Source organism: Stegodyphus dumicola, chromosome 6 (genome assembly GCF_044657685.1).
Source record: "Stegodyphus dumicola isolate Sdum_Otavi_A_Nest chromosome 6, ASM4465768v1".
NCBI classification, from domain to species: Eukaryota; Metazoa; Arthropoda; class Arachnida; order Araneae; family Eresidae; genus Stegodyphus; species Stegodyphus dumicola.
The window spans coordinates 31,866,302-31,938,390 of NC_140773.1; the positions used below are offsets into that span (position 1 = coordinate 31,866,302).

The following is a 72,089-nucleotide window of genomic DNA, read 5'->3' on the forward strand; positions in this document are numbered from 1 at the left end:
TTTCTAAAATTATGCGGATACAATGCTTACATGATTCGTTAAAATTTCTTGAAACATTAATTAATTCAGAGAAATCACGTATGCTAGCAGGAAGAGATCTACTAATAAATTAACTTTTACATCATGCGTAATGATATATTTGTATAAAACTGCACCCAAAAAACATTTTATATATTATTCAAAAGTTTTAAACTCATTAGTTCTAGGTGATATTTTAGTAATTCTAGATGTATTTAATTGCAAGAGCGTTTTCTTTTAAAATTTAAGACAGTCAGAGGCATACAATAGGTAAATAAATAAGTTTAATATAATATGGCAAGATATAATATAGACATGTAAAGAAAAATATTGTTGACGACGAATCGGACCGACGGCGAAAGAGCCCAAAGGCTTTGGCACGACGGCGAAACGGCGACGTCGAAATAGTCGCCAGGAAACGGCGAAGGTGAATAGTCCCATTCCCTAATAGCAGAACTTAAATTGCGCCGGTGTGTGTGTAATTATGGCAAAGCCTCGAGGGCTATCTGCCTAAGAGGAGGGATGCCTTCGTGGAGGACTTTCTAAGGGAAACTGGCTCGTATACACGTTACACATGGGGAAAACCACGAAAACGCCCATGCAGCCAGCCCGTTCGCGGGATTCGAACCTCGGACCGAACTACCAGTGTTCAGCGACTTTACCGCTCGGCCGCTGGTGGGCTAAATTGCGCCGGAGCCCTAACTAAAAAGACTCCGGCACTTCTGTGTAACCGAAAAACAGTTTCAATAGAAATCTGATCTCGAAAATTTTATTTTAGCAATAAAATTATATTAAAATCGCATATTAATTTATCTCTGTAATTTAATTTTAATTACTAATAATTAATTATTAATTAACTGAACAATAAGTAGTAATTAAATAACAATACAAATACTGATTATTAATATTGATTATTAATTAATCTGGTAATAAATAACTATTTAATTTTTAAATTATTAATGATTTTAATGGCAATTTTATTTATTTACTCTTGTTTCTTTTTCCTGGCGCTCTTGCATAGGGCTCCGGCACTTCTAATTTTAGAAATTAAGTCCTGCCTAATAGATTAGTTTTAGAGAGGCATTTAAAAGCATAAATTCTTCAGAAACCCATCCATAGTCTTCTGAGCGAAAAAGAAAAAAAAAAAAAAACATTATTAAAATTATTAAATTTAACTTAAAGTATAACAAGCAAATAGGAAAATCAATAACCTTTCCCGTAGATAGCGTTTAAATACTGTAAGCTCCTTTGCTAATGTATAATTTTAGAAATTTGCACAAATTGGTAAAAGGGAGCCACAATGAAAGTCTAAATTTTTGTTTCGTTTGAAGATTCTAGGATTAGAATGTTCTAACCCAGCTGGTAATGGAGGATATAGAAGTTTATTAATCCTGAGTAACTGGTTAAGGAGGTAGAGTCAGTCTTCAGGAGAAAGAGGCCAGATATATATATATATATATATATGAAATGTAATTTCTCATACATTATTTGTTTTGTGCAGCCGGGGCAACAGGAATGAGACAAATTTTGGAATATAAAGTGGTAGGTTTATTTTAGCATCCATCTCACCTTTTCGTACCTTGAGCAGAAGCCCTATTTATACCTATGTGTGCGTCACGAGACTCATCCAATCAGCGATATTAATTGAAATCACGAGGTGACGCTATCTTCTCATCAGGAGTGTTCTTAAGGACTTTACGTAATATGACAGATTTATGACTTTGGCGATTTGGCGGGCGCCAACAGGTTAATATATTTTATACTAAAGAAAGGATTTCGCCAAAATTTAGGAACAGGGATGCAATTTAGGTAGAGAATCGCCAACACATTATTAAGCAATATTATTAGAATTTAATTTAATCAATTGATTTAAAAATATCATTACATATATATATTAAGCTTAATTGTGTTGCATTGAAGCATTTGATGGCCTAGAAGAAATGCCTTCATGGAGAGATTTGCCAACGTGATTGATACATCTGTGATTTTATTGTTTCCGACTAGATTGATACATCTAGTCGGAAACAATAAAATCCTTACATATTTATTCAGCTAAACTATACAAAATCAAAGTCAGGTTAAATTATAAACATTTAGTGATCGTAGCGTTTAACGAGAAAACTTAATGTTAATGCTTGAAACGATAATTAACTGAATTTTTGGAAAATAATGTGTTTAAATAAGTTACTCATAAAAAATTATTGAATTCTTAAAGGAATATAAGAATTTTATCTAAAATAAGTTATGAAATGTAAAGGTTTTAGAATATAAAATCACGTTTGAAATATATTACATCATCCTAACTTAAAATCTCGTTTGCATAGCTTTACCTAATGGACTGTTATTTGAGACTTATTTTATTAATCAACTAAAGTTTATTTGTTACGATCTGCAGATTTAAAAAAATGCAGAGAATTGAATAATAATTTTAAAAAGCTTAATAATACTTCTTACAGGACGCAGTTTAACTGGAAATAATATTCTAAAGAATCTATTCGGAAGAAAATATATATATAAAGGACCTATTCGGATAAAGCAACCAGACACAAGATGGCAGGTGTCCTTTTTTAACTTGTACAGACGTGAGTAAATGAATAATCTGAATAATCACCTAAAGTTAGCTAAAATGATTAATAATAAGCAACATGAATCTGCGTAATGTAAGTGAATTTGCGGAACTGTAGTACCGAAGTTTAAATAGAACCTTCTTTCTCAGCTTCAGGAATGAAAACGACGAGAAAAAGTATGTCCTCTAGAACAGGGGTTCGGACAACTTTCTTTAGAAAGGACCAGATTGTAAAAACCTTACGCTCGGCGGTTCTAGTAGCAAAGATGAAGCTATTATGAATGATTAATTTTCTTATATAGCAAAAAATAAACGTTAATTTTTTTTACCACGAAGTGACACTTTTGCATAATATTTATGCACATTTTACTGAAACTTAACAAAAAAGTAATAAAAGATTAACATTCACATATCAAAAAAGTTATTATTAAATAGATTAAAATTTCTAATGCGAAAAATATATTGTTTTCATGAGACAATATTTCATCATAGTGGAATTCGAAAGTAGTACTTCTTTGCATTAAAGTTGTTTGCAAATGATCTGAATGATCATAATAATAATAACGATCTAAATGATCATAATAATAATAACGATCTGAATTATGATTTTACATACTTCATTTTCGAAATATCTTGTTGCACTGGTAAGTACTCCCAAATACGGATGATAACCATCCCTTTAAATATGATTTTATGTAAGCGTATCTTCTGAAAAATATTTATAAAATTAGGATACATCCTTTCCTTTAAACATCATTTTTAACATACAATCATTTTGCAAATCAATTACTTTCAGTTCAAGAACTGATGGAAGCTTCCCAGTTGTACAATCAAATGAATTTGGAAACACCTTTCGCACTTGCCTCATTCAAAAAAACGCTGTTGTAACTGCAATATTAGCACAAAAAATATATCCTGCTCGAATGTTTTGGGAATGGGGAAATTGCTAATATTTAAAATTTTTACAGCGTGGGAAATTGTAAAATTTGTTTAATGTTTGTTTGCGTTTCAAATAATGCAGATTTTCAGCATACCTTTACTATACAATACATTTCACATATGAGTACTGTTTTCTCCTGTAATTTTAAATTAAATTCGTTGAGATATCTCATGACATCTGTGACAAGTGCTAATTTACCTAGTCGTTAGTCGTTCACTGTTTAACAATAAAGGTTGTGGCCAATTTTTCTCCTTAATAAAAAATATCTATAATATCTCTCACGTCCAAGAATCTCAATTCTCAATTGAATCTGAATTCCCATTGCTCACGAAACTGGCGGCGGTTAAGTTTACGAGGGCGAATGAAGCTTACTGTTGATGCAACTGGTTCAGTAACACGTGACAGATTGAGATATTTCTCACAAAAATCTTGCTGATGAATAATACAACGAATTACCGGAGGTTTTTAAACATTTAGCATGTTTACTAGCCTTAAAAATCTGTCCAACTAATCCTTTTTACTTTCCACACAAATTTTTCCACCATAAGTCGTGATACGTATTAACTGATTCCATTGCAAATTGCATTGTGTCAGCGTTTTCTCGACTTCCTTGAAGATATCGTCACCTGTAGCTTTTCCACGCAGATTATTCATAGAACCTAATTCTTCAGTAGCCTCATATTCAACAATAACCACTCGAATAAGCACCAGCAGTTTGGCAGTATCAGCAATATCCGTCGACTCAATGAAAAGTCAACGAAAACCATTTGGACTTGTGTTTTCATATACTCTTGATACGGCTCCCGATGTCCTTAGGTCTTCTACAATTACCGAAAAACTTTCGAAACATATCTGTTTCTTCTGGGTATATTTCTTTTAGGCTGCCACAAGCAAACATGATAATAATGACAATAGTAGTTGATGAAGTATCGAAACACACTTTATTGGCCAATATTGTCAGCACAGCTCCAAAACACGTTTTTACAGTCGTCGATGAACTACTATAAAGACGCTGACACGATCAGCAACACCGCCTCCAGGTTATCAGGCTATCACGGCAAAGCACTAGAGTACAGCTCCCGACACTGCTTGGTCGTTCTCGGAACTCCACGTACTCTCCACGCTACAACTCGTGTTATATAGAAAATTTTTATTTGGTGTTTAAATACCTTTAAACTTTAAACTTTGCTGCAAGGTGCCGGACAAAATTAACAAAAAAAAAATCAAAAACCAAAATCTATTTCATAAATTCATATATCATTTCGACATTCTTATAAACATTCGTATATCAAATCTATCCATCAATCAAATTAATCAATCGTATATCATATCTATCAATCAATCGTATACTGGTAGTACAATTTAACTTTTAGGTTTGCGTTGTGAGTAACCTATGTAAAAGGAAATATCAATAACTCCAAATTCAATTAAACTCCGTGTTTCTTAAAAGCCTCCCGGCTCAAACAAATGGAGGGACATGACAGACCACAGTAAATTATACGCTACATAAATACACAAATGCAATTAAATTTTAAACACACATTTATTAAATTCTTGAATATATTATATAATTAAATAATGGATAACTGATCAGTAATACATATTTTCCTAAGCAAAATAACACATAATACTACACCAAATTACAGCTTACATTAATTAAGATTAACATTGTTTTTTTTTTCAAATTAATTAGGTGTAACAAAATTTAATCCTCCAAATAACAGGTTCTTATTAATTAGAAGGTAACGTTTTTCTAGCTCACAAAATTCAGTAGGTGAAACAAATTTTAATCCTCCCAAAACTGGCATTCACTTGAAATTATATATAACTTCTCAATTATTCTAACTGTAATATTTAATAAGTAATAACAATATACTGGTAGATAAATCACTATTAACTGTTCTGCATTCGGGAAAACTAAGAAAGAGAGAGAGAGAGAGAATATATACTTAAAAAAAAATTTCACTCACAGATGGAAAACAGTTTTTCCTGATTAGCCGGATCCTTAGTGTCCAATCCACATGGAAATGAGCCAAGCCCATTTTTCTTTACTGGCCATTAGGTGGGAACCAATAGTCCAATTTAGAAGGATCTTTTATCTGTCCATTAGATGGGAACCAATAGTCCAATTTAGAAGGATATTTTATCTGTCCATTAGGTGGGAACCAATAGTCCAATTCAGAAGGATCTTTTTCAATTCAATAACAGGTAGCTGAATATACACCAGTTTTTTAGCACAATCATGTGCATCATCGAAGCATCGAGGCAACATTTATGCTGAATGTTTCGGAAAAGGCTCTTGGAAATTAACCGGCGATTCAGGTGAAGAGAGAGAATCTGTGCTAAATTTTCTTGGTAGATTTTTCTCTATACGTCTCAATCAGCTCTCAGTAAAAATTTCTCTTTGCAGCTCGCGCACATTTCTCCATACATCACGCAGGAAAATGTTCCTTGCATCTCGCACAAAACTTTTAAACATCCCGCAGAAAAAGAATTCTCTAGAGCAAAGAAAAACGCAACCCAAGTCCTCTTGCCTCGGCAACCGGCCGCATGGCAAAACCGGCAGCAGGGCAAAACGCCCCTCGTTCGCCCCTTTTTTTTTTCACATCGCGGCTGCTCAAAATTCACTCAAATCAGACTCCGCTACAGTCATCATCGCAGCACGCTGGTACAAATCGCTCGCCACGCAAGGGGGGAGCCCCGCAAAACTTTTTGCTTCTCCTTTTCCTTTTCGTTCAAAAATCATAATCAGAATGATCTCAAGCCTGGTGCAAGCACCCAGGAAATCTCGGTTTCTCCGCCTCTGTGAGTTCATAGGCTTTCAAAAAAATCATAAAATTAAATCTTACCAATCCCGGAATTTTATGTTATCTAAATTGAGAAAATGACACACCCATGACGAATCAAACACCAGAAAATCTGACAATGCAATCCGAAAAACATCTGCACATATAACGTGAGAAAAAAAAATAGACCCCCCAACTAACAAGCGAAACTAGCTTTTAAGAGTATCCAATTATCTAAGTTAGTACACCTCCTACTGTCTTGAAGTAAGAAGACAGCAAACTTTAACAAAGCGATTTCCGTTTCCCACGCAAAGAAGAAAGTTTCCAACCTATAACTCTGTCAAAATAATCGCCGCCCCTTAGAACTATTCGCCTCTGAACGAGAAAAACACGTGTTTTCAACCCCCGCGAAAAAAAGTTGAAAATGCAGCTGGACAGTGACCTCTAACCTCCAAAGAAGCCTACGCATGAGAAACGGAAATACACCCGCGCCCTTTTAATTGTAACACAATTCTGCCAAACTTAAAATGAAGCTTTGCCGTAAAGTTTAACAATATTAAATATTATACATTAATTTAAAAATAAGCACAATACAAATTCACAGTAAAATAATATAATAACTAAAAATACATTATGCACAGTAAAATAAAATTAATATACACAATAATTATACACATGCAATAATTATACACAACAAAAAATACATAAGAATGTTCCATAACACTCGCGATGCACTCGACGACACACAGAGCACAGCTCCCGACTCTTCGGTTCAGTCGTTCCCGGAGCTCAACACGCTCTCTAGACGATGCACTAACCGCGACACTCTACGAGACTCTTTCAGTGCACTCGGCACTCGCTGCCCGGCTGTCAACTCGATCGACTCCGCAGGGATTGACTCGCTAGACGAGACTCAAACTCGATACTAACTAACTCTCCGCGTACCAGCAGGGTTTATATAGCTTTTGACTGGTGTTCGAGAACATTCTGAGCTAAAGCGGTAAGAATTTGTTCCAGAAGGTTCTCCATCCGTCCATGGCATATCGCCAATTTTGTCGCCAAATGGGCGATTTCTCGCCAAATATGGCAACCCTACCTTCCTTTGCCATTTTATGGCAACCCTTAAACTGCTTTGCGGGTAGCCATCTTACAGCGCCTGTGCATTTCGTAACATTATCTAGAATAATCGAAAATACCCTTTTTTTAAAAAAATAAGCTAGACATTTTTTATTTAATTTCTATAGCATTTATGTCATTCGGATATTTAAGTGTTAATTTAGAAGCTGCTGCCGTTGAATTATCTAAATTCAATGCAAATAATTTCTCACCAGTTAGAAACTGAAAATTGAGACATGCTGTATTTAGTTCTCGTCAGAGTACCGCTTCGAATTAGGGCTTTCGCGACGGAAAGTGGCACAGGCAGTTACATTAATTCGTTTACTGTTCCACGGTGGACCTCCTGAGCATAAAGGCTTTCCCAGACATGGCTGCGGAATGCTCGAGGTTTTGACTGCCATTCCAATTCCTAAGCAGACGTGACGGATTCATTCGTGCGTGGTGGTCAGTTTTTCAGGTGGAGCGTAGCGTTGCATTCGTTTCCTCTCGTGCCCTGCCTTTTACGAATGGCATAAGCTCGCCGTTCCTTCGCACCGTTACGTCGTGGGAAGGGATGTTTCAAACCTTCAGATCCGAAACTATATTTCTTAAAATTCATCAAAAATCACATAAGTATAGGTTTAATATCGGTTATCTTAACCAGCCGAATGAAAGGGAACTTTGTAAAACATGTTCTTTTATATCAATATCTGTTATATTAAAATAAATCAGAACAATTCGTCTTAAAAAATTCAAAATTTTAACCTTTTTTTATTTTTCTTTGATGCTAAGCAATTCATCTTCTTGTTTCATTATATACAGTTTACACAATACAGGAAACAGAACTTAGCCTAATTTTTATGTTTATATTCCAACATCTGCAAAGAATGAGGCAGACTAATTTGCCATTTCATTTAAAACACCCATTATCATGTGTAATTAAACCGAAAAAACATATATGCCTTGCGTAAATGAAATATGCATGCAACGAGATAACACTTGGAACCATGGATCTCGTTGAACTGCAAATTTTGCACAAAAAAAAAATGGCGCAAAACATTGATAATACGGAGCGCATTCACTTTTTTCCAAATATCATTGTTTAGACACCTAATACCATTCCAGTATGCTTTTACGCTTTAAGATTTCAGCAAGAAGCTGAAAGCAGTTACACTACAGCTCATTTTCAGTAAGTGGCTGTTGGAAAGCTTGTTACTCGTATGATGAAATAAAAGCAGTAAGAGCTATACTTCTAATTAAAGAGAGATTAAGACACAATAACACGCCGAATAAATACTAATTCAGAAGTCAAACAACAAAAATCAGCGTTATATTCACAAAATTTTGTGAATATAACGCTGATTTTTGTTGTTTGACTTCTGAATTAGTAAAGAGAGATTGTAAAGAATTATTAATTTCGGCAGCATGGTGCTGCCGAAATTAATAATTCTTTACAATTGTTTGTAAAGAATTGCTTTCTAGACAAGGTTAGACTAAGCAGTTCATTATACAGGGTGTCCCTAAATGTTGCGACAAACTTCTGGCGGAGGTAGGGCACATCATAAGGATTAAGAATTGCATAGGATTCCCTGCCCAGAAACGTTACTGTACGTCTCCAGAGGGTGTTGTACAGGAGAGTGCTAGTGAAAAGTGAGGATTGCCTCGTTCGAGCGGTAGGCACCATACAAAGAGTATGGTAGTTTGCTATACGAACGGAGAGCTTGTGAACATGTGGTTCCGACATGACGGGCCGCCATTCATTTTGGACTGGAAGTTCGTAGCCATTTCAACAGATCATTCCAGCATAGATGGATTGGGCGTTGTGGACCGGTTTCCTAGCCCCCGCGCTCGCCGAATTTATCGAGCCTTGATCAAAGTGTCGTGTATCACGATATTTTTGTATCTGAAATGGATCTCGTGGCAAGACGCACCTGCGCAGCTGCTACAATCAAAGAAACTCCCGATGTGTTTGAACATGTCCGTCAGTCAATGGTCCGTCGGCGTCAGGCATGTTTAGCGTCTGATGGTGCAAACATTGAGCATCTGTTGTACCCTTCAAGCTATCGTATACTATTTGTATTCATGTCCAATAAATGTATCAAATTAATCACTCTCTTGTTTCCTTTCCCATCTTGGTGCTTTCTAGACAAGGTTAGACTAAGCAGTTCATTATACAGGGTGTTCCGTAAATGTTGCGACAAACTCCTGGCGGAGGTAGGGCGCATCATAAGGATTAAGAATTGCATAGAACCCCTGCCCAGAAACCATCAAACGTACAGAAACGTTACTGCACGTCGTCAGAGGGTGTTGTACTACCACTTACCCCTGACATTTCCGGACATGGGTTCCTATTGCAATTCTTAATCCTTTTAATGTGCCCTACTTCCCCCAGAAATTTGTCGTACATTTTACGGGACACCCTGTATAACTGCAAATAAGCGTAAATTTATTTTATTAAGCGTTGTATATAGTGATAGTTTCAACATTAAATTTGAATGCTGCCAAACAATGTATACAGTATTGTGAAATCACAGTGCTTTAAAGAATAAATTAATGTTATTAATTCTTCTCTTAACTCATTTGAATTGTATACAACACAAAATGCTTTTGAAGTTTCTTGGTGGGTTCCAAAGTTAAAAGTTAACAACTTAATTTTTTTTAATGAATTTTGAAATTTTCGCAGGTAATTTGACGCACCTTCTAGTTTTCACCTGCCTCACCCATTTCCAACTTCTGCCTGCTAACAAAGCTTTTTTTTTTTACTTTTTTATTATATTATTAAACATTTCTTCATACTTACACGACATATTATTCACAAAACTTTTAAAAGCAACATATATTTAGAATTAAGAGTGTCAAGCGCTACCATCAGCTTTAGCTCAAAGGGGTGTTAGCCTACAAGGGCTACTAGTCTCAAAAAGGCATTTTGTGTCGAATTATTGTAAAAGGCTGTATCACTTTTAAAACTGTTGGCACTAAATATTATCGCCCTCTATTATATTGAAAGAAATTAAATAATGAATACTCAGTATGAATGTACGTATAGTTCTTGCAAGGTGAAAAAGCAACGGCACCTAGCGCCATCAAATTTTCAATAACATATTCCTCCACCTGAATATGAGAAATTGGAAGCCCGAATTTGTTTGATTGTCTATTTCATATTTGGTAAAACCTTAATGAATTTTTGATTAACACTCAACGATTTCAAAACGAGCAAAGCTATACAGAGGTGAAAAAATGTATCTCCAGCGCGCGAGACTGTGCATCGAAAATTCTAAATATATGCTGTTTCTAACTATTTTTAGCCAAAGGGACATTAGCCAAAATGCTCTCAAAACGTATATGTGTGTGTATATGAAAAAACGTCTCTTTGAACGTAATTTAAAATCTGAAAGCTTTAAGATTTTTCTTTCAGCATTTTCTAATTTCATCAAAACCTAATGCCCATTTTCTTAGTAAGACGACTTACACAACTTCTTTTGTCTATTAATTATTAACTTTTTGTCTTTTAAACATCAATTTCTTTATACTTAACCATATAAAATTCAACAGCAAACTAGCAAAATATTTAAAAACAGCATATCTTCAGCACTCCCGATAGAATGTTAAATGTGGCGATATATATATATATATATATATATATTTATATATTCTCTATATTATTTCTTCAAAAATAGTACATGTCAATATGTTTTTATTTGAAAAGTAATACTAATCAAAAATGTGAGGATCGAGATTAGTAGCATCTCTGGTAACTTGCAAGGTATATTTACAATGAATGATTAAAAATCTGGTAAAAAATTTTAATGGGGCAAGAGAAAGATCTGATAATAAATTTTAAGTTCTTGTCTGTTTTAAACTGCTAATTAATTTCCTAAGATCTAAATATAGTAATTGACTAAGGTACATGTATCAATGGGCTAATTTCATGCCTTTCGTCGTCAAATGAATAACAATACAAAGTAATATTAAAATTACACAATGCATGCTTTCATCAATGGATTATTTACCTTACAGTAAGAATTTCGAAACAGAAGTTTTTGCTTTACTTTACTTCAACAGATTTCCTATTACTCAGCACTATCTTTGCGGAAAAGTTTCAAAATCATCAGTGTTGCAATCATTCTTATCTTGAAAACTGAAAACAAAGAATAAAAAATTTCAATTCTAAATAAATTCTCATGTTCAATATTTAAATTTAAAGATGAGTCATGAGTTAAAACAAGCGTTTAATTAGTACCGATCAAATATTCCAATGCATTACAATTTATATTGTAGCTCTCCGCTATGGAGCCTTCATGAGCATTGCTATGGTGGCGCCATCTGTCGATAAGGATTGGAAGCGCCAGATTTTTTTTCCGACTAACAATACAATACGATTACATTTATGTGGTAACTGTTATTATAATAGCACCATGTCTAATATGGAAGATTATTGTTAAAAATCAAATGTTTATGCAGTAAGATAATATACATTTTTTGGCTGTTAAGTGAAAGGAATGAAGCAAAGGACTGGTTTAAAAATTTCGGGGTCCTCGCAATTTGAGAGATAGATTTCTTCTTAACGGGAACCTTTTTTCTATGGTTAGACTCTTTGCATAATTTATTATCACTTATAATTTTATTTGAGTAGCAAAAAATTTAAGTACTTATGGAATATTTCTTGCGTGAGAATAGCTTTCAAAATAATGCAACTTTCAATACTGAAATATAATTCAAATATATTAAAAAACTGTAATGTAACATTTATAAAATATCAAACATAGTGCAAAATATTTTCAGTAAAATAAAGGGAAAAGAGTTACATAGTTCTATTAAAATCAGAACTGCAGAAGATTTACAATTTCTACATGGAAAATTTTAAAATTTAAAAACTAATCTTACCTCATTATATTATATTTTACAATGTAGATGTTATTTTATTTTTCTGATCCTTTTTTTTTACTAGGTGTAATATGTTTACTTGAATAATTAATCTCATTTACTTTGAAACTTTTATCATTTTTCATATAATTTGTGTTTATCATCCCAATTTTGTCTGATAAAAATCTCACATTTTTTTCACTTCTTCTTTTTTAGATAACTTTTTGTTATGTTTCTAATATCTTGACATCTCGTGCTTTTGGGGGAACAAACATTTTAATTAACTTGTCAAAGCACAATGAATGTGCAATCTGCCTCTTTACTGTTATTTTAAAAAGTCTTCTCCATCGTTCTTCATTCATTGAAGGTTGTAGAATGTTTTATCAGTTTTCAGAAACATCGTCCCGCTGAAGTTACTGTCATTGGCATGCACAAATAAATTCTCACTACAGCTGATATATTTTGGAAAATGTCTTTCAAATTATTTTTGTAAATGTACTGAAATGCTGTCATGTACAGTTTGAAGTAACTTGAGGTAACTTCGAACTCAGCAGCAAGATCTAAGACACTTGTGTCTTCTATCATCCATCCATTTATTTCAGACGAACAACTGTTTCAGACAATTTTCCTACATGCTTTATCACCGAAAGAAAGACGACGATATTTTCCTTTCTTTCGCAAAGGAATTGTTAGTTGTTCATGTTCAACAACCAATCAGCTATCAGCACCGAATCTCCCGTCATCAACCATCATTTGTACTGGAGAATTAGTTTCCCCTTGACAGTGGTAACCCAAAAACGAGCTGCGTTGATTGCCTGTTTCATACCGCTTGACAAAGCAGAAAAATTGTTCCAAAAAGTTGTTCTTCCGAAATGCTTTAAATGTGTGATACGAGCTTTCGTCTCTCTTTGGTTCACTTAGAACAACTGCAAGCTTTTTTACTTCCTTGTACGAAGTAAAGGAAGTATTGTAATGGAGGGACGGCAACTCATGAGTGGCTGCCCTGCGTATGTGGCTAATCGGGCCCGACACTCCTATCTGGTCACTCGCAACGGCCGTATGTTGGGAGTGGACAGTATGCGGGACATGACCTGGCTTCGCAGGACTAGAATCCTATTACTATGGTAGTGCGTTCAGCCCAGGACTTAAAGAGCTAGCTCATAGAACTTTACCCGCTGAAACAGGAAGTAAGACGTGATGACGTAGTCATATTGATACTGAACGCGGAAATGCAATTCACAGCATAGGATTTAGCGTTTTTAATTTGAAGATTCAACGTTTAAAATGAACTGTGTGTGAAAAACAGCTATAATTGGGAAGAAACAATGTTATACTGTATGCATTTTACACTGAAATTTAAAAATTTTAAAAAAGAAAATCTGAATGGTTTCAGATTTTAAATTACGTCCAAAGTGGCGTTTTTTTAGCATTTTGTCTGTTACCTTTATTTATTAAATATCATGTTCTTCGCACTTAAACCATAAAATTCAGTTCAAGAGCAATATCGCAAAATAATTTTAAAATGAGCATTAGTTTAGCATTTCCGGTACATAGTCTCACGAGCTGGAGATAAATAAAAAATTTTTCTGTACCGCGTTGCCATTTCTCGCTTTGAAATCCTTGAGTTTGTTAAGCAAAAATTCGTTTAAGTTTTGCAAAATAGGAAATCGATAATAAAACAAATTCCAAATTTCAAATTTGGGCTTCCAGATGCCCATATTCGCAGTAGGATTACATCATTCAAAATTGGATGGCTCTAGGTACCGTTGTTTTACCACAATGCGCGAAACAAACATACATTTATGCAGATTCTTCATTATTTAATTTCTTCAAATATAATACAGGGTGATAATATTTGGTGACAACAGTTTGAAAAGTGAAACGGACATTCGAAGTGATTCGACGCAAAATCGCAAAACGAAAACAAGAGTCCCTCAGGGACAAAGCCCCTTTGTACTCAATTTTAAAATAATAGATAAAATGCTCTACTCTTTTAACATAAAGTTCCTTCTTTTTTAACTTGCTGATTTTTTTAAATTATTTATAATCATCTCTTTATCTACATAATGTCTGACAGAATTCTACTACTGCTTCTAATACGACTATAATGACAGCTAATTAAATTTAGTCAAAAAACACTCTTAGATTATCATAGTTTTAAAAATATATGGCAATTCTATTATTCCTGCTGCTAAAGAACTTACGTTTGATTGCCCTTGAAATCGATAGCTTCATTCAAAATTTCTGCTAATATAAGTTTGATTTTTTTTTCCCTAATCGTGAATTTTACATTGGCATATTTCTCTTCTGATTCAATTAAATAATAGATATTTTTTAAATAATTTTGTAACTTATACTTAATCTATAAGATCTAGTTGTGCACCTCTCTTTTTTTTTATTGCAATCGGATGTAGTACGTATATATGTACATGTGTCCAACCCCTTTTCTGCCTTAAAAGTCCTTACCTGGCATTTATTTTCGCAATGGTCGGTTGAAGTCATATACTTCCAATTACAGAAATGTTTCAAATGACGGAAATGTTCATGTTTGGGGAATGTCAAATTTTAAAAAAATAATAATAATAATTTTAGATAAAAAACGAATTTAAATTTCAATGTGGTCTTCCGGTTCCTATACTTTAGAATACACTTTTTATACATTTGGTAAAGTTTTATACTCGTTATGAAAAAATAAAATTATGAAAAGTTTGACTCCCCGCTACGACAAAAATGGACCGGGATATTTAATTTCAAAATTTGCAATTTTTGGTGTCATTTTCAATTTGCTTTGAGAGATCAGTTAATTCAGTTTGATTCGAGAAAACAAATTTAAACGAAGTGCAGCAAAAAATGTGTATAATTTAATAAGCTGTACAAAGTAATCATGTGGTATCCACAGCAGATTTTTTACTACTGCTATTAGATCTCCATTATTTTAGCAGGTTCTTAAAGTCACAAATAAGCCTAAACACATCATAGCAATGATTTAGGTGTTTAAATCTTTCTGCCAAAGACTAATGCTTTTCCCTAGTTCTACTTTTAACATCACTAATTTGAGCAACAACCCCTACAGATATAATCAGTTTCCATACTTCTTCAGCTTTTCTAAATCCATTTTCGGCCCACCAATAGCCGATTCGAATTCGCATGGTCATTTCCTTGGTTTTGTTTCGAATGTGCAAAGCGGAATACGAGCCAGTTTATCTTATAAAGTTGTTCACAAAGGCATTCTTCTTCCTAAGCAGATAGCTTCGTGTGCTTTGACATAATATGCCAAGCCTAAATCTATTTTCTCGGAACCCTCAATATTACTCAGCGTGACATATACGGAATGATTCAAAACTAGAGGAACAGACTTCTAGCAGGGGTAGTCTATAATTCGAAGCAAATATGAATACATCGTGATCGCAAATCGGCACTTAAACATCATAGGCTTCAAATTAGTCATTTTTCTGATAAAGTTGCCCGAAGTTTCGTAATGCGGCGTGAGGCACGGAATCTCGGACGTTCTGAAATACACTGGGGGCTTCGAAATGACGCATCTTCGTGGCTATTGCGAACGCCGGTTGGATACCAGCGGATACGTTCAGGTAATGCGCACTACTGTTTAAATAACTATTTAATTATTAAAATAAATACGAAAAATCAGGTACGTGTAAAATTAGCCTACAGATCAAGCTACCAAAAATTTTTATTTATAAAAGTTACAGAATTATTTTCTTAAATGTAAAAATGCTTATGAATGCATTAATTTCTTTATAACTGTTTTTAATTTGCATTCTAATCACGTATGAAATTTTCTCGTATTTTGTTCTTTTTTATTTGCCGTGTTTCATCTGTAGAAAGAAATAGTTAAAGAAATTAAATAATGAAGAATCTGCATAAATGTATGTATCTTTCTTGCATTGTGATAAAACAACGGTACCTAAAAACATCCAATTTTGAATAACGTACGTCTCCACCCGAATATGAACATCTAGAAGACCAAATTTGGAATTTGCTTTATTATCTATTTCGCATTTTGTAAAGCACTTATGGCAACACGGTACGGAGGGGGAAAAAAGCTCTTTTATCTCCAGCGCGAGCGACTGTGTATCGAAGAGTCTAAAGATATGTTCAATTTAAAATTATTTTTCCATATTGCTGAATTCAATTTTATGGTTTAAGTGCAAAGAACATGATATTTAATATGAAAAAAAAAGGCAAGCCACAAAACGTTAAAAAAATGCCCCTTTAGGCGTAGTGTAAAATCTGAAAGCTTTCATATTTTCTCGAAACGGCATTTTGCATTGAATCACTATAAACAGCGGATCACTTTTCAAATTGTCATCACCTAATATTATTGCCATGTGAATAAGAAATTAAATAATAAAAATCTGCATGAATGTCAGCGACAGCATAAAAAACCTTAAGAAAACTTTTGGGTGACCGTTAAAATCTGAAACCTTTCAGATTCTTCTTTATATATATATATATATATATATACCACTTTCCCTAAAATTTCTGCAATTTATTTCTGTTTTAGAATCCAAATTAGAAGATTTAATTACCCTGAGTTTTGCTGAAAAAAATCATAAAAATAGAGCAGCGTTGTTTTACGTTCAATAGAGGCAGTATTATAAAAGTCGACTAAATATTTACTTTCTTTTAAATAAAATTAATCTCTGCTATCAAATAAAATTAAACCTCAAAAATAATTTTGAAAAACATCATTGGCTATATCTGACTTTCTTTTTGTAACGTAAATTAGCATAAATACGAAAAAGGAAAGTGTTTATGGCAAAAGTAGAGAAATGTGAAAACACCACATCTTTAAGGAAATTGAAGAATTATCTAGTGCGTGTGGCTAACTTGCTCGCTTTTCTAATTATGAAACTAAACTAGCTATATATTGCAGATTTTGGGGTAGTTTCCATTTCTGTAGTGGCAATGAAAGTCGTTTACAGAGAGACACCGCTCTCGGACCATTGTGCGTGAAGCAAAGAACTTATGTTTGGCGGCAATGGAGCAGCCTGGATGTGATGGTAAAATTCTAAACATTTTGACAAAAGAATTACAGCTGTGATGTTGACGTATTATTTTTGAATTTCTAAACTGGAATTTCAGTACAGTTTTAAAATGCAAAAATATTGTTTTATTGAGCACTTCAGCCTAATTTTATTAATGTTTAAGCTTGACGAAAGCACATCACAAGTTCGGGATCCTCCGGGTCTTTTAAATCGGCCTTGCAATCAAATATTTTTATGTATTGCAATTTATGGTATTGAATCTAATCGCTAAGAAGTTTTAGAGTTTACGATGGTGGCGTCATCTATCGATAAGAACTGAAAACGACAGATTTTGCCGACATTATGTAACGTACGATAACATAAATTTCGTAACGGTTACAATAGCGGCGCAAAGTATAATCTGGCAGGCTGTGCTAAAAGAGTCAAATGTATAATTAACTAAGATAACATAAGTAGATTTTGTTGGTGCTAAATGAAAGTAATGAAGCAAATACTTCCTACAGAAGATTTATTTCAAAATAAATTGTAATGATGCTAGTCATTATTTTACAGAAAGGAATGAAGTTTAATGTTCAAGCTCATAAACTTGAACTTAAGGAAATATTAAATATGATTAATCGTCATGGACATGAAAAAAATAACTTAATATACAACATAATTAATGGAATAAGAAATATTCTTGATACATATATTAAGTACGCAGATTTAAAGCAGTGACTTGATTCTTCACTTGTGTTGAAGTCTTTTCAGATCTTAGATGGACAGTTCCAGCTTCTAAGAAGTTGTTCTCAAACTTCTTGAGATACCAAGAAAATTATCAGTTAAAAACTTTCTCAAACATAAATTTAAGGAAAATTAATTATTGAGCAATTTTTTTCCTCAAACTCATTCAAATTCAAAAACTCCAACATAATCATTTGCACTGACTGCTCCAAATTTCTGCAAAAGCAATTGCCATTTCTTCAGTTTCACTTTTCTTCTTCCATCGAAAATTAATAAGTTGATACTATATCATTCAAATGAAATCACTTTTAACAACCATTATTCCTTGCACAATTATTCGTATCAGACGTATTTTATTATAACTTATCATATTCTTAGATTCAGATAGATCTGTGTCATTCATGTAGCATCTTGATAAAGCCTTGAGAAAATAAAAAGCAGGGCTATACCAGCTGCTGTCAACCAAAACATAAACTTCCAATGACGATTCCAGAACTATTAAAAAAGAAAAGAAAAAATATTATAATTATTGTTTTACTCTGTATTACAAATTAGCAAACTATAAATTAAAGAAATGTGTATGCAGTGAAAATTTTGGATAACTGATGCATCAAAAAAAAAATTAACATTTCCGAGTCTCCCGTTCTACTCGGCCGATTAAAGAAATTTAACTGGTGTTTTTTATGTCTCGAAAGCACGACATAGGATATATATTAGATTTATATATAAATATTTTTAGACAAAATCGGACTTTTTCAGGAATGATATACCTATTTTTTTCCATATTTCAATTCTATGACTCAAGTTATGCCAAGGTATCAAGATCTGTAAACACTGTACGAATAGATTTTAAAATAATTAGCTCTCAAAAATTTAGCTCCTCAATGTTAATTTAATTTGGTAAATATTAATGAATATTTTTGTATTAAACTTACTCGATTCTTTCTTTCATAATTCGAAAATTCAGGTTCACTCCAATAAAATTCGCAGATATTTTCTAATTTATTTCTATAAATTTGTATTTTTTAGTGATGTGATTTTTATAATTTTTTCGAAAATATTTTTGAATTGCATTTAAAAAAAAATGTTTACCATCACCTTAAAGTAATAGCCGTATATGCAAGAAATTAAGAGTTTGTTATTCAAAATTTCCCAACATATAAGTGAATTTATACAGTGGCACATTCTGAAATTTAGGATATTTGGTATAAGCGATAATAACTTCAAATGTGGTTTAGACACTCTGTTAAAATTAATTGAAAGAAGGCTGCACCTCTCCCCCCCCCCGCTTGTACACAATAAAAGGGAAAGAACAATATGTTACAATAAATTAAGAATTTTCGCCCAGTGGTTTTTCTTGCAGAAAACTCAAAAAAGTGGGCCAAGATAAATTTTTTAACTTCTCTGTAAGTTTCTCGCCCAAATTTTACAAGATTTGAAATTAGGCATAATTTTAGTCGTAGAATCGAAGTATGGAAACAATCTGCATGTCACTTCAGAAAAGTCCGATTTTGTGTCAAAATGCCTATGTTAGAACAATTACTACATGTAAATCTAACATATATTCAACGTTACGCTTTCGGGACATAGAAAAATAAAATTAAATTTCGTCAATCCGCCTCGTAGAGAAAAAAAAATATAGAACTGTCTTCTTCTCCCCTTCCCCTTTTTTTTTTTTTCATTGGTTCTTAACAAATTGGTTTCTATTGTACATCAACAGCAATATTTTGTATTTATTTGCTTATACCTATATGTTTCATGCAATTATATAATATTATGCTATTTTCACATTATTTGTACATGCTGTTTTGCATTATTTTGTAATATGCTTCTGCTGTCGCTCATTCGTACCACACTGAGTGAGTTAGCTCGATTATATATATATATATATATTTATTTAAACAAATTTAAATTCTTAACAAATACGTATAAAAGTAAAAAAGTAAAAAAGCAAATTTTAATTCTAAAAAAAGAAAAAAGCCAAAATAATTTAAAATAATTTAAAAATATGCAAACATGTAAAAGATTTAATTCTCGAACTAATCTACAATATCATTTAAATTCAGAAGCATAAGCAAATCAATTCAAAATCTATCCATGAAAATAAATCTACTAATTTAATAAATTAAAATTAAATTAAACAATTTTTTTTAAAAATTGCATATGTGAATGATCGTAGAGTAGGCAGGAGACAGACTTATCAAGGGGAAGTTGCCTCCAAACCTAACTCTCCAATCATTCAATTCGTGTTTCGTCATTCATGCAGGCAAGGGTAAAAGTCAAAACCAAAAGTTACATTTAACATTTAAGAATTAAAGTTCAAAAAGGAAAATACTAATTAAGTCTTTTGATAAACAAGCAAGTAAAGTCAAGAATTAAACTTTTTCTTAAAAAATTAATTTTTAAAAAATTAATTTTTAAAAAATTAATTTTTTATAAAATAATAAAAAAATCTAGAAACCAATGTATTGCAATGGAGTCTGTAGAATCGTAGGATACGAACTGCGCGAAGTTTAATTTAAGACCCCCCTTCTTATATAATCCATGAACTGCGCGACGTTTTCCTGTCCCCTCCTCCTAAGAACTTGAATTCCCAAGAAGATGGGTGCTACAAAATGTCATTCATCGTCATTAATGGGACATGTTATTGAGACTACAAACCTCTATTTTCGTTTACCAGATATTGTAAAAATTACGCATACAAAACAAATATTAATTTAAAATCTGGCATGTGCTAAAGTAAAAATGAATTTCTTTTACACTCATTTTAAAGTTTTATGATGCTCAAAAGAATAATGCGTCAGATCTTTTTATTATCTATAAAAATTAAAAACTTTCCAAGTTGTATATTTTAGCTGCTGATATATATATTATCAGTTTTGAATAATAAAATTCATAGATTAATGACATACATAAAACGGATACATAATCAACCTATCAAATATCAGATTTGTAGAGCACCTTAAATAAGTTTTCTTGTCTAGATAAATATTAACAAATCTTCTGAGATAGCAGAATGGTTTTTAACTTTCAAACCAAAACAGTTCTAAATTAATTTTTAAAATTCTCTTTATTAAATCTAAAAATTGGATTTTTTAATTGTTTCTAAATTCACACTAATGTTATTGCAATATATGCCTTATTAAGCTTTCCATTTTTAATCATTGAAGTTATTTTTAAAGTTATTTAACTTTCTTACAAATTCCATATTTTAATATTAGAAATGTTTAAATATTTATTCTGTTTTCCATTTACTCTACCTGATGTACTTTAACATACATTTAATTTCTAATACACATGTAATTAATAAATTGATAATTATGAGCAGCTGCAGAATTTTCATAATTAACAGAAAAAATGCAATTCAAACTTCCTTGTATTCATATGTTGGGATTTTCAGTTCCCTTTTAATCCATTCCTTTCTCACATATTGTTGCACTGTATTCAAGTTTTCATGTATGTAGAATTTAAATATTTTGTATTCTATTTATGCCAATTTGTATTTAAATGATAATTTTTATAAATTCTTGCATCATAGCTCTAGTTAACAGATGTTTCTAACACCTTGGTAAAGCTTAATCTTCAGCATGCAGCTTATTTTCCAATCTCGTTTCAGGCTAAATTATTTGTAAAATAAATTATTTGAAATTATTTGCAAACAAAGATGGTCGCTAAATCACACTAATAATATTTTTAACTGTTGTAATTTATAATGCAACGAGTTCATGTGATTTATAATGTATAATTCATTTATAATTTTTTTTCAGCAGCATTGATATTAATAGCAGATACTGATAATATTATACATTTAGATTAGAATGATTTAGTTTGCCATTGCCTTCTTCGTTGATGCGTTTATGCTACATTCCTAATATTTCCTAATGCCATACAGATACGTTTAACTCATTTAGCAAACATGCAAATCTCTAATTCAGCCCACTTTTGTTCTTACGTGTGCTGCAACTTCTATTTTCTTTAATATATTGTTGAGCCTAACTTCAAAAGGTCTTATGATCAAGCGGAAAAGTCACTAAACATTGATAGTTCGACCCGAGTTTATAATCCCAGAGATACTCCCTAGCTCTTTCTTTTTTTGTACTTATTTACTCTGGGAAAATGTATTGAATTTCAGTTCATGAAGCAAAAATGCTTCTTTAATTTATTCTTTAAAAATACTGCAAGAATTTTCACCTTTACCTTAACATATCTCTTTAAAAATTCCTTTAATAAGGAAAAAAAAAAATCTGAAATGTTTCAGATTTTAAATTACGTCCAAAGGGGCGTTTTTTAAAATTTTGTGTGTTACCTTTCTTTATTAAATATCATGTTCCTCGCACTTAAACCATAAGATCCACTGCAACAGCAATATCGCAAAATAGTTTTTAAACGAGCATATCTTTAGAATTTCCGATACAGAGACTCACGCGCTGGAGATAAAAATGTTTTTTCTGCACAACGTTGCCATTGCTCGCTTTGAAATCCTTGAGTTTGTTAATCAAAAATTCGTCAAAGTTTTAAAAAATAGGAAATCGATCATAAAACAAATTTCAAATTTGATCTTCCACATACTCATATTCGTTGGAGGATTACGTTATTCAAAATTCGATGACTCTATGTACCGTTGTTTTATCACAATACGTGTAGTGTGGTGTGGTGTATGGTGTATTTAATTATGGCAAAGCACACTAGGGCTATCTGCCTAAGGAGAGGGATGCCTTCGTGGAGGACTTTCTAAGGGAAACTGGCTCGTATACACGTTACACATGGGGAAAACCACGAAAACGCCCATGCAGCCAGCCCGTTCGCGGGATTCGAACCTCGGACCGAACTACCAGTGCTCAGCGACTTTACCGCTCAGCCGCTGGTGGGCTTTATCACAATACGAGAAATATACATACATTTATGCAGATTTTTCATTATTTATTTTCTTCAAATATAATGCAGGACTCTAACATTTTGTGGCAACAGTTTTAAAAGTGAACCGACATTTATGAGTCCGACGCAAAATGCCAAAACGAAACTAATAGTCCTTCGGGATTCAAATCCCTTTGGACTAAAAATAAGGAAAGAAATTAGCTCAGTTTCTGTGATTGATACCTCGGTGCAAGTTATATGTTAACTTTTTCCAAAACCATAGAGTTTATATGGATTTCACATTGTAGACCTTACTTTATGAGTTTTTTATAATCAGTCAATTTCTCTAGCTATGACAACTAACCATACCTTCTGACAAGTACTCATATTTTCAACTACTGCATTTTAATTCCTGTTGACTATCAGTACATTATTCACTTGTTTCACAAGTGCAACTTTTATTTTATACGCAAATCTACGTGAAATAGCAATAAAACTTTAGTTATGCGGAGTTCCTGATCAATTGTTTGTTTTAGATTGAATGAAATTAAGCTTAATGTTTCTGTTAATTAGCTTGTTATTAATTTAATTATACGTTTCTAATCAATTATATGTATAGATATTTCTAAGTGTATTACACAAACTTTTGCATCCCAATTTTTAATTTTTGGTTAAAAAAAATACGCTCTTATTTATTGAAAGGCCTGATTGATTATATTAATTTGCAGTACTGTTTATCTAATTCTTTTTCTTCTAGATGAATTTTATTAAAATGTTCTTAGAATAATAATTTTAATTTATTTAAAATTTATACCTGAGTGTTCCAGACACATAGTAATGTTATTATGATTTCATGCTAAGTGTTTTTTAACTATTAATTTCTGCAAACATTTACATGATTACTTTAATTAACAAAAAATATTTCTAACACACTTTGGTACGGAATCTTTTGCACTATATTAAATTTTCCAGTCTAGTTCAGACATCATGACTATTATTGATGTAAATTTATAATAAATATAATTGGTATGCTTTATAATTATTTAATTTACAATATTATTATTATATTGTTTGCTCTAATATTATAATTAATGAAAGATGTTTGTAATGCGAATATCTATGTTTACTAATACCTTTTATTTTCTTTGTTAGCTCTCGCATTTACTACTGTTATTCAAGTAATTAGCCTGCTTGTTAGATATTCTTTACTTGTTCTTGTGATTGTGATATGTAATTCTATTCCTTTATTTTTATTTTCTTCTTGGATACAACTGGTTTCGAAAAGTAAAATTGTAACCCTGTAGGCAACGGGGGGGGAAGAAATTTTGATTCGCGCAATTGGAGTATACTCCGTAGAATCACTAATACGTAAATAATGTATCTTGCAATGAACTTTTGCATTATAAATTTCTCACACAGTAATTATGATGCTCAAAGCATTGGGATCATTTTATAGTATTGGATTATTATTATTATTATTATTATTATTATTTTCATCATCATTTTGGCCACGTTTCGACAGACAATATATTTCCCTACTGGGATGGTATACGATTCCATTTGGTTCACTTCCATGATTGGACACCATCCCAGCGGCGTACTTCTCTATATGTTTGCATATATGCTTCCAACTTTTTTGTTAAAAATCATCAATGTCTGGACAGTTGAATGTCTGGACAGTTGAAAGTTTTCTCATTCATGACAGTATCAACTTTATTAATATTATTTTTATTTTAAATATTAAAAGACAATATTATGTGAAAGGCACATGGGCTTGTTAACTGAGTGCAAAACAACTCTCATAGTAAAGCTAGACTTGGTATAACTTTTAGATCCTTCACCTTCATATAAACCCCACCGTTAACGTTATGATTGAAATTTATATTCTTTTTCCATAGTTCTCGAGGAGTTAACGAACTAGACATATGAAGATTACATATGTCATTGAAAATAATTTTATCACTCCTGAAATTGGTGGTTCTTGTCGTCACGCTGAATTCAGATAAACACGACTCTTTATTTCCTTCTAAGACTTTATGATTAATAATCTATGACGATTTACATCAATACCTCGTTGAACTCTCTCGCCACACCTCTTCACACACTCACAGAGTTGAAACTTTTTTATCCGTCTACAACTTTTCCCGCAACGATCATCAAAAAACAAAGAGGAAGGAAGTGAGAGAGAGAAACAAAAAAAGACAGCGAGAGCTAGCAAAGCTAAGACAAAATATTTTTTTTTTCCTTTTACATTTACATGATTAGCCTTGAGCCGGCTAGTGTGCTAAAACGGAATTAACTATAGTTTTGCAGAGGATGTAAAAAATGTTTTAAGGCTAAATAGGCATAAATAGGAAAGAACAGGTGCAAAATTTTATACGTATTCAGATGCAATGGGAGAAATTTAAAGGAAAAGATAAAATACAGGGGATAAAGAAAAGGTCATACAACGTGAGATTTAATGCATGGAAATCTTCAATATTATTTTATTTCAGTTGCAATTTCATCCACCAAAATCATAGCCCTCTTGAATTGGGTAACAAATTCTTTTTTACATTAAAAAAGAATGATGCTTGCTTAAAAATACTTTTCTAGTTCTAAATGCATGAATAATTAGCAGCATTTCTTAAATTATTTATATTGCATCTATATCGCCTATTATTTTGATTGTTGTTTATTTAATGTTCTACGCTTACTTTTAATACTAATTTCTATGCCTACTATTATTGCTGATTTGTTTTTATACTTACTATTATTGAGTTCTGAAGTAAAAAAATATGAACCAAGAGATTTAAAAAATCATACTTTCAGATAATTTAGATGACTCAAATATTTTGCAATTATGTCTAAAAAACTTCAACTAACTTCTGCGTAAATCTTTCTTCATATACAATACTCTGTTTAAATAATGAAATCTGCACCAAAATTTACCAAAAGTTACATAGTGTGTTTTCAACAGTAATAAAATGTAGTAAAGTCTTTCTCAACAAATTATTTAAATAAATACAGTCAAAATACTTAGCATTATTTGATGAATTTCTTAAATTGGAAATAGACCGTCTGGAAACCTCTAGCAAATTATTCGAGACATCCTCAGTTGGGCTATAGTTTTGGAATATCAAGCACATTTCATGCAGGTAATAGTCAACGGTCACTTTAACCATTTTAACATCGTTTACTAACAAACTATGAAAATACCAAAGCAGAAGCGGTTTTTATTAAATTTTAATTAATATGGAATTAATATCAGACTACATCTGAACATAAATCCAACAAATTTTGCAAACTACATTTTAGAAGTTCTACTTTAACTGTCTACAAAAAGATATATGTATACAATCCAAGAATTTTTTTTTTTTTTTTTCAAAACTAAAAGTTCTGACACTTAAAATGATATCTCTAAAACTACAAGTTTAAAACTTACCGATAAAATAGGTGTCATTCTGGATGGTTGATCATTTGCAGAAAAGCTGTCCGCCATTTCTTTCAACTTTTGGCCAACTTCTTTTATCCTCTGATTTTTCATCTTTGATCTAAAAAAATATATTTAAAATTAATCTTTAAAAAATATATTTAAAATGAATCGTCCTTTCAGGATTCATCATATGTTACAATGAATTTTTGAAATAAGATTCACTATTTGTTTTTCAAGATTCCACATACATTCTTTCGTTCTGAGGTTAAGGATGAGGCAAAGCACACCAGAGTTATCTTCCTCATTTGTTATGAACATGCCTGAATAAATATTTATTCCTGGAGTCATATTTACCAGGAGTGGGGAAATTAAGTATTCAGCAACATTTATGAAATGTGCATACCTCAAAAGGAAGAAACAAGAAACATTTCTCACACTGTTTATTGTAAACTTATTGATCCTAGTTTAAGGAACTAATTAAAAAAATTAAAAATTCACATCGCAATAGTTTTAGTCTCGTATTGAACACATATGGTAAAAGTATCTGAAAATAAAAATTTTACACTAGTTTTCTACGAAGAACATTCCAAATATTAAGTTGTTTTTTCAAGTTTTTTTAAAATCAAAACTGGTCAGCAGTACATGAAACTGGCCCTAAAAAAAGTTACCAGTCTTTGATGAAAAAACATTCATTTTAGAGGATGGTGACCAAAATTTTCGATTATTAAATATAAAATTTTGAATTTTAGAAATTCTACAAAAAGTAATTTAACACTATCGTTTCACAAGGAACATTTTTTGAAGTCAAACATGTTTTTTAGAAATTCGTTTCCGAAAATTTAATATGTGCAACTGCCACTGGTTCGGTTACAGAAATTTTCATATTGCTGACATTTTAAGCCTACGAGGTCCGTTTAAAATCTATACACCTTTACTAAATGTTATCATGAGACCAAAACTGTCGCAATCTGAAAGCCCAGCTTATCTTATATATTTCTTAACTCCAATCAAGCGTCTACAATTAGTCATTGAAGAAATATTTATCCGTCTTACCTTTCTAATACACTTTATAAATACATAAATAAATAATTATTTTAAGCATAGCATAATTTAAAGAAATGATATGCAACTGAACTAGCGCAAGACATAAACAATTGTTACGTTGTCTTTTACACGCGGAAGTCTGTATGTTTACTATATAAAAGCAGGCGTTAGGTAAACAAAAATTATGTTTGTGGGATAGATAAAGAAATGTTTATTTACCTTTTTAACTCCACCTCAATAAAGAAAAAAAGCAGCGAGTAGGAAAAGGAGCAGTTAGTGATAACGCAATGCGAGACGGAAGTACATATTTGACCATAAAGAGGTTTTTTTTAGAATTAAGAACTTTTTTGGAAGATGTAGGTAACTCTAATGTTTCACTAACAGAAAGACTGTGGAATGATCTTGCAAAATTGTAAACTCTTCTTTTTATACCGTATATATCCACAAAAAAGGTGCAATCTGAAGAATTGACAGGAGGCGAGAATGGGATGTTTGTTCTTTCTCAAATGGAGGGTTTATTGCAGAAGGAATCATTTCTTCAATGAAGAAAAGAAAAACTAGTTTGCTAGACAATGGATCTTGCTGGGTTCAACATAGGTAGATCCTGAGATCCTAAATAGTGAATTTTTTTGGATGACAAACAAATTCAAATGGCAAAGAAATCCATCTATGAACTTTCATTAAGAATGAAATTAATCTCAGAACAACTGGAGAATTCGAATTAGGACAGTCAAACTGAAGACATTGCAAATGAGTCTCTATCATCCTCTTCCAGTGATGAATTAGATTTTGAGAAATATTTTTGGATAATATTGAAAAGGCTAAGGCAAAGAAAATGAAAATACAGAAACAAGAGCCTTTAGATGTAAAAATGAAAAAATACAAACAAGATTTCCACACGGCCTTTGAAGAAATAGAGAGATATGATTGCGCTTGCAAGACACCTCTTTTAGAACTTATAAAAAATCTATCCTGAAAAGTAACTTTAAATATCTATTGAACTCTATTACCATTTTATGTTATTTAAAATTATCGAAAACTTTAAAAACATTTAAACAAAATAGTAAACAGCTTTTAGTTGACAATGTTTCGAAGATATATTTTGTTTGGAAATAAAACTATACGGGTAACTGGAGTTCTAGATATCTAGAGTCTTCAGAATTGGAAATTTGCTCTATACATGTATGGTGCAATGAATAATAAATATTTTTTTACATTTTAGGATTTTTCTTTGATCCGTTAAAAGTTAATTAGTTCAAATTCCTAACACACAATAAAGCGAACTATCGGTGTGTTTGAATCAACTATATAGATTTGGAAAGAACTAAATGATTTTTTTTTAATTTAAACAGAACTTAGATCATAAGTGTACGTTCTTGTGCTAATAAAATTAACCACAACACGTGATGATGCAACTAAAGTAACAATCAAATTAAATTTAAAACTTATTAATGAAAGCGGCAGTTAAATTTTAATCTAAGCTGGCAGAGAATTTATAACTGGCGCATCAAAATCAAAAGTCGGCAGCAATAATGTAAAGCCGAATAAAAATAAAATTCCATACAGAATAAATACAACTTAATCAGAGCTGGCAAAACTAACATAACGTGCCAGCGAAAGCCTCAATCTAACAATCCAAAAAGCTCGGTTTAAAACGCTATCTAAACGATTTGCAGTCTGGTGAGGAAACGAAAAGGAGAAGTTATACTAAAGGCTGAAACTATAAATACTTGATTTAGTTTCAAAAAATAACCTTATAACATGTATGAGATATTTCCGTACTATAAAATCTTATAATTAGCACTATATATAAGATACTTAGTTACCAACGTCTTTTTATATGCATTTACGTATTTTTAAGCTAAACCCTGATTTTATAAACTAAACATATACGGTAGTTTAAAGCATACTTAAATATTAGACAAATATGCATACATATAAAATATGAAGCAAAGTATTCCTACTTAATGATTTAGTCTAAAGTCCCATACCGAATGTTTTTTTCCTTTCTGCACTGTCGATATTTCATAAATGCAATAAATTACTTCAATGTCAGGATTTAGAAACGCAAAATGCATAGTAAACGCCTAGATATCTTTCCACCTCTTTTTAACCTACATTTATGCTTTCCCGCTCTTTAACGAATTTCATGACGTAATGCATGTAACGTCATGATGTGATAAACTTAGATCACGTGAGATGCAGTGTTTCCGGGTGCGAATTTATTCGAGATGGAGCGAGTAGAGGAGGGCAGTGGGTATGATTGTTACGAGGATAAGGAGCGCTATGCTGTCTGACGTTGCAGACTAAAGCGAAAGCGCGCGTATTTCAGATACCGAAAGCTCTGTCGTTGGGTATGATTGTTACGAGGATAAGGAGCGCTATGCTGTCTGGCGTTGCAGACTAAAGCGAAAGCGCGCGTATTTCAGATACCGAAAGCTCTGTCGTCGACAGTTTGAGCCTTAGATAATGAATTTATTTGCTCGCTCTAGATTTGACGTCAGGTATCTCAGCGTACTCAAGTTTTTACTTTCCGAAAATAATTTAAATGTTATGTAATGTAAGGTAATATACGAGTAAGTTGCAACTCTCTTGGCCGTTACTAATCGATATCATGGTTAACGCAGCACACGCAACAAAAATAATACAGGTATTAAAGAACAAAAAATTATTTTAAAAAATCTGAAAGCTTTCAGATTACGCCCAGAAGACCTTTTTTTAACGTTTTGTGTGTTACCTTTATTTATCAAATATCATGTTCTTCGCACTTAATCCATAAAACTCAATTCAACGACAATGTCGCAAAATAATTTTAAAATGAGCATATCTTTAGAATTTCCAATACACAATCTCACGCGCTGGAGAATTTTTTTTGGGGGGGAGGGGGGGTCAGTGTTGCCATTGCTTTCACATTGTTGAGTTTGTTAATCAAAAATGCGTTAAGTGTTACAAAATATGAAATCGATAATAAAACAAATTCCTAATTCCAAATCAGAGCTTCCAGATGCCCATATTTGGTGGAGGATTACGTTACTCAAAATTTGATGGCTTTAGGTACCGTTATTTTATCACAATGCGAGAAACATGCACACATATGCAGTTTCTTCATTATTTAATTTCTTTAAATATAATACAGGGCTGTAATAGTTGGTGGCAGCAGTTTGAAAAGTGAATCAGCGCAGAATGAAAAAACGAAATTAATAGCCCTTCTGGCGTGACGCCCTTTGGGCTAAGAATTAGTGTCAGCTGTTCCAATTTACCGAGGTGATATAGAGAACGATGCCCACGGTTGATTTCAAGATAGTTATAAAAAGAACACGGCAAATATAAACCTGTTAAAATTTCTGTTAATATCATTCACGAAAAATGTGTATAATAATTAAAAGAAAAATATTGTGAGTAATTTACATGTAACTTGACGCAGTTTAATCTGAAAAATAATTTCACGCAGTTACATAAATTAAATCAGAATTCGAAACAAAAAAGGAGTATATTGTAAACAACAGAACAATAAATATCAGAAGGAAAAAAAAAAAACTAAATATTATTAAATGGCATTAAGGATCAGCACTTGCAATAGAACTTAGAACAATGTCAGTGATTTCAAACTTTCTTTCGCAATACCACTCCATCACGGTGCATCTGTTCCTTATTTTCATAGTTCAATAGAAGTTAATATGAAACAAAAAATTAATGGCTGTGTCGTTTGATTTATAGTTACAATTTATTAATTTAATTTTAACGGATGATTTAACGATATCTCGTATTACGTACAATTAAATTACACGGCATATCGAATCAAAAAATTTCCCGAATTCAAGAATGTCATTTGTCGTAACTAATGTTATCCGACGCATTTTCTCCCCCTCCCTATTTTGGAGAAAGTTTCGTTTTACGCTGATGACTGCTAAAAGTAAATTTCCCATTTTTCCGCAAGAAATGAACTCATTAGTCAGGGTTCGGTTAGCTCGCTCCCCCTGTCCCCTCCATTAATCGAGAGTTGACTGTAATAGTAATAAATCTCACAAAATTCGAAAACATCCAGATGAGATCGCATTCCATCAATATATCCGAAAACAAACAAAAGTGTGGGAAGTGAAGAAATCAATAATGATTCACTCTTTCGAATCTCAGGCGCCAAAGGTTCTAAGGTTAGGCCAGGAACGGTAAAACGCGTGCGACATGGCCTTGAAGCGAAATCAGTTTCGGATGGTCATGTGATCGATCGATCTCTTTTTCTCTTCACTATAATCGCGAAGTTTTAACTTTGCGGAAAATAATAGATTTATCTTAGAATAAACATAAGAAAAATTAATAAACGTGAGTAGGTTGCATGATTTATATTAAATTTTTCATAGCGCAATATTTTCACAGGCGGTAAAAATGTATATCTTTCAATAATTTTTAAAACAATTGTACTTTGTTTATGTAACTAAAAATATCATTAAGAATCACCCCATGCAAACTTTATTTCTGTAATTTTAATAAAAATGGTATCCATTTATGTAACGTGAATCAAATTTGTTCCCAAAATAATGTAAAAATCCACATAGGGGGAAAATTCAATAGATTTATGGGTGTAAATTTTGCTTAGATTTTCTTAATAGTAAAATAAATATCTTGAAAAATTCCCTGCCACTACCATCGCATCAGCTATATAAATTTTCAGAAGGTAAAATAGCCATAGCCGCTCTTTACTCCATTCACTAATAAAAACTGGATATCTCAAGTTTGTCAAAACAGGGAAATGAATTAAAATATCCTTAAATGCTAGAAAATTTGAGTATTAAGATAAACTTACATGTACGAGTTATGCTATAAATGTACGTATGTTATGCTATAAATAAATCTTTCAAGAAAATTTCAAGAAATTAAATGCTAATTACATTCATAAAAAGGAGGACCTTCTATTTGTGCCAGCTGCAATTTTATGTTGTATCACTTTTTTAAAACCATTCAAGAGGTAAGTGATTAGGCTCTATTTTTTTAAGTGATTTCCCCAAATTACAGGCCTATTGCACAATTAAAAATAGATCCATAAAACTTGGAGCTGGACCATATATACACACATGCTACATACAGGGTGTTCCGAAACGACCGCATAAACTCTGCACAGCTAGATTCCTCGTTGGAGAACATTAAAAACTGCCCAAAGAAGCGTTCCTGTACGATCCATAGTTTACGAGAAAAATACGAAAAACAAAGTATGACGTCACTGCCGGTGCAAGAAAAAAAACACTTTATTTGACATAACAACAGTATTGGCATATCTTTCCAGACGATAATGTTTAAAATGGCCGCAGAAACATCAGGAACGTTGGTCTCTTAACGTGTGGGCCGGCATACTCGGGGATCGCCTGCTTGGACCATATCTGTTACCTGAACGGCTCTCGGGACAGTCGTACTTTTGTGTTTCTCAATGAGGTCTTAACCGAGTTCCTCGATGATATACCATTAACGTCAATACAGGGACTTTGGTTCCAGATGATGGGGCTCCGGCGCATTTCTGTACGCCTGTACGTGGTTGGCTGGATATGGAATAACCCCGGCCGCTGGATCGGACGTGGGGGTCCGGTCGTGGCCTTCGAGATAACCTAATCCCGAAGGCCACGGTCCGGTTCTATGGCCGCCACTTTCGCCAAATCTTACACCGTTGGATTTTTTCCTATGCAGCCATCTCAAAGAACTGGTGTATCGAGACGTAGTGACAACACCAATGGACTTAGTTGCTCCTCTGCATGCTGCTTGTACTTCGGTGGACCCCGCAATGCTGCAACGTGTGATGACAGCCATTCCACGGCGTGCTCAAGCCTGCCTCGACATGCACGGTGGACACTCTGAACATCTGCTTTAAATTGTGCATATACTGCTGTTAATATGTTCAATTGCACCGGTAGTGACGTCATACATTGTTTTCCGTATTTTTCCCGTAAACTTTGGATCGTACAGGAGCGCTTCTTTGGGCAGTTTTTATGTACTCCCAACGAGGAATCTAGCTGTGCAGAGTTTATGCGGTCGTTTTCGGACACCCTGTTATACATAATGTATGCAGTAAAAAAGCGTAAATAAAACTAAACAATTGTGACTTATTAACTACAATTAATTGGTAAATTGTTTAACATTTTACATTAATTTTGTCATTTTTATATTATGTATATTATTTAACATTATTTTACTAGTTATGTAAGAATTTTAAGCTAAGTTTTATTTTATTTTAAATCTTTACCATCATCTCTTAATTTCCACTTCCGGCCAGAATAAACGCGTTAACTTGTTTATGCAAATTGTACTTGTTGCCAAGAGCGGAGTTAGATGGGAAGAGTGTGAGACTTCTTGCGACTATACTTCACGCGAGCTCCTATCTGTCCGCCTTTAAGGCTAGAGTTTTTATTCCTCTCGAAAGCTAAAGACGTGTTGTAGTTTTCCGCAGTTTGCGTACTCATACATAATAATTCAAAAAGCCAGTCTTAGTGTTAGTCATTTGTGTAAAGTATTCAAAGTTAGCTTTTACTTAAATTCTAGTTAGTCAGTAGTTCTTATATTTTACGTTCAGACCACAAGTGGTTGGTCTTTGTTTCCCGAAGTGCGGGAACGCCTGTAATATGGTGGAAAATAAAGGGTAATTTAAACCTTTCTCATCTTGTAATCTCCTTGCTACACTACATAGAACATAGTTTGTAATCAGTTTACATAGTTCGTAAAAAATTTACTTTAATAAAAAAAAATTCACAAACTCTCACTAAGTTTTGTTTATTCTATTTTTAGAAAAGAAGCACTTACCATGACTAAGGACCCCCCGGGGGTCGACGTAGAGAGCTCTGCGAAGCTACTGGTTAGGATCTGTACCTAGGCAGTCTCGGCCACGGGGGTATAAAATTTATGAACTTGGTGGTTCTGCAGGCTCACTTAAGGGAAAGGTCACTTATTGGCCGGCCTCGGAGTCTGACACGTCCTAGCGCGGCGTGGTTCTAGTAACCCGGGGGTCTCCCCCGGGGTCGCTGGGTAATGTCCCGCTGCACACCCTATAATTGCGTATAAATGCATTATTTGTAAAATACTATAAAATTAATTGCATAAATTATCCTCAACGGCACTCTACAATGTACCATCTGCTCATGTATATAAATGTGCCATGTACCTATTGATTATGATATCGAATGATATAAGCATTGTAAATAGGTATAGCATTGTAAATAAGAAAACAGTATAGCATTGTAAATAGGAAGCTGTACCCATGCACCCGCATACATTTCTACGTAACGTGACACAGTAACGCAAAACATCAACGTAGTGTCCTATTATGAAATTAAATAAGCACCTATTACTAGTTATAAGATTATTTTATGGATCTAGAGTTTCAGTATATGAAGTAAGTACGAAATGTTTATGTCACCAATGACTATTGTGTACCAAAATATAAGCGTATACACGCTTTTGTCTATATGTAATTGTGTATGTCCTTGTTTATATGTAATTGTACCCATGTATCTACTAGTGTTATCACATATCTTGGCACTGTATAGTTAATATACATCTATTACGCACTGAATAATCATGTACCTAATGTGTCTGTATATATGTATATGAATTTATGTTCTGTATATATGATAATGTAACTATGCATCTGCACATTTCATCCTGTAACACGGCACCGTATCGCAAAGAACTAACTAGAGCTCCACTCTAAAATTAATTGCACCAAAGACACTGTACTACACAGTACTAATCTAGGGTCTAACTTTTAATTCACTGTACTAATTACTTATTCCAGCATAACATTGCCCACCTAATATTTCAGTATGTACATGTCTTCTGTTATCTAATGATAATGCTTCAAAGGGTCATAGTGAACTCAACATATGAGTACACACGTTATGTATATATGCTATCGTATCCATGCTTTTGCATACACGTTGTAACATGGCAATGTATTATCCAGTGTCTAACATTAATTAGCTTTAACGCCACTGTATGAAGTACCAAATTTGTATGTATGTTTATATATTAGTATATTAGCACAATGAACACGTATGATTATCTAGATAAAGGTGGACGTGGCGCTATACCGATTAACCGTATTGGTAGAGGGGTGGTGCCCACGTCCTCCGTCGCATGTCGCATGCGACTGGTAGGAGCATTAGACGACCGGTGCTGCCTGGTGTCTTATCCAGGTGGTGCGCTGCTCTCCTGGAGGGTAATAGTGGAGGTTGAACCTCCACGATGTGCCCGAAGGGGGAGTAGACCTGTAGTGGGCTTAGTTCCCGGAACAGGGAAGCCAAAAACTTACTTACTTACTTACCATGACTAAGAAAATTATTCGCGGTGTTAACAGAAAACAGTGTGCTTATATACAGTACGTAACTCCTTATCCAATCAAGCACATAGGGTACATTCTTGCTCCAAATTATAGGCTAATCTATGCATTATACACTTTCATCAGAATTAATTAAATTGCATTATACTGAACCCTCAACTAGAATCAAAATTTAAATTACTCCTATTTGCATCATTTATTTAAGGAACAATATTAAAACGCCAGGAAATTAACAGTAAAAAATAATTTCACTTAGCTTAGAAAAAGATTTTATCCAAGAGCAAGCCTTGAAAAAGATTTTTCCCACGAGCAATGTGAATACAAATCAATTTGTCATAAGCAATTCTCTCGCTTAGTATTGTATCGCTTCCATTAAGCACATAATCTTCGTGTACTTTGCCACACCCAAAAAAACCTAGCGTCCACTACTGACTCCTTGATAAAGAATTAGCAATAGCAAAGATATTATATTTCTAATTAATAGCATTAGAATTTTGTTTAGTTATTATTTTAGTCTTGCCTTTTATAATACATTTAAAAATTTTCAAGTTCAATTATAAACATTCAGAGTAATGGAAGTTCTTTTTCTTACAGTAAATAATGACACTGCAAAAGAAATTAGGCTTCTTGTATGCAATTTCCTTACGTGTTCGTAACATGTTTTAAATCAATGAACTTCTGAAACGAGAGCAATAAAACTACAGATATTTCGGGAATTATTTTAATATTTCCTAGTTTTTATTTACAAGTAACATACATCCGTTAACTTATTCTAATCGTTTTTCAAATGAATACATCGGATTTTGCGAAAATATAAGAAGAACATATATTTATATTTTCCATTTTCGTTACCTATTTTTTTGCAAAATAATCTGTTTGGAAAATATTTTTTTCTTTACAAAGCTCAGACAGAAAAATAGCTTTATTTTATAAATAATCTGATGATAATCCGCAATTACTATTCCAATAATTATAAACTGGAAATAATATTCATCACGTGCGATGTTAACTTGCAAAGAATCAAAATAATAAGAAAAAGAAAACTATGCTAAATTTAAGAGATTAAAACAGAATCAACTGCCGATAAGATAATTCCGATGATGATGTACTCAATTAACTTAGTGTATTATAACTAATTAGGGGGCAGTTTCATATCACAGTAAAGAGGAATAACCTACATTCAAATTAACAGAAAAATTCAACTAACAACCTACGCGTATTCTCAAGTAGTTTAATCTAGAGCAGCGGCCGTCAACCCTTAGAACTTCACGGACCACTACATATATAATTTTATATTTGGCGGACCATTAATATGAATTTAAAAAAAAGGTAACTACATTTACACAGTAATAATCAGCAAACTACACATATTTCGTTCACATTGAAAAATTACATGTAAAGTACAAAAATCTTACCTTCTTGTACAAGAAACTTAACATTTCCATATTACTGAAAAGGAACTTCACGAAAAGTAAGAACAAATCGTCAAAAGCAAATCAATATCAATAAACTGATAGTGTTATACCGCCATTTTTTAATTATTGTAAACATAATAATCATCGCTTACTTAGCAATGGTGCCATCGATCAACAGTTACACAAAACAAAAATAGAAATTTCCAGTGATACAATTATAAACAAGAATGCAGATGGTTCTTATAAAAATCCATCAAGTTGCCTATTAATATGGAGAAAAATTGTGTTATTAACGACTACAAAGCATATGTTTGTAATTCAAAAGGAAAGAGAATTTAATTTCACGCTAATATTGATAACAGCAGCATATCCATGGATGCCAACTCTCATTTTCAAATGTCGCTAAGTACACCTGCAAAAGTAGCTATAAAGTCGCTAAATTCAGAAGGAATTTCGCTAAAAGTAATAGTTAATTTTTTTTTAAAGTATAATCCATATTCCATAATAAGTTTTGTTACTCGTCGTATTTTAAACTGAATCTTCATAAAAATATAAATAATGTTCCTGCCCCAATTTTTCTGTGGTCCAGCAAAAAGATATCCGGACCACCGGTTGGCGACCGCTGATCTAGAAAATACATTAGTTTCATTATGCGAATTAAATAAGAACACACTATAAACAACGAAAGAATAAATGTCATTAGAAATGGAGGGAAAAAAAAAAACTAAAATATACCTGACTATGATATCTGTTACTATTGCTGTCATTCTACGCCCTTTTCTTGCAACACCCCCCCCCTTCTTTTTTTTTTTTTTTTTTTTTTTTTTTTTTCCGCTAATGGTCTGTGATAGTAATTTTTACACCATTCCCAAATAAACATATTTTAAACATTGCTCGGTTAATCCGCCCCGTTTACAGAAAGTTCACTGTATGGATAAAATTCATGCTTTCAAGAATCATTACATATTTCAGCCTGTTTAAAATACGTTTACTTTCTTCATTCCTTACCACAAAATACATCAATGTTCACATATATTTCACACCTCAAAATAAAAACTATTTGGTGGTCATGAATCAATCAAAACAACTGCACAGTAAATAAATAAACGTAACGCTCGAATACGAAAGAATGAAAACACTAAGAGTACCTAAATAGACTTCCGCAGCAGCTCTGCTGACAATGAAAATGATGATAATACGAATGCGCCTGTCAAACTGCCGGTGAATGGCATTGAACTAAGACGTTATCCCGCGCCTGATATACCACGTGTCTACTTCCTGCACGCAACTGGCATGTTGCTTCATGTCCACATTTAATGTCTTCTAGTCGCGTGAATGCCTCTTTCTTCCACAAATATATGAGCGGTATACTTTTTACGCCTAAAAAAAAAAGACTTTTTGAAAGTAATGCTTATTATTAGTATAATTTGTTGTTATATTTGTTATCAATTTTGTTATTATATTAGTAAATAATTTATTAACTTATTACAGTGATATATTGAGCGCTTGATTTATAAAATTGAAGGAGCGGTTCCAAACTTGTTATGCAACTCTAATTTTTCAGCGCAGCAGATGTTACTAATGCAAACTGTATTTTATGTAAAGTACATATAGCATTTCGTGAAATAACTTTTTATTCAAAATTTTTCACTTCAGAATAACTTTAGAATTCATAGCTATTTAAATTAAAATGTCAATGTTACCTTTTTTTGCATGTTCCGTTTTTGCATGCCTCCGTTTAGTATGTGTTACATAAAATATAAAATTACTCATCTTAAACTTGTAAATGAGAAAGAAACTTTTCCTTAAGTTTGAAACAAGAAATGTTTGTTGTATTAGCAAAAGAAGCATTTAAAATATCTGCGTTTTTGAAAGAGTTTAAACACATTCCATTTTCAATCGTGACGAATATCATTTATCCAAATCTATTTTTCTTACTTATGCAATTAACTCCGGATTAACCGTGGGCGAGTTAACCGGGTGGTCGAATGGCTAAACCCTAGAAAAATAAGTTAAATTAATTTAGAGAATGATGCCACACACTACTATCACAAACCTACAGTGGAAATAGAAAAAGAATCATTCGTAGATTAACAACAGTGATAGCAGACGATGTCGTAACATTATTTCATCTACAACAGTGCGTGATTTAATTGTAAATGATTTGAAATATGTAAAAACTGAAAAATTAAGAAGCAAAATATTCTGACGGATTTTTACGTAAATTGTTCATGAGTCGATGATATGTTGTTCAAGGTTTGCTGTAAATATAATTATTCCTTATTGCCGTTTTTATCCCAGTCCCTTCCTTTTCAATGACGCTTATTCTTCCAGTATACACACAGAGAACATTTTTAATACTCATTTAATTTACGTAATTAAATAATTTTTAAAATTGAATTTCTTGAAAATACAGGTAAATTGTGAATATTTTTTGTTTTTTTTTTGTTTTATAATATGCGTTCTCTTTCCCATGCTTTTTTACCTACCGTCAACCTATGCACATAACAATATACTTTTTCTACTTTTACTGTGATCTGTCTTATGTATGTGGGGATTTTAAACGATGAACAAATTAATTAACGAAAGACATTTTAATTAGACAAACGATTATTACATAAATTTAACATTTAAGAGAATTAAACAAGTAATGATTCGTCAAAGTTCTTTTTGAACAGAAGCAGCATCTCTGCTCCCACGTCAATCGTCTATCATCTCAAAACGGTAATTTCCCTAATTTTTGCTGGGCGCCTTCGAAGCTCGTAGAGAGAATGACGTCACAGCATCTAGTTTTCATCACAGCTCCAAGCGATCGGCACTACATGTATATATATGTATATGTGTAACAATTTTTTTTTCAGCCACGATATCTCTTATATGAAAATTTTTCATTTTGCGAATTTAAGCTTTTTACAGTAGTATAAATAGTTGACTAGGTTTTAGATAAAATTGGACAATAAGAAGTATTTCTCAATAAGTATTGACTCAGTACCCAGCCATATGCAAATGGAGGTGATCAAGATTCAATGCAACTCAAATTTGAAAGCAAAATTCATTAAAATGGGCGTGCCTGAATTTTACAAATATTTACCAGCCAGGTTTGAAAATACTCGAAAATTCGCATATGAAATTATTTCCATGTTTGGTAGCACTTATCGGTGCGAGCAGTTATTTTCAGTCATGAAAGATAATAAGTCTCCTATTAGAAACCATATTAATGATGCTCACCTTGGGTCAGCGTTGAAAGTTATCACTGCAAACAAAATTTCTCCCGAAATAGGAAAGATAACAGCAGAGAAGAGATGTCAAGTATCAGGACGTAAACATTAAATTTTTCTTGTTCTTTTCTATATAAATATATATATATATATATATGTTTATTATTGTATTATTCGAAATAAATCTACGTTTCTATGAATATTGATTTTTTTTTTCCCCCTCTCGGCCAGCCCAAAAGTTAAACCTTGTTTGTTTGGCCCAAGTGTACCTATGAGTTTAACATCCCTGGATTACGATATATTACATTACGTACAAATTAGGTTAAAAATTAGGTAAACTTCAGCCTTAGAATGATGTTTATTTACGGAAACATTTTATGCATTTCAGAGGATATAAGCTTAGAATCATTTTCTTCCAAGCGCCAAAGAATAACCTTTAATTTTATCCCACATTATTCATTTATTTTATTTTGCATAATAAATAACATATTTCCATTTCTACTCTATGAAGAAGAAGAATTTTTTCCCTCAAAAATGAATGCATTTCTACAAACTAAAATCAATATAAGTTTGACATTTGCCTAATTTAAGTTTCCAGTTGTCATGCCTGTCTTTATTCAGTATCCAGTCGAATAATAAGTTTTGCTTTAAGTTAAAATAAAGCAAAGTATCTTCTTATTAACGTATTAGTGAATTTTAAAACAGAGCTTCATTTTTGTTAAAACGGAGCATCGCAATATATACACACATACATAAATTATGACATACTCGTACATGTGTATGTCATAATTTCGAAGCACAGCCGCGATGGTTGAGTGGAAGGACGAGAAGTTGCAACCAAACTATGTTCAGCCAATTAAAAAAATCATCTTTATTTCCAGATTTCTAGGCACACGAGAATAATTCCTAGTAGACATCATCCTCTTTAGACAATCATAACTTGTTTTTAGAATCTACTGTTTTGTGTTTAGAAAAGTTAAATTTCAAGAAAATAAAAATTTGTAACTCTTGTACTAAACGTTTTTTCTTGGCAGAGTAACCAAATATTTTCTTTTAATTTCCTTCATACCTCTCCGTTTATAATTATTGTTTTTTACTAGAAGTAAAATGAATCGGAAGTATATTCATTGGTCTACAATTACATAAAAAATATTATTTGAATAAATTACAAATCATTATTTAAATGAAAATTGAGTGTTTTTCTTTTAACGCATGAGCAGTCTTTTAGAAAGGTTAAGTTAAGCGAGCAATGGCAACACTGTACGAGAGGGGAACATTTTTATCTTCGAGACTGTGTATCGAAAATTATAAAGATATGCTCATTTTAAAATTATTTTTCGATATTGCTGTTGAGTTGAATTTTATGATTTAAGTGCGAAGAACAGGATATTTAATAAATAAACGTAGCGCACAAAACATTTAAAAAACTCCCCTTTGGGCGTTATGTAAAATCTGAATGCCTTCAGAATTTTTTTTTTTTTTTACACAAGGTACCTGATTAGTACGCAACCCTGTTAAACCGTTTCCATATAATCAGGGGTTGACTATAGGGAGTCTTGCAAAATTCAACAATTTTCGGCAGTTATTTAAAAAAAAAAAATTTAAAAAAGGAAGAAGAAATATCGTAAATTTCAAAGGAAAATTTACATATTTCTAAACCAAAAATACAGAGGTTCAAAATAATTTTATGAATTTAAATTATTTGCACTTTATGGCTTTAAAGAACAGGTAGAATTAAGCTAGAGATAATTTCCAGGGAAACAAAAGCTGTAACAATTATGAGAATTCTAAATCTCTTGAAATAAAGAAGAAAAAATAATGAACGTCGAATAAAAGCTGTAACAATTTATGAGGATTCTAAATTTCTTGAAATAAAGAAGGAAAAATAATGAAAGTCGCGGAATTGCATAGAAATAAATAACTTCGTTCGTTAACACTAAATAAAATTTTACAAATAACATAATAAGAACCATATAAGTAAGCCCATATATTACATGAATTGTTTAAAATTTAAATTTATTAATAAGTATTTAAATAATATAGTATAATATTTTTAAATAACAGATACAGCCAGGTTATGAGATTTTTCCCAGGGAAACAAACGCTGTAAAAGTTAATGAGAATTCAACATTTCTTAAACAAAAATAAAAAGAAAAAAAAAATTGGTGAACGTTGCTGAATTACATAAAAATATATAACTGCATTCGCTGATACTAAATAAAGAGTAACAAATAACATAAGAAGCATATAAGTAAGCCCTATGTTGCATAAATGGTTTAAAATTTAAACTTATTTAAACTGGCAGCAATAGTTGATGTGATACAACTTCTTCCTAAAGAAATGCAAAAACTTAAGCCCACTTTCCTCTGAACAATTTTAAACTGCGAACACATTAACAGGTAGTAAATTAATATCACATCTGAATTTAGTCAAAAATGAATTTTCTTCATTAAACAAAATAAAAATCATCTCTTCGTTCTGTACGTTATTAATAATATCTCTACTATAAACTTTCGTTTAAACACAGTTTGAAAACTAAATATTTGAAAAGAAAATAATTATCACATCTGAATTTAGTCAAAAATGAATTTTCTTCCTTAAACAAAATAAAACTCATCTTTCGTTCTATACGTTATTAATAATATTTCTACTATAAACTTTCGTTTAAAGAAAGTTTACTAAATATTCGAAAAGAAAATAATTAATATCACATCTGAATTTAGTCAAAAATGAATTTTCTTCGTTAAACAAAATAAAAATCATCTCTTCGTTCTATACGTTATTAATATTTCTACTATACACTTTCGTTTAAGCACAGTTTGAATACTAAATATTCGAAAAGAAAATCTGAATAAGCATAAGAAAAGTGTTTTATGAGAATTTCGCTCAATTTTCTAATTGCATATTATCAAGAAAGAATCATTTATTAACTAACACTAAATAAAATTTTCACATACAAGTGTGGAAAGCATCTATTCAATTTCACTTTGATTCTCATTTTATTTAAAAACATTTTTAATAATTTATACTAATTCTAAGCACCCAAATTTTACACGCAACTAATTTCACAGGTAGACCTAAACTTTACACATACTTTTTGCATCTAAATTTTACATTTATTTGTTACAAAAGTGAACAATAATACAATTTACTTGTCCTATGTATTTCTGCAAATTAAAATGATTTCAGAATTCCGAATTATTATATAAGAAAATATACAGATTTACTGTTAAAACCAGAGTACTTTGACGAGAGATCAAAACATAGTAATCAGTTATTAAGTATTCCTAAAAATAAAATTGTCTTCTTCAACGCATTTTTTTTTTTTTTTTCCATATCAACTGAAAATATATCACTAATGACGAGATCTATACTCACTTCATTCTTTTAGATATCACCGGTGCGTGAAATCGGCGCCTGATTTCAAATAATAAAATCTTCACACTACTGGGGAACACTATTATGCGAAGTCCAATCCTAAATGCAATAATCAATACCATATCCTTTCGTTCCTTCTATAAGCATGCGCAAGCTTGTTTACAACAGAGAAAGTTGTAGCATTTCAAACAACGGTTCTTCACAACCTTCGTCGTCAACGTCCAAACAGCTACTGCAGGTTACAGCTCAGACTGACCAAATTACTAATGGATTGCGTAACAGTTTTCGCTATCAAGGTTGACGCGTAGACCTACGTAAGGTTAATGACCTATTGTCGACGAAAAACAGGTGTCGTGTCTTGGAGTTTCTTTTCGACGTAGTCCGGAAACAATGGGCATTACTGCTATTTGCGATTTGCTGTGAATGTTTATTTTGTCGCTTTATAAATATAATCACCTATTAATTAACTGGGGAAGGATTTACCCCGTTGCGGACTGACTGAAGATGTTTCAAAACTAGGATTATTATTTATCTGGGGTTGCGGAATGATGAAAAATTGTTATCACTATAACCATCAGCGTAAAATGTAACTGTTTATGAATTTACGGAATAACAGCAATAATAGCAGATGACATCATAATACTTCACATTTTTTTTATATTTGCAATAGTACGTACTATATTTATAAATAAATATTGAAACATAAGAACAAAAGGTTGTAGTCGTTACTTTTACGCAAGTTTGAGCTCAATGACTTAGTTTCTCGTCTAAGTATTGTTTTTAGAACTATTTATAGCTTTGTTTGTTTTTTACTTATCTTTTCTTTCCCATTATTTACAATGTATTCATTTTATTTTGAATGCTGATTTAATGTACTTAACCAAATGAATTTAATCTCCACATTAATGTGCTTGAAAACTACATTATGTATCGTTAATAATAGTCTTTCTGTTAATTATAATATACTGTAAAGGCCCTTATTTTCGCGGGCCGTAATTTTCGCGAAAATGAATATATCGGTGATTTCGCGAGTTGAAAATTTCGCGAATTTTATATGAACAGAACCGAAACTTGAAAAATTTCAAAAGTATCTAAGCAAAGTTGAGAAAGTTGAAAAATTCCCAAAGTACATCTTTTGCATAAAGCATTTAAGAAACTTCCTTTTGTCCGAAAAGTTCGTCCCCCCCCCGTTCCCGTCTAAATGGCGAGTTCAAGCGTTTGCTCAAGAATGAGTGGTATTGAGTGGTATATTCTAATGAGCTTCAATTTCTTGAGGAAAAAGAATCTGTGGACTTGCGAATATTACGACTAAAACCGATTCACGCTTCATGGCTTGTGCGCGTATTTAACGGTATTGAAGCCAAACGTGAGATAATTTTGAATGGCTTCAAAGAAGCTGGTATAAATAGTATTCTAAGTGAATGAGCTGCCTTCTATTAATTTTATTGTTTTATATTCGAGAAATATAGTTGTATATTATAGTTGTATATTATTGTATATTATGGCTTCAAAGAAGCTGGTATAAATAGTATTCTAAGTGAATGAGCTGCCTTCTATTAATTTTATTGTTTTATATTCGAGAAATATAGTTGTATATTATTCAAAAAATAGTTATAAGAAAGAAAGTTGTCAAGAAAAAGCTTGTAACTGTGCGATAAATTATTAAATTTTGGGTAAGTGAAAATTTTCTGATTTATTTATTATTATTTGAGGCGGAAAAAAAAGTATTTCTCGAGTATAATTTTCGCGATTACGGCGAGCTCGCGAAAATCGCGAAAATTAAAACCTCGCGAAAATAAGGGCCTTTACAGTAGGTTATTCCTCTTTCGTGTGCTTTTTTACTGCCGTTACATTAACCGAGATTCTAAGTTAACCGTGGAACTTCATCCCAATATTACCTAAGCAAATTTAGAAGTTGCCGGCAATATTCTTTTCTGGGGATCCTATTTCACTAAAAATTCCTTCAGCGCTTGTTTTCTGCCCAAGAAAGCATTAAACTGGCTAAATTTAGGTTTTTTTTTAATATAATGCAAGAGTATTTTAATTTCTAAAGGAAAAAGGGGTGAAGTATCGAAATTTACAGTTGTACGAATGAAACAAAATTAATTAATTAGTCACGTCTACAAAACAGAGAAAAGTAATTAGATTTTAATGAAGCAATAATAGCTATTTAGCATAGTTTAATAGCTACTGAATAAACTCAACGCTTAAACTCAGAGCATGCTTTTGATATAGAGGTTCGTATGAGGATAGGATACCAAAACTGAAAATTATGATGGCAGCCCAAGTAACCGAAACACTACTGATATCAGTGTAATCTAAAAGGAAAAGAAGCTGAGACTTTTATTATCATATCTTGCCTAGTAAGGTCAGTTAACTCAAAAAGAGTTTGTAAGTAAATTTGTTGATGCAGATAATATTTCAGTGTAACCACAAATATGAAAATTAAGATTAAAATAAGCACCAACAGTAAAGGTTTTTATTTATTGTAACTGGAATTCGTTTTAATAATATAATTAGAGTAAAAAACAAATGCATTCTAGATTGTTTTTCTATTATGCGTCCCCTAGAAGTCTAATATTTCAATACATAAATATGCTCAATCAGTTTTCTAAATTTGTACAGGAAACCCCCCCCTTAACATGCGCTCGCTTAAGAAGGACACTTGATTGACATTGATTCAACGATGTACACTGCACAAAAATAAAGGGGGGGCAGTTCTATATCTCCCTTTCTTCTGGGTCGATTGACGAAATTCAACTTGCGTTTTTCATGTCTCGAAAGCGCGAATCAATTTCGAGATTTTCTTCAGTCCGTGCAATCTGAATACTCTACTGTATTGTATTACACAAAAGTAAGGTGGCTTACAGTGGTGGTCAAAATTGTGGACACTTTTGGAAATTTTTATGTTTTTGAACTTTGTATGCTTATAGAAAATGTTACGTTTCGAAAAATGCAAACTTGTATATATCATTTTAAAGAGAATTTATTACTGAATTCAATACAAAACACAAAATTCAATTATTTGCAATACAAAAAAAGTTATATGTACTTTAATATAAATAAAAAACACATTTATGAAGTGGTTTGTAATGTCTAGCTTTCCTGGCAATCACTGTTCTTGTTCTGAGAACCAATCAAATGTTAGTAAATGCCAGTAGAAGCTGACATCATGTTTACACTTGAAAAAATTCATTATTTTGCTTTGTTCTGTAGAAGGAGGACCTGTTTCTTATACACTGCAATTACAAGTAGGAATTTTTGTAAAAATTTTTAATATTTAGTCAAGAAGCAATGACATCAAATAAAAGAGTAGATTGGACACCTAGAAAGAGATGTAATATTATTGTGTTACGAGAAAGTGGTCTTTCCTATGCTGAAATTGCAAGACAGGTGAGTGGTTCAGTGACTACATCTGGAGTTCGAAAGTTTTGCTTACGATATCAGGAGACAAATTCAATAAAAAACAAAGAAGAAAAAGGCCCGAAAAGATGCACCACATCTATTGATGACAGAAGAATAAAAAGACTATGTCTCCAAGATAGAAAAATGTCATCAGCGGCCATCAGAAGTGATCTGAATGATGCTGGTGTTTCTGTCAGTTCAAAAACAATCAGGAGAAGATTAACAGATGTTGGACTGAGAGGTAGAATTCCACGAAAAAAGCCTTATCTTAATTTTCAGCAACGAAAAAAAAGACTACAGTGGGCAAAGGAACACATTAATTGGACAGATGATCAGTGGTCACAAGTTATACGGAGTGATGAAACTAAGATATCGTTATTCGGTAGAGATGGGCGGAAATATGTAAGACGTAGAATAAGAGAAGAGCTTCATCCTGAGTGCATTCAAGCAACTGTGAAGAACCCAGTTAGTGTTATGATTTGGTCATGCATGTCAGCAAATGGTATTGGTCGCCTTCATGTCATCGATGGGACACTGAATGCCAGAAAATATATTGACACTATTCTAGAACCAAAACATCTACCTTCCATCAGAGATCTCTTTCCCAACAATGCTTCGTTTATTTTTTAGCAGGATTCTGCCACACGGCCAAAATATCGAAAGAGTGGTTTCGTACAAAGAGCATTAAATTGTTGTCATGGCCAGGAAACAGTCCTGACCTCAATCCTATGGAGAATTTGTGGCACCGTTTGAAAACTCTTGTCCGAATGAGGCGCTCATCAAATAAAAGGCAACTAATTGAGGCTATAATTGTTTCCTGGCATCATGTAATAACGAAAGAAGAGCTTAAAATTCTTGTCAGCTCAATGAAACGTCGATGTGAAGCTGTAATAAAAAATAAAGGGTACCCTACTAAGCACTGATAACTCACTGCAATCATCACTATCTAATGTATATCGATAACTATTATAGTTTAACTTTTTTTGTATTGCAAATAATTGAATTTTGTGTTTTCTATTGAATTTAGTAATAAATTCTCTTTAAAATGATATATGCAAATTTGCATTTTGTGAAACGTAACGTTTTCTATAAGCATACAAAGTTCAAAAACACAAAAATTTCCAAAAGTGTCCACAATATTGGCCACCACTGTAAGTGCAGGATGTGTTTTCGAGCGAGTTTGGCAGCTGAAAGACACAAAGCTGGACTTTTTCTAATATGGCATTCAAATATTTTTCTATATTTCGATTCTACGACTCAAATTATGCTTAAAAATTAAATTTTATAAAATTTGGTGCGAAATTTAGGGAGAAACCCAAAAAATTATCTTGGCGCATTTTTTTCAGTTTGCGCCAATCATAATTCACTTGACGAACTTCTTAATTTATAACAAGCTATTTTTAGTCCAAAGGGTTTTGAGTTCCCGAAGGACTATTACTTTCGTTTTAGCATTTTGCGTCGGAGTCCGATAAATGTCGGTTCACTTTTCAAACTGTTGCCACTTTGGTACTTTTCCGTTTTGCCGGCGCAAGCCATAAAGTCGCCAATAATGGTACAACTGATGCGAAACGTAATATCTTCGCTGGTTACCTTTTAGACCTCATTTTCAAAACAAGTCGCAACTATTTCTTATCAGATTGATTAGTTCTTTCAATACTGGCATACTATTACATCGAATTTTTACCAGATAATACAATTTTATGCCCTAAGGTAATTAAGTCAATTAGAATGCAATCACACCGCTCACCCGAAGGCAAAAATATAGAAAAGGCAAAATCAAGGGTTAAATTCATCAATTCTAATGAGAATGACAAGCGAAGTAAAGCACTGCGGTTTTACATAATTTCTGAGTAAGCTATTCATAAGAATTGAAATAATTCTTGCATTTAAACTTGTATTCCAAATTAAGATATTTTAAATTAATGTAGATAATTACTGAGGGAATTAAGATTTTTGTAGCGTAGTTTACGTTAGATGAGATCACTTTGGGGTCACGTGATATGAACCGGCGAATCGGCTTGTTAAACCATGAAAGCATAATGAATTCTTAAATTAATGTCTTTTTACAAATTTATCGTTTCTATTTATTGGCTTTTTACAAAATTTTAAACGATATTAAAATTTTTATACCTTCAAAATAAAAAATTCATAGAACTAACATTTGTTAACATTTTTTATGTGAATACTGTATTGTTCTCGCCAATAAAGTTTGCTTGGCGAGATTTGCGCCGGCGAAACGGAAAAGTACCCCACAAAATGTTAGAGTCCTGCATTATATTTGAAGAAATTAAATAATGAAAATCTGCATAAATGTATGTATATTTCTCGCATTGTGATAAAACAACGGTATCTAGAGCCATCCAATTTTGAATGACGTAATCCTACTGCGAATATAAGCATCTTAAATCCCAAATTTGAAATTTGGAATTTGTTTTATTATCGATTTCATATTTTGTAAAACTTTAACAAATTTTTGAGTAACAAACTCAACGATTTAAACGCGAGCAATAGCAACACTCTAAAAGCTTTTTATCTCCAGCGCGTCGAACTGGTATCGGAAATTCTAAAGATAGTGTAGCGTAGCGGTATCTTAAATTTAAATTAATAAACATAAGAATACATCTTTGCGAGTGGACTGTAGTTTAATTTTTATTTTAGCGATTTCAGCTTTAGAACACAACACAGCAAAAAGTAAAGCATGAAAGTTACAATTAGCGATTGCAAGAATGCAAAAACAAAATGCGAGCTGCGCATACGATCTGCGCATTGTGAAATAATATCTCACAGACAGGCTGGTGGCCAAAACATTCCGTCCGGCGTTGAAACATGGTTTCAAATCTAAAAAGCTTTTACAAAATGAAATTATCATAACAATATTAAATTATGCAAAAATGTGTCATTAAAATATTCACAAGAAACATAATATGAAATTATGAAATTAAATTAAATTTTTCTCAAAGCAGATGCACAGAAATCTTGATACAATTCAGGAACTTAATTATTTAAAGCAAAGAGCAATGTGATAATGCTTTAGAAAAAAAAAAAAAAAAAAAAAAACTTAATTACTGATAGGAAAAACACTAAGTTTGTGAATTGGCCTTTTCAAAACTCCATTAGCAGTTTTGAGCTTCACGATACGCACAATATTATCTGAGCCAGGAAAAACTTCAATTGGTTTTCCTCTTCGAGATACAAAGCGCTTAAAAGCGGCAATAAATGATTCTGATGTTAGATTACCTACTAATTCAATATGTATAGCTCTTGTAGTAAAACACACGAATACACAAATGTAGCATTTCATTGATTTTACTCCTCGACCTTGCCTGGGCTTCACTTGAAATGGCCCGGCGTAGTCAATTCCAACCTTGGAGAAAACCTTTGACGGAATGACTCTAGACGATGGTAAGTCAGACATTATCTGGGTAGATGTTTTAGCTCGTACACGATGACATTTCACACGTTTGAAAATCTGTTGTCTTACAACTGACCTAGCGTGGATTATCCAATATTCTCTTCTAATTACTGATAGCAGTAGCAGGGGGCCAGCATGAAGATGGGATTCATGAAAATTATTCACTATAATCTGTACTGTGCACGTAACTGTGCACAACCTGTAAGTTTTAATCAGCCTCAATGGATCATCTCTCCACAATATTTTTTGGTAATCGCGATCTTCATCATGAATTTGAACTTGTCGATACATTTTCAATAAGTCGCTAGTGATGGCTATGGGATAGCATCTAAACCTCAAAAGAATAGTAAATAAGTCGTCTTGCACCTTGGGACCATTCATTAGCGTGTCATTAAGCGATATCCCTGATGTAGTTTTGGCACTAGCATTGAAACCGACGCGTAGTTTTGTGGTAAGACTTGATTCTTTTAGCACATGATGATGAGGTATATAATAATGAAAATTTACTTTATCTAGATTATCATCAGATAATTCTTCCATGTGCCCAAGTGATAAATATTCGGACATGAAGTCTTTATATTGTTGATTTACTTCAGGAGTTTTTATTAGCTTTTATTCCAGACTAAGAAAGTTGCGAAAGGCTGATGGTCTGGAATCACCTAACTCATTTCTTTTAGGCTTGAATGGCAATTTTACTGAGTAACGACCATTTTCACTACGGACGTGATTTTCCACGAAATGGTTTTCACACAATCTTTCCTCTTTGGTTAAAGGTTTCGATGTGGGAATTTGTTCCAAATCCCAAAATGATTTAACTAATTCCTCCGTGTGTACGTTTAGCGTATTGACTGAAACCTGCTTACGGTTTGGGAATTCAAAATGTGTAGTTCCAGCAATTACTTAGAACTAACTTAGAACGAAATGCAAATGGAAGATTTTCGCCCCTTTTAATTACCTCGCCATTGATTAAAGTAAGGAATACGTTAACTCCAAGCAAAATATCAATTTATCCCGATTCATGAAATGTAGGATCTGCTAAAGTTAAATCTTGGAAGCTTTCATATAAATTCAAAGGTAATGTTACACTTGGAATGTTTCCTGTAATTTTGTTTATTATGTAAGCGGATGTTGAAATTCTGTAACTAGTATTAAAATGAGGTGTAAACAACGAGTCAAATTCTCCAGAAGTAGTTGTATTGAAAGTACCTAAGCATGACACTAATATCTTCGAATCCTTTACGCTCAATCCTAAATTGATAGCTGTTTTCCGACGAATGAATGATTTTTCACTACCTGAATCTAGTAAACATCTACAATTTATGAATTCATTTTTTGAGTTTTGAACCTTAACTAAAGCAGTACACAAAAGTACATGACTACGTTTATCATTAGCATGAGCTCCAAAATGGTTATTTTCATAGTTGTTTGCACAAACAGTTGGAGAAACCTCACTCAATTAGTTTTCTGTTTTAATTTGCGATTTCGGAACAAACACTTGTGCTTCCGGTGAAGGGAATCTAGATGCATTTTTTGGTTTGAAATTATTTTCTAAATGCAAAATGCTATGATGATGCTTAAAACAATGCTTACAGGTATTTGCACTTTTACACATTTTAACTTTATGGACATTAGACAAGCAATTAAAACAAAGTTTATTAGTCTTAACAAACTCTATTCGTTTTTGCACTGGTAAGTTTAAAAAATTAGAATACCTGTATAAAAAACGATCTTCTTTACAAAATAAGCAAATATAATTAGTAATCAGAGAAGTAACCTTATTATACACTCGTTTATCTGTTTAATGCTTTTTACTAATTAAAGGTGTACTGTTCTGTAATGTTCTAGCGTAATTCTTCAAAAATTCTATCAAGTCATTTAACTTTGGTATTTCGTCTTTCTTTAATTGACGCCCCCACCACAATTTTGTCGAAACATCAAGTTTTTTCAAAATAATATACATCAACAAAGTAACACTAAAATTATCTAACTTTTGATCTAATATTTCCAATGAGCGAGTTATTTCGTTTACATTACCTACTAAATTTAATATCGATGATGCAGATTCCGTTTGTATTCGTGATTTTTTAATTAAAGAAACACAATAAGTTCCCCATGTACCACATAGTATCACATGGGGCTTACAGAACAAGTATGAAGCACAATACAAAATAAACAGAAGAAAAAACTGAAATAAAACTAAGGATGATTACAAAGTTTCACAATAAATTGATAAAAAGTGTTAAAAGCACTTCTCTCGGAAATAAATTGATAAAATTCTAGAGCCCAGTTAATATTTAAGTTTTTCAGTTCCAGTTTCAAGATTTTTCTTTCGTTCTTATATTTAGGACATAGAAGAAGCACATGTTCAACATTCTCCTCTCCACCGAAACTACAATTACAGACAGACTCGGAGCTCAACTTAAATCTATTCAAATAACTTTTGAAATTTCCATGACCAGTAAGAAATTGGGTTAATTTATAGTCTGCGAAGAAGTGATGACATGACAATCTCATCTTGAGAGAAGGGGAAAATCTCTTTGTTAAGCTCGCTTTATTTGAATTAATGAATTCGTGGTTCCACGACTCCACAATACTTTCATACATGACCTTCTTATAAAATGAACTAGGAATATTGACAAAAGTGTGAATTTCCCGCTTAGTCGCAGTCTTAGCAAGGAAATCGGCTCGTTCGTTCCCAACAACACCTGTATGACCACTAACAAATGAAAATGCAACCGAAATATTTTTATCTTTTAGGTTTTTCAGTTCTTTTTGAATCTCGATAATGATATTATTAGAAGAAGAAATATATTTTAAGATCTCCAAGGATGAAAGGGAATCAGTACAAATGAGATAGTCTGAAACAGCACTATTTTGTTCAGAGACCCATTTGATGGCGAAGTTTAAGCACAAAAGTTCAGCGATAAAAACGGTACATTCATCTCTAACTCTAAATTGAAAGTACTCAAATTCAAGACCATTTTTGAAGACAACAAATGCGAGACTAACCTTGCCATCAATTTTGCTGCCATCAGTATAGAAAGTTACAGGCGAATCATGTACGATTTTATCGCTAAACTGAATAAAATTAACAGCATTTCTTTCTGAAGGACGAGGAAGATCAGATGGAGGTAAAATACAATCATACTGAGAGACAGCAGAAGCAGAAATATTTTCCTTATAAGCAATAGCATGAAGAATGGCAATGTCAATTGGAGGAAAGCCAGAAACTGCATAAACTGAAATTGCATTCCGTTTGTATTTGTGAAATATCAACAATTCTTTTAATAAAAGCAATTATCTGTTCTCTTTTATTAGAAAATCTCTCTTTTAATAAATTCCAAGCAATACCGAAATTTTGATCAGCTATGGGAATTGACTGAATAATGCGATAAGCATCCTTTTTCAAAGAACTCTTTAAATATTGTAATTTTTGAGCTCCAGAAAGATTTGGATTGTTGCGAACACCAGCGTTAAATAAATCTTTAAATGCTATCCATTCTGTAGAATTTCCGCTAAATGTGGGTAAAGATAAATTTGGTAACTTTAAATTTTCAGAGATTGATTCAGGTATGACAGGTTTGTCGCCATTTAAATTTATGACCTAGTCGATCTTTAACTTAACACTTAATCACTCGTTCCTCAATTTTCTCTAAAATCAACTGTTCTTCCTCAACGAAAGTGTCTATTTTATCATCATCACAATTTGTATAAATTTCACTAAATAAAGATTTAAAACCTTCCTTAAAGATTTTACATTTTTCTAAGATTAATTCAGCTTCAGCATTATCTAAATTATCATAATCTATTTTCTCGATGAATTTCGTTAACTGTGTTTTCAAAACTCTCTTTCGCTTTTTTTCTATGTCTCACATTTTGAAAATATTCTAAATTCTCGATTTTACCAATACTTTAATCACAATAAATTAGCAATAACGAAATGTCAAATGCAATTAAAATGCGTTAACTATTTCACTCACCTCGTACACTGTATCCATTGCGAAACTCTTGAGAATTCTAAACCGAAAGTGCATTATCAACACCATTCACGTAGAATTCTTATTCACAAGCGCGCCCTTTTCTCCAATCTCCGGCGTAGAACGGCACAAATAATGTAGCGTAGTGGTATCTTAAATTTAAATTAATAAACATAAGAATACATCTTTGCGAGTGGACTGTAGTTTAACTTTTATTTTAGCGATTTCAGCTTTAGCACATAACACAGCAAAAAGTAAAGCGTGAAAGTTACAATTAGTGAGTGCAAGAATGCAAAAAAAAAAAAAAAAAAAAAAAAAAAAAATGCGAGCTGCGCATACGATCTGCGCATTGCGAAATAATATCTCACAGACAGGTAGACGACTCTGGTGGCCGAAACAGATAAGCTCATTTTAAAATTATTTTGCAACATTGTTATTGAACTAAATTTTATGGTTTAAGTGCAATGAACGTGATATTTAATAAATAAAGCTAACCCACAAAAAGTTAAAAAAAATGCCCCTTTGGACGTAATTTAAAATTTGAAAAACTTCAAATTTATTTTTTCCTTTCCATTTTTTTCATTGTACATGAGCGTAAAAAAAAAAAAAAAAAAAAAAAAAAAAAAGAGTCATCCTTCATACTTTCAAATAATTTTAACAAAGTGCCTAAATCACATTTGGCGTTACTATCTCCTATAATAAATATGCCGAATTTCAAAATGCGCCAATATGTAAATTCATGTATATCTTAGGAAATTTTGAATAAAAAATCTCTGATTTTTTGCAAGTATGCTTAGAAATACATCTACTTTAAGATGATGGTAACACTTTTGTAGGGTATAATTCAAATTTTTTTCAGAAAAATTTATAAAAATTATTCAAAAACACAAATTTAAAAAATAAATCATAAAAAAAAGCATGAATTTTATTTTGAATGAACCTAAATTTCGAAATGTGAAAGGAATAATCAAATAAGCTTAATAAAAAAGGACATATTAATAGTGTTACGAATTTGGTATTTAAAAAGCTAATGTTAGGTCAATTATAAATTAAATGACTTTATTTCTCGCGTAGTGCAGCGCGTGACGAATATTAAAAGAAAGCTAAGCCGGAAAATTGAAAATACAAGAGCGCGTGCATTAAATAAATAAATAACTCTTTTTCATTTCGAGAAAGTACTGGAAAATTCTAGCGCGTGATTTTAAAATGTTATAAAAGGAGGAAAACATCTCAGTTCGTAGTAGTAGAGTCGAATTTGAGTTGATACGAATGTTGTTTGAGTTCGTATTATTATTTTGCTCTACGAGTGTGATTCTAAAATTTAGGAAGTGAAGGAAATTTATTTATAAATAGTAAGTGTTTTTCGTTGGTCTCTTTCGAGAGGTGTACTTGGAGTAGCTCATCTGGACAAGTTCGTGAGTATATTTTTGATTTCTACGCTTTCATTATGGACATTGTCTTGTACATCGATAGGATAGCTTGACTTAGTAAATATGGATGAGATAAATGATTTAGCAATCCTTAATAAGCGCGATATTGTTGAGAATATTCTTAAACATGGCACGATTGAGGATTGTAGGCAGATTATGTCTGAGTTTAACTTAGCGTTTAACACGCTTAGAAATGGCTTACGGAAAATCACCCCAGAAATGGAGCAATGGCTCCAAAAAACCTATGCAGAGCTTGAGAAGTGTGTAGCGATTAAACAAGCTGCAGGAGATTCAGTGCAAAATATCTGCGGTAGCATCCCGTTAGTTAATACTAGCAATGATTCGACATCTAATCAAACTACAAAGCAACCCAAACCAGTTTCAAATGTTATTCAGGAAATAAGCAAAATAAATAATTATAATGAAAAATGGATTACACCCAAAAAATACCACAAACGCACACTTAGTGAAAGCAGCAACGGTTCAATGACGTCAACCAAAAATAAATACGCTTCATTAAAAATAGATGATAAAATGGACACTACAAATGTTAGTTCGCTAAACTCACAAGAAGACAGTACTAATAATGAAGGTGATTTCATTACGCCCAACAAAAAGGCTAACAGAATTCCGCCGATTATCATTTCAGATGTCACGGACTGGAAAGCCCTCAGAGATAATATTAAGCAATTTACCATATCCATGGAATGTGTACAGAAAGGTGGTGATATCCACATTAAAGTTAAATCGGACACTGAGTATCGTGAAGTCACGAGATACCTAGACGAAAAGGAAATTCCTTACCATACCTTTCCTCTCCCTCAGGATAAACCGATAAGAGTTGTAATCAAAAAATTATCTGTTCACACCAAACCCGAGGACATTATGGAAGAACTAATAGACAATAACATCCCGGTTAAAACAGTAAGACAAGTTACCAAGAAAATAGACAATGAAATTGTCAAACTACCCACTTTCATGGTTGAAGTCAAACGCAGCATAGAAGGCAAGAAAATATACAACATAACGCATATTCTAGATTTGGCTGTTAAAATTACTCCCTTCAGACCCACTCCAGGACACAAACAGTGTCACCACTGTCAGAGGTATGGCCACAGTCGTGCTCACTGTAAGCACAAGCCCAGGTGTTTAAAATGCGGGCAAAACCATATTACTACTACATGTACAAAAGACAGAAACTTACCCGGCAAATGTTGCCTCTGCGGAGGCCCCCACATTAGTTCGTACCGTGGTTGCGAAATGCATCCGGATAACTTGAAAAGAAAAATTGCAGAAAAAGAATTGCAAAAAGAAGCGAGAAAAACTTCAAAAAATAGTCCCCCTGATATCAACTTAGAAAATTTCCCACCTCTTCCAAGAAGAAACATAACTCAAAATAGCAGTGAAAATGTTAATGAGCAAAATGCTTCATCCACCAATCAGGACGCAGCTGTCGAAAGTGAGAACTTAGGCTCCGTTTCCGATTTCATAATTTGGCTGAAGAAATTATTCCTGCAAGGAAAAAATCTCTTCGAGCGGTTCTTAAAATCTAAATCAATATTGGAAAAAATCCAAGTCGGCTGGGAAGCCTTTGAACTTTTATCAAGCATCAATTATGAATTTTAACCACATTAACAGTAATTCAAGAACTCACCTCACTGCCCCCAGCAGTTTAAATCTTGCATTTTTTAACGCCAACGGTATTCGCCACAAGAACGTTGAAGTTGCAAACTTCCTTACTCACCATAATATTGATGTGTTTCTAGTGAATGAAACTTGGCTCAGACCTAATGATAAGTTCAAGATCAATGGTTACAACGCATTCAGGACGGACAGAGACCATAACAGGGGCGGCGGTACTATGATATTAATTAAAAGGCATCTGCACGCCAACGAGTTTAATATTCCCAATAGCAGCAGCATTGAAACCACTGCGATCGTTGTGCATTCGCGGACAAATGAGCCGATTGTCATCATCTCGGCTTATAATCCCCCCAGAAACATTCTCACCAACAATGACTTGCAAATTTTTAACAATATCACTCACCCTGTTATTATAGCAGGGGACCTGAATTCTAAACATCATAGCTGGAATTCTCAAAGAAATAACACAAATGGCAACAAACTTTACAACTATGCTCTTACGAATGACCTTAGAATTTTTGGACCAACGGAACCTACCAGGTATCATCATACAGGCAGCTCGGATGTTCTCGACATTGTTATTACAAAAAATATCCAGCAAATCCCTTTCCTAAAGGTGATTAATCAATTAACCTCTGACCATCTCCCTGTTAAATTTACTTACCATGGCTTTGAGAAGACCTTGCCTTTAAAGAAAATTATAAACTGGCAGAAATTTAATAATTCTCTAGAACAATTACCTGCACACCCGGCTCTTGCCGATATTGTAGACATTGAGTACAATATCACTAAGATCAATAGTAAAATTAAGAAAGCGCTTGATGATTCCACCAAATTCAAAGATTATAAAAAAGATAAGCTCCCCGACCACATCATTGAGAAAATAAAAGACAAAAACCGCACAGCAAAAATCTGGCGAAGAACAGGCGATCCCACTGTTAAAAGAAATCTGAACAGAAAAATTAGGAACATCAAGACCCTCCTCCTAGAGTACAGATCAAATTGTTAGGACGATTTCTTAGACTCCATGGATTTCTCTCCGAATACAGTCTGGCGTATTGGAAATTCCTTAAGGAATACTAATAACAGAAATATTGGTCCTCTCCACACCAGTAGTGGAATTGCTTATTCTGAACATGACATGGCTGAAGCCCTTGCGCAGCATCTAGAAAAGACGTTCACCAATCATGCCTCTAATAATGATGAGACAGATGAAGAAGTCGATAATTTCATTAACCACCTAGCTGACAGAAATTGTAATAATCACTTCAACCCAACTTCTCCAGCAGAAATAAGTAATATAATTAGCAACTTAAAGTCCAGGAAAGCTCCAGGCTACGATAGCATCACCAATACGGTTCTCAAAGCTCTCCCAGGAACCTACATAGTCCTCATTACAAACATAGTCAATGCTTGTATGAGGCTCAATTACTTTCCGCAACAGTGGAAGCACGCGCAGATAATTACGTTTGTCAAGCCGGGGAAAAACCCAAAGAACTTAAACTCCTACCGTCCGATCAGCCTTCTCCCCAGTTTGGGAAAGGTATTTGAGCGTGTGCTCCAAAAGAGATTAACTCGACATCTAGAGGATAAGGAAATTATATGTAAAGAGCAGTTTGGTTTTAGAGCCGGTCATAGTACCGTGCACCAACTACTGAACGTTACAGAATTTATTGCAGACTCCTTCGCAAAAAAGAACACAATCGCCAGCTGCTTTCTAGACCTAGAAAAAGCATTTGACAAGGTGTGGCATGAGGGTCTCCTCTACAAGCTGCACCTTGTTCATCTGCCCATCAGTTTTATTAAGCTCATGAAAAGTTATCTTAAAAACAGGACCTTTCAGGTAAAAATTAATGACTCTCTCTCTTCAAGAAAAAGAATTAAAAGCGGAGTGGCTCAAGGAAGCGTTCTGGGACCGCTTCTGTTTAATATCTACACGAATGATATGCCGGTTCCTTTGAATGCAAAAGTAGTGAAATATGCCGACGACACAGCAATTTTAACCAAGTCGCTAAAACCTCAGCTCGCTGTAGATAAACTTGAAAGCGCAGTAAATATCATAGCACACTATTATGATTCATGGAAATTAAAAGTAAATCCGTCAAAGAGCCAAATTCTCCTTTTCAGACGTCATCGGAAGTTCACTCCTGTAAATGTAAATATAAAAATTAATGATCAAGCCCTAGCAATTGTTTCAAGTACCAAGTATCTAGGAGTGGTCTTCGACTCACAGCTGTTATTCAAAGAACACACGGAGTATGCCTTGCGCAAAGCCACCGCTGCTAAAATGTCTCTTTACCCTTTAATAAGAAGAAATGCTAAATTAAATATCAGTCTCAAGAAAAAGATCTATACCAGCTTAATAAGACCCACCCTACTTTATGCAGTACCTATCTGGGCCACTGTGTACAAGACTTATAGACACAAACTACAGGTCTTTCAGAACAAAATACTCAGACAAATTGTTGACTCCCCATGGTTCGTACGTAACCTGCAGATACATAAAGAACTAAAAATAAGACCCATAGATGATCAAATTCTCACCACGAGCCACAATTTCTATGCTAAAATAGAACTTTCTCAATACGAACATATCCGTAATCTGATAAATTATGATCCTACTATAGAAATTGCAGCAAAGCGCCCAAGAGGCATCTTCCATAACAGCAAATGGTGAAATGTGTATATATTGTACATAGTACTATTATCTTTATTTTATCTTCATTGTGTCATTTTACCAGTGTCTTTGAAACTTTATAGACTTATGGACATGATCCGTGTACCTGGATCTTCAAAGCACTGATCTTATATTTGTCATTTTCGTAATCTTCTTATTGTTATATCAGAGACTTTGTAATATTGTGGACTTATGGACATGATCCGTGTACCTGGATCTTCAAAGCTCTGATTATTTATTGCTAGTGTAAAATGTTTTTCACCATTTGCCACTTCGCTCAAATACCGCCGTCCCTATATGTACATAGTGTATAGTTACAGTAACTCATGTGCCTCAGTGTTGTATAAGAACTTTAGTAATTAATTTCTCAGACCAAGACTTCACTGAATTGTGATATCTACTATTTCAAGATGCATTGGGCTGTGGACAGTTCACGGGAGGGTGACTCCCACGTGACTACCACTGTCCAATCCGTGTTTTACAGAAAGGATGAATTTGAATATTTTGTTTAGCTAATCTGTTGCACTTAGTTGTGCCATTTGTCTTCATTTAGATCGTGATATTAGTTTAATTATTCCAATCTAGATAACCTGTTTCAAAACTTGATAATTATTAATATTTCCAATATTTCTCATTGTACGCGTAAGCTGGTGACCACCCGCGTGACAGGCTCCTGCCTGTCACGCGGCTCCCTTACTCACCTACATTTCACAAAATTTGACAAGTTTCGCCTAGTTGGCGCGGCGTAAATCACCTTAATTAAAAACTTAAGTACCAACGCCTTAGGGCAATTTACCAACAGAGACGGTTAAAGTAGCGGTTGGCTACTAATTGCCGCCTAGCCATTGACTCGATTTCGATTTCAGTTCGTAGTAGTTGCTTAGTTTGTTGTTGTTTAGAAAACTGCTCTTGTTGATTGTAGCAAATTCGCGGATTAGCTTTCTTTAGCTGTTTTGAATTACGTTCTATTGGACATTTGAATAGTTAAAAGATAACTACTGTGAGATATTGTAATACTGCATGATAATTTGAGAAGATTTAAGCATTTTTGTTGTCATCATAATAAATTTTTGTTCATTTTGCATCGGACTTGGTGCATTCATTTCATAACGAACCCGTACGCACGCAACAATTTTTGGTGTCAGAAGTGGGATTTTAATGCCATTTACAAGAGCGATGGAAAAGCAGTTAAGACAGCTGATATCAGCCTTTGCTGCATTTAAAGAAGAAATGAAAGATGAGATGAAATCAGGTCAGGAAAAGATGGAAGCTGGTCAGAAAAAGTTGGAAGCTGGTCAATTAACGTTTAAAGACGAAATAAAAGTTCTTAAGGAATCTGTTAAAGAAGAAATAAAATCCGTACAAGTAAAGATTGAAGAAAGTCAATACGAAATGAAAAGAGAAATTGCCTGCATAATAGAAACCAAATTCGATGCTATGGAAGGCAGAATAGATGTGGTTGAAAATAAAGTTGGGCATATTGAAGAAAAGGTTTCTTCCGTAAAAGTTCAAATTGAAGACAGAGTTTCTTCGGTGAAAGAAGAAATAGAAGAAAGAGTTCCTTCTGTAAAAGAACATATAGAAGAGCGAATTTCTACCGTCGAGCAACAAATTGATGATAGGGTTTCAGCCGTTGCGAAAGAAGTCGATACTTTAAAGAAATTCGTAGCGACGGCAGGGAGCAGGAGTGATGATTTTAAATTCTTACCGATGCCTGCTCGTCCACCTCTGAAGCTATCCACATATGATGGGAAGACATCCTGGCAAGTGTATAAGACCCAATTTTCTATAGTTGCGGATGCGAATGGATGGGATTCCCAAGCTAAGGCCTGTCATCTCACTGCTTCTCTGCGAGCAGACGCAGCGGATATACTGCAGACGCTTTCCGAAAACCAAAGACTTGACTTCGAAGCTCTATCCGGCGCACTGGAGCTGCGCTTTGACGAGAAATGTTTAAAAGACTACAGCAGGCTTCAATTAAAATCCCGTCAACAGAAGCCCACCGAATCACTCCAGGAACTTGCCACGAATGTTGAAAGGCTGTTCCACCTCGCCTTTACGGAGTGCCCGAGAGAAACGAGGGAAATTCTGTCACTGCAATATTTCATCGATGGCGTCCGGGACCCTGAAATACAGAAAGCACTGCGAATGGCGGATGTTAAAGATTTGAAAAGCGCTTTAGTGTACGCCATGAAATTCGAGGCAGCCCAGCAAGCCACTCGTCGAGACCGCCACCCAGTCAGAGCTGCTCAAGTCCAAGAGCCAGGGGATCAAGTCACCGCTCGTCTAGACGATTTAACTAGACAACTGAACGCCTTGAGACGGAATATTGGTGAGAAGAAACCGACCGTTAAGTGCTGGAACTGCGGTGCTGAAGGACACATACGACGAAACTGCAGAACACCCCAGGGTACGGATGTTAAGACCGCTCCTAACAAACAGCAGGGAAACTAATTAGTGGCCATCTCGCGGGGCGGAGGTTGCCAGATAATGAAAAACCTTGTTTTAAAGCGCTCAAAATTTATACTGTGAGTGGCAACAGTAACGGACTGTCCATTAATGGGAATATCGATGGAGTTCCTTGCAATATGATTATTGACACAGGAGCTAATGTTACCATCATTAGGAAAGATTTAGCTCAACAGTTTAAAGATAAACTTATTTGGACGCCATCCTGTGTTACCCTTCAGACTGCGTCTGGTGACAAGATCGAGATAGCTGGGAAGTTAAACGTGAACATCACGTTTGGAAGTGCCGCCTACCATCACACGGCATATGTGGCGGATGTTACAGATCCATGCATACTCGGATTGGACTTTTTAAGGAAATACAATTTTTCCTTAGACTTCAAAAACAACAAACTGCTTTCAGCATCTGGTGACACGATTATCCATCCTCAGAAGAGATCCTTACCTGGAAATGCCGACGCCTTGTCCGAAAGACCCAGCTCGGGAAGCCGCCGAAATAATGCTAGGGTCGAAACGAAACGCAAGACTACCAGCTATTCTCCATCTCAGAAGCTCTTCGGTCGAGACCTTCGTCTGCCTTGTTACCGCCTGTTTGGTCGCCCTACGGATGCGCCTTCATCGCCTGAGAAACACATCCAAGATGTCCACGCCCGGTTTGAGGGAATGCACCGTTCTGCACGAAAGCGAGTAAACTTGGTCACGGAGAAAGTGAAGACCAGATACAACACGAGAGCTACTGGATATAGATCCAACAAAGGAGACAAGGTGTAGTTGTGGAACCCGATTCAACGAAAAGGACTCAGGCCTAAATTACAGTCACCTTGGGATGGTCACCACACAGTCCTGAAGAGACTGAATGACGTCATGATTCGTAAGTCTTCGAATCTAAACTAAAGTCGTTCATTACGACAGGTTAGCTCTTTACTATGGCCATAGTACATAATGTAAATAATTGTAAATAGTATAAGACCATGGTCCATTTTGTTTTTAAATGTGTATTTGATTTGATTTGTATTTAGTATTTGATACGCATTTAGCATTTGATTTGTTTAAGTTAGTTATTGCATTTATTGTTCATGTTGTTTGATATTGTAATGTAATGTTTATGCCTCAGTTGCATTTATGCCACAGTTGTAAGTTTAGCTTCCTGTCCAGGGATTGTACTGCCCAGGACGTGCAGTCCTTGGGAAGAGAGCAGTGTTACGAATTTGGTATTTAAAAAGCTAATGTTAGTTCAATTATAAATTAAATGACTTTATTTCTCGCGTAGTGCAGCGCGTGACGAATATTAAAAGAAAGCTAAGCCGGAAAATTGAAAATACAAGAGCGCGTGCATTAAATAAATAAATAACTCTTTTTCATTTCGAGAAAGTACTGGAAAATTCTAGCGCGTGATTTTAAAATGTTATAAAAGGAGGAAAACATCTCAGTTCGTAGTAGTTGCTTAGTTTGTTGTTGTTTAGAAAACTGCTCTTGTTGATTGTAGCGAATTCGCGGATTAGCTTTCTTTAGCTGTTTTGAATTACGTTCTATTGGACATTTGAGTAGTTAAAAGATAACTACTGTGAGATATTGTAATACTGCATGATAATTTGAGAAGATTTAAGTATTTTTGTTGTGATCATAATAAATTTTTGTTCATTTTGCATCGGACTTGGTGCATTCATTTCATAACGAACCCGTACGCACGCAACAATAAATATCAATTCAATCAACATTAATTAGCTACCATTTTGAGAGCTATTTTTTTAAAAACTACCCGTGTGATTTTTACAAAACTTGACAGTTTGGCATAATTTAAATCGTAGATTCGAAATATGCAAAAACATTGGTATGTTATTTCATAAAAAGTCCGGTTTTGTGTCAAAATACGAATGTTAGAGTGATTTGAATTTAACAAACATTCTCTATTTGTATAAAGCAAATATAAAGTTATAATTTAAATTTAATTTAAATTTACTATTTATTATTATGTTAGAGTAATGCTATATATAAATCTAATATATATTCTAAGTAGCGCTTTCGAGACATGAAAAACGCAAGTTGAATTTTGTCAGTCGACCCAGTAGAACAAGAGATATAGAATTTTCCATTTTTTCCCGCAGTGTACATAATAACCTAATGCCATCTAACTCCGGCCAGGCTCAGCCAAAAACAAACAAACATTTTTTTTTTCTTTTCTTATCTTTAGTCTGCTATTCTGAATTTGAAGATGTGTTTTTCTTTTGCTCGTATTTTGATTTATATCACCGTTTGTGTTCATTGTGTTAATGTGACTGAATCCAGAGACTGTTATGTGAATATTATTGTGCTTATGGAGGCTTATCTCCCTTTCTCTCCTCTATTTCGTCTTTGTAATATTAATATTTTTTCAGAGCTTGTGTTTTACTGCAGCTAAAGGTAACTTATACTTTCTTCCAGCTAGGTATTACAAGCAATATTATGCAGATTTCTGGTGCTAATGTTGCTTAGCTGTAATCTCTGCAATATTTCTGGATTTCTTAGGCTTAGCTTTATCGTTATTATCAAATTTTTATGTTAATTAACATATGATATTATTATTTTTCTGTGCTTTCACTCCCACCGGAATGCAAATTACCTATCAGAAGGAAGAATATGTTAGAGAGAGAGAGCTGTTGGGAGTGGCGCTGATCTACCTGATACTTCTAGCCCAGCTCTTCAGAATTAATTAATTTGGATTTAGACTTCCATATATGTGGTGGCATGTACTACACAATTATCGAATTAATAAGAGAAATGCTAAAAATGAGTATTTATCTTGGTGCAATAAACAGGGCTATCTAAAGTTTGCTTCAACTTAACAAGCACGGGCTAGCTGCATGAGCGTTTCCATGGTTTTCCCTCTGTGTAACATAAGTAAGAACCAGTTTCTCTTAGAAAGTCCTCCACAGAGGCATCTCTTCCCAAGCTAGGTAGCTCTCGAATACTTTGCCGTCATTAAATAAACCAAACCAATCGAACAAAAAAAATTTTGCCTTAAAATAGCATTTTGTTGTTTGCCTGGAAAGACAAGCGAATTGTAACTTTAATTAGCACTAAAAACAAAACAGGAATATACTTCATCATACGGGCCATAAACAGAGTTCATGAAAATTTGCACCCTTTAAAAAATTGCCTTACTGAAATTCAATCAACATCAAATGCAGATCAAACTATTGCAAAAGCAACAGGAATTAAAAAAAAAAAAAAAAAAAAAAAAAAAGTTATATGATGATAATTTCAAGTTTTGGTTAGAGCTTTTTTATCAGATGCGTCATGTTGAAATATTATACAACTAAATGCAATCCAGAGAAATTAGTGTGTTGTTTAAAGTTAACGAATATATAACAAATTTCAAAACTGCTATTTTAGAATTAAGAAACTCAAAGTACTGTAAGAATTTTTCAAAGCCACTGATGGCAGAAGCTAAGGAAATATGTGACTTTATACTATGTATTGATATAATGCACAGGTATTCTTCCACTAAACACTTAGAAGCTGCTAAATTGTTTAACAAGAAATGAACAATTTTAACAAGAATTTTAGGAATGAACATTCTACAGAAGAAATAGTACTAACCACGAAGCATATTTAATGATTGACAAAGAAAAGCTTGAAACTGAACTAAAAGTATTCTATTGTAGGTCTGATATCCATGAATACTGCAAATTAATTGAGCTACAGAAATTTATCTTCGAAAATAATCTAGATGATGTTCTTAGTGAAATTACGAAACAGATAAAAATTCTCTTGAGAGTTCCCATGACTACATCAGAGGCAGAACGCTGCTTTTCAACATTTAAAAGAATGAAAACCTTTCTAAGAAGCACTAGGAATTCGGAAAGACTAAATGCGCTTGCATTGATTTCAATAAAGAAAAATTTCCTCAGTTCTCATCCAGAGATAAAGGAGAAAAGTATTGATCTATTCCTATAAATTAAAACAAGAAGAATGGATTTCATTTTTAAATGAATAGGCAAAGATTGAATTGTAACAATTTTGATTAAATTAATTAAGAAATGTTTAATTTTTTTCTTGTAAGATTTCATGAAGATTGAAAATAAATTTTCTTTTTATACATGTTTATTTCCTTTTAGACAATTTTAAAATAAAGGTTACATTTTTTTGGAACAACACCCCCACTAATTTTAGCCACGAGCTGCCACTGCGGACAAGTGAGATTAGTAACAACAACAGGAACATAAATCTCGAGTGTTAAGGGTTAAAATGTCTCAAAAAGATTAATTATCTCAATTAGCAGTTCTTTGGAACCTGCTTTCTGAGCTAGGCTTTTCTCAAAATAGGTTACAAATAGTAATACTTACATCTATGTTGTTTTGGCAATCTAGTTAAATTATACCACTTCAGTTCCTGAGCAGTGAAGGTCGTGGGCTATCAAACATCCTTCTCAATCTTCTTTACGTTTTTGCTCTTGCGAATTTGATGTATTCTGTCAATAATCAGAGACCGAATACGTGCAATATGTGCGAGATTTCTTCCAGTGTCTTTTGTTTGCAGCTCTACAGAATTCCCATCAGCACGATTATTTTTTTCTTTGCGGTTTTCTTTTTATACCTCTGCGTTTTTCTTATCAGCAGGTTCGATGTTTTGTAATATTGTGATCTTTTACTTCTGTGCACTTTGCTTCATCATTGCGGATTTCTTCTTCCATGTTGTTTCTTATCAGCAGAGCTGCTATGAAAGTTCGAAATGTTTGCTCTAACGTAATCATTTAAATAATGTGTTTATTTAATGCATGAAAGCCTTTTTTATACAAATACATTAATTTTATATATTAATTTAGGGTGCTTGTGAGAAACATCAGTTTCCCACCTTCAGCATTAATTCGCCATGGATTCATTTGTTTTTGGACGTAAAAATATTATTTCTCCGTGAACATTCACTTTGTCTCTATTGCTGCAGATTAGATGACAATAATTAAATTAATTTCTAACTCTAAACTCAAATTTTTCTTCTCGGGAAATCTTGATCTGGCATTCTTAGCTACACTAAGAAAAAAGAAACTTTACTGCATGTGAAATAAAAATAAAGAATTTACACAAATTACACTAATATCGTGCTTAATTAATTACTAATATCGTGCTTTGAGTTGAGCTAAAAATAAACATGCGATACAAAGTTAAAGGTATTCTTAACTTGCGACAAAGTTGACCTATAGCCTATAATAATTTATAACTTCTACCTGCTAGCACAATTAGAATACATGGAAGCGCTTCTGTTGATGAACTTTACGCCTAAAACTGAAAATTAAAATCATTGCTAATAATGACCACTACCTACAGTTCAACATAAGTTTCATTCATGCACTCTTTAATCTTACGATCGCATGGCTTATGGACATAAATTTCAAGAATGAACAACTTTTTGGGAGAGAAACCAAGAAGAATCAAGACAGTGTAAAAATTTAAAACTCAGGCTGCTTGGAAATGAGTATAATTACCACAAATTGTTTGCGAATGACCGTTGCCATAAAAACCTTTAAAAGTTTATGACTTTTAATTAATTTTACACTATGATTAGGATTAGTAATTAGAAGTTTGATTGAAGATACATCGTATAATGAATACAGTAGACGCCGTTTAAACTGATCGCGATTAATGTCATTATTCGAATATTGTTATCGATTTGTCGAAGTCCTGCTCGTTTGTATACGTAAACATAGAAAATATATCGATTATTGTGATCAACCGTTCTGTTAATGTGTTGTTGTTGTTGATTTATCTCGCTAGTCTGAAATATCAGCAAGCCCACGAAACTCATGGCAAAAAGTCAAGATTCCGCCTATCGTTGGCAAGACCCTTGGGCACCATAACAGGTGACAGTACGACTTTGCTTAGTTTCGCTTCCAGTTTTGAGAGAAAGCAACCCGGGGGGAATGGTCCGAGGGTCATCCCCCTCTTTCCCTACCACCAAAATCTCGTGAGAACTTTCGACTCGCTGCATATTTAGAGTTCCCCCATGTCGCACAGACACTATACATTTACAAACATCCATGCCTTCTAAGGATTTCGAACACGGGTACTGGTTAATATGTCCAAATTGCTATAGAATACTTTTAACTTAAATAAATTCGCTGAATAAAAGATAAATTCGCCACATAAGGTTAAAAAACATTGTGAAAATTGCCAAGTGACAGAAAAATGCCACCAAATGACTGGTTAAAACGGCCGAAAGCTTCATCTCGATTTCAGTCAACCATTTAAAATGAAGCAAAAAAGCAGTCTTAGTTTAATGTAGATTTTCAATGAGTCTATCGGTTTTTAGGGCAATCGGACAAGTCTTTCTACTTTAGCAACGAAAAAAAAAAAAAAAAATTAATTAATTAATAAATCCGGCAGAGTTTGTTTTTTCTCTTTTTCTTTGAAACGATTTCTCTGAAAATATCGAAAACAAACTAAGGTGATTTCTTTGCTTAATTTAAAATTATACAATGGCGGGTTCTCTTCGAACTAGTAAACCCGATTCTTGAACGAATCGAATAAGCGAACGCATAAAGCTAGCTACAATATAATTGCATGGAAATAAGAATAGAAGAATTAAAATGTAGAGAATAAATCCAACTTGAAAGTTGTAGATACATTTTTGAGAGTTGGCGATAACATTAAACGATATATTAAATAATAAATAAATAATATTAAATAAAGATTGAACAAAGATGGATCAATTATTTTATTGTTTCATTTTTAAACATAACTCAAACTTTGCGCCAAAATGAGCAGTAAAGTTAACGAAATAAATTGATTCGTGAAATTAATCAAAAATTTCAATGTTAAGGTTAGAGACATTCTTGAACATTAATGTACATATCTTACACACTTACAGTACAGTAAACTCAATGTAAAATTCAGAGCAGAAAACTCGCCTCTGGTTTAACTAAAACCTAATAATAATTCGAATATAATCAGAGTTAAACAACGAACACTAGGTTTTTCTCTGAAATAGGGAAAAAATCGTTCATACTTTCGCATTGCGGAAGGAAAGGTGGGAAAAGAAGTATCCTTTTAACCCTAGATTTTTTTCCCGCCTGAATACGTTTACGGCATTGATCATGTGCGAATGTCTGCGCCCACGGCACATACATTCGCTTTTTCTAATGTGAGATGATGGATGTCTTGCGAATATTGATATTTGGTTTACAACATCGATTAAATAATTCCAGAAACATTATGACCACTTCATAAATGAGCTTTAGCATAAAGACGTTATGACCAGTTCATAAACAAGCAACAAACTTTTGCATTTTCTTAATTAAAATACTATATTATTTATGTATATAAATTAACTAATTTCCACTGTTATATTAAAAGGTATTTTTCTCATTCTTTAACAATATTATTCGGTTAATTTATCAAAATAGCCATGGACAAAAATGATCACATTAAGCGACGTTAAGTATAATAGCAGAATTATTTATAATGCAGTTGTTAATTTTCTTTTCCAACAGTGAGTTTTTTTTTCTCTCTCTTTTTCCCAATTTTAATACCTGAATAATCGAAATTGTTTTTTCGTTTATTTTTCTTCATTATCACTAGTTCATTAAAAGCGTTTTGGCAGTCATAAATCCAATTTATGGTAGATTTACAACATTTTCCTTTTAACCAATCTGCCAGTGGTGCAGAAATAACAGAAAATTCAGAAATATACCTTCGGTAGCATCCCGCAAGTCCTAAAAATGACCGGACGTGTGTTTTCGTGGTAGGTTTATGGCTTGTATTTTTACTTCACCTGGTCTTCTTTGACCTTGTCCTACTACATGAACTAGATATTTCACGGTCGTATGAGCAAACTGATATTTCGAAGGCTTAATATGCAGTTTAGCAACTTTCAGCTTTTCCAAAATAATTTCCAAGTGCTTCAAATGCTCTTCCCAAATTTGAGAGAGTACTGCGACTGCGTATACGATGACAATATTGGCATCGTCAATACGTTATCGTATACGTCAATCGTACGGCAAATTCTTCACAGTTTCTTAATAATCCTGCCATCAAACCGCTAAAATCATATGGTACATTTTTTAGCCCGAATGGTAATCTTAAGGGCCAAAACTTGTCACAAAAGCAGCGTAACGCTGGGCTCTTTCAGTTAATGGGGATCTGCTAGTAACCTCGAATAAGATCTAGAACAGTTATATATCTGGCAGATGACACTTTCTCTACTAAATGTTCAATGTTTGGCAAAATATTATGTTCTAGTTGCCTTGTTCAAGCGACGGTAATGCACGAATATTTTTATAAGAAGTTCTAGAACTGTAAATTGTTTCTTTTAGGAAAATGAATTTTATCAAGCTGTCATCGGTTCTGTGTGCATTCAATCCCTTACGAACCCGGGCGCATGTAACAATATCTTAAACATAAGGAAAAGTTGAAAAGAGAAAAAAAAAATTCAAAATACTATAAGGTGCATTTTTAAAATTGACGTAAGCTAAAAGTCTACATTATTTCATAAATTTAACTGGAATCTTTTTAAAAAATGGAATAATGGTTCTACTCCCAAACCATTCAGAATTTGTTTAATACTCAAACTTTTTGAAGCATTACGAAGCATCCACTTGCTAATTAAAACTTGTTTATAATTAATACATTCTGAAGCATTGATTAAGTCACTAGATTTTGTTCATAGGTGTTCTAAAGCGACATATAAATGCAGAAAAATTATGGTGGTGGTGTATTTAATTATGGCAAAGCTCACTAAGGCTATCTGCCTAAGGGGAGGGATGCCTTCGTGGAGGATTTTCTAAGGCAGAAAAATACTAAATTACTAAGACTCACCCGGAAACAGCTTATGAATGACAAGGAAGAGGCAGAAAATAACAACAATTGGAGGCACCTGAGCCCATATAGACGACTGATGAAGTTTGGATTAAGCCAAGTCAGACTGCAAGACGACCAGAGGCCAGTACATCTGTAACTTCAGATCTCACAGAAAAAAAAAATAGTTTCCAGGAATAGAAGGAAGGAAAACTGGCAAGCCGAACGCCAACAGTAGGCAAACCAAAAAATTCAGAAGTGGAAAAACAATAACCCTCTACTCTTTTGCCCACCTCTAAATGCAAATTAGAAACAGATACAAGGATTCTTCCTGAAAATATAAAATCAAGGAATCTAAAGGAATGATCCTCTATTACATTACACAGATCGTTTTCAAGACGAGAGCTGCTAGAGCGATGCTCATGTTCTGTTTTCTTAATGAAAATATGCTGCTAAATACTTTCCACCCCAGAAAAGAAACTCTAATTGAGGTCGTTCTTCGAGGTTTGGAAGCTGACATCACAGAGCAAGAGGTACTGGAAGAAATACGGATCCAAGAAATCTCAATATAGAAGATAATGCGTTTTCCACTGTCAAGTCACCTCATTCATGTCGAGAAAGTTCCCGGTAAGGACGCATCATGAATTTTCTTGAAGAGCATTCTGCTGAA

The 72,089-nt window shown here is 33.2% G+C and overlaps 1 protein-coding gene across 2 annotated transcripts; it reads right to left on the reverse strand.

Annotated features, from left to right (window-relative positions):
- Nucleotides 1-17,768: 17,768 nt before the first annotated feature.
- Nucleotides 17,769-43,887, reverse strand: LOC118188656 (uncharacterized). 2 transcript variants are annotated; one of them, XM_035359156.2, is made up of 3 exons: nucleotides 43,639-43,887; nucleotides 26,279-26,387; nucleotides 17,769-18,495 (listed from the first exon to the last, which is right to left on the reverse strand). In XM_035359156.2, the coding sequence occupies exons 1-3, from the start codon at nucleotides 43,758-43,760 to the stop codon at nucleotides 18,400-18,402; spliced, it is 327 nt and encodes a 108-aa protein (XP_035215047.1). In that variant the 5' UTR covers nucleotides 43,761-43,887; the 3' UTR covers nucleotides 17,769-18,399. The 2 variants fall into 2 exon arrangements, with proteins under 2 accessions (XP_035215047.1, XP_035215052.1); XM_035359161.2 differs by lacking the exon at nucleotides 43,639-43,887 and adding an exon at nucleotides 29,305-29,438.
- Between the last annotated feature and the right edge of the window lie 28,202 nt (nucleotides 43,888-72,089).

Excerpts from the sequence above, each read along its gene's own strand:
- LOC118188656 (XM_035359156.2), bottom strand. The coding sequence starts at position 43,760 with ATGGTATTGATTATTGCATTTAGGATTGGACTTCGCATAATAGTGTTC. Across the intron at positions 26,388-43,638 it reads GTGATATCTAAAAGAATGAA|ATCAAAGATGAAAAATCAGA; the intron begins GTGAGTATAGAT and ends ATATTTTTTTAG. Across the intron at positions 18,496-26,278 it reads GAATGACACCTATTTTATCG|TTCTGGAATCGTCATTGGAA; the intron begins GTAAGTTTTAAA and ends CTTTTTTAATAG.